The sequence below is a fragment of the Manis javanica genome, chromosome 2 (genome assembly GCF_040802235.1).
Source record: "Manis javanica isolate MJ-LG chromosome 2, MJ_LKY, whole genome shotgun sequence".
Classification (NCBI taxonomy): Eukaryota; Metazoa; Chordata; class Mammalia; order Pholidota; family Manidae; genus Manis; species Manis javanica.
Window position 1 is genome coordinate 7,342,405 of NC_133157.1, and position 58,635 is coordinate 7,401,039.

The window sequence follows — 58,635 nt, forward strand, 5'->3', positions numbered from 1 at the left end:
GGGCGCACTGGACAGGGAAACTGCAGCTCAGAGAGGAGAAGTGACCTGCCCCAAATCCCATGGGGGCTCTCCATCCCTGCCGTAATTAAATCCTGTATGGCAACTCGCTCCGAGGTGAAGGTTCTCCACCACTAGACCCTTGCTCTTCAACATGGTAGTCTTTAGCACATGTGGTTATTTAAATTAGATAAAGTTTAAAATTCAGCTCCTTAGTCACACTAGCCACATTTTAAGGGCTCAATAGCCACACGTAGCTAGTGGCTACCATACTGAATGGTGCAGATAAGAACATTTCCATGACTGCAGAAAGTTCTATTAATAGTTCTGGCCTAGACCACAGAGGTGGACAGGACCTCAGAGACCATTTAATTCAGTGTTTTATTTAACAAGTAGAGAAAGAGAGGTCAGGGACTGGTCCAAAGGCACGCAGTAAGTCAATGACAGAGGCGGAACTCTAAACCTGGGCTCCACGCTCCGAAGCAGTGCTGTCTCCACTGAGGTAGGTTGACTCCCGTCTCTTAGCTGGGGCTTGGTAAAGGGTTTCTGTGAGGCAAAAAGATACCACAAACAAAAGTCTAAAGAAAATTGATTAAGTATTTTAATGTTAAACCATAACAGAGGTTGATATCCACACTATGTAATGATCCACTATCATTAAATAACACAAAGATGACTACTCCAGTTAAAAAAAATGGACAAACGATATGGCCAGGCAATTTACAGAAGAAATTCAAATTGCCAAATAATATGAAAAGATGCTAATGAAAGAAATGCAAGCACAGTTGTATAGCTTTCTTTTTTTTCTTTTTGGTCAAACAGATTGGTAAAAACGGAAAAAGTGTGGGAATGGGTCCTGTCTTATTCTGTTGGTGGGGGTATAAATAGGTCCAATGTTTTTTGGAAGGCAGTTTGCCAGCATTTCTCAACAGTAAGGATGTAAATACGCTTTGACTCAGTAATCCCTGGGCCTGACTCCAGATCCTGTGTTCTGAACCATGACTACCCTCTATGAGTGATGGTCAGGCTTGGGTTGGAAAGGGCAGAGTAGGCTGATTGACAGGGAGACTTGGGGACTTGGCCATGGGAGGTTTAAGCAGGATGGGTCACTGTGGGTGAGTTCCCTGGAGTCTTTTTCTTGTATGACTGGCTCAGATATTAGTGAGGAACCCAGCATGAATCGATACGCCCTCGGTCAGCTGCTCTGGTGGCTCGGCTGCCATTCCAGTTCTGCAAATAATTGGAGGCCAGTCACTGGTGAATCAGCACCAGCCGCCCTTGGCAAGCAGGGCTGGGAAGGCAGGTTGGCGTGGCACTCTGTGCTGGGTGTCAGGTGACTGAGAGAGCTGGCCAGCTGGGTAGCTGCCCTCAGGGTGATTTGGGCAAGTGACAATCTCCACCCCTACCTCAGTTTCCTCTTTCTTTCCCTTTTCCCTCCCTTCTCTCCTCCTGCCCTCCCACCCTCCCTTCCAGTGAGTGCCAAGTATGCACCAGTTATTGTGACAGGAAGCAGAAGGGGAGCCTCATTTTGTCTGTCCACAGATGGCTGGTAATTTGTGGGGGGTGCTAAGCATTGTGCCTGGTAGTGGGGAGAGGGGGAAAAGGACATTTAAGCTGAAGCTTGACACTTAGTAGGTGTCACCAGGTGGGCAGGGGGACAAGGCCAGGACCTTGGCAGGGCTGCAGACACCTGAGGGAGGCAGGCAGGGGGAAGCTGAGCAGTTGCTTCCAGAAGGGCCTGAATACCAAGCTAAGAACACTTGCCTTCATCCAGAGGAAGATGGAGAAGCATGGAAGGGCTTTTTAAAAATAATATCCATATAATGATATATTATTACATATAGAACAATTTCATCATATTACAAAAAACAATTCCCCAGAGTATTCATAAAAATGCAGGAACAATTTCCCTCTGAACCCTGTCCTCAGATGAAAGCCTCTGGTAACAGTTCAGGTTGTATCCTTCAAGATTCTTTTCTGTGCATACATAAATATATCCATTTTTCTTCACAAAAGCAAGCTCATCCTTTACATACCATTTTGTGACTTGCTTTGGCACAAGAGGGTGGCCATCTCCCACTTCAGCACAGGCACACCCCCAGCACCCTTCTCAGCACAGGCACGGCAGCTCATTGATGACGCTTCCCTTCATTCAACAAATATTTACGGAACCCTGTTGTGTACGAGGCACTGTCCTGCGTGCCGAGGATGGAGCAGGGAACAAAGGGAACAAAACACAGTCCTGCCCTCAAGGCCTCCCTCTTCCTACTGCCAGACATTGGCTGCTTCTGGGATCATCCATCCATCCACCCATCCATCTACCCACATACACACATACACATCATCCATGCATTTGTTCCTTTGACAACCATTTCGGGAATGTCTACCATGAGGCAGGCCCTGAACTGCACCTGGGGCACCATGGACGAGGTGTGTGACCCTGTGGAGCTCATGCTGTTAGGGGAGAGCCAGAGACAGAAGCGAACCGCATCACAAGAGTTTGTCAAGGGCCTGAAAAGCTTAAGGATTCTCTAAGGCCTTCCCACTTTTTCCATTTGAGACTCTATGCTAGAGGCTGCCGTGCCGCCAATTCGGTTCCTCTACTCCTGCCTCATACCTGTTCCAGGGCTTGTGCTCATTTACACACCCACTGCAAGAACCTGCTGGTACTCAGTCAGATTAGAAGCCCTGATAATGTTCACAAAGTTCTTACGAAGTAACTATGATGATTGTTCATCAAGCGCTGAGCTCTTCGCGGCAATGTGCCCCCTTTCTCGCCCCAGTGCTCCGGCTCTACCCGGGCCTGAGCCACCAGTCTCCCGGTGAGCTGGCCGTACTAGCTTCCTCACCTGTCTGCCTGCTTCTGTTCCTGCCCACTGACAGTCAATTCATTTTCTGTGTTACAGCCAGAAAGAACGTTTAAAAAAAGCTGTTTTGGTTCTTGTCACTGACCTGCTTACATCCTCCAAGGGAGACACATGGTGTCTCCAATGGGCTTAGAATAAAATCCAAATTCCTTCCAGGTTCACAGGGTGCATGTGAACAGGCTCCTGCCCAACCCCATGCCTCTCTCCCCTCCCTCTACCCACTGTCCTCCAGTCATACAGAGACCCCCAAACATGCCAGCTCCCGCCTCTGCCCCCAGAGCTTTCTGTACTTGAGTTCCCCTTACTATGTAGGTCAAGGCTGAGTAACACCTCACAGAGGCCTTCCAGACTACTCCATCGAAATCAGGACCCTCACTCCAATCACCCTCTCACATTTTCCTTGGTTTCCTTCTCCAGACCACTTGTCTGAATAGTCTTGTTAGATACTGGTTTCCTTATAGGTCTGGCTGGCAGGACAGGCTATGCTTGTGAATTCTGGGGGGCCGGAGAAGAGTGTAAGTGCTGGCCTGGAGCTCCCTGCTGACCATACACTCAGATCTCCATGTCTCTTCACGACTAAGTCTTTTCCAGGCGCAGCCTCTTGAAATACTCATGTCATCATGGCAAAGCTGGTATTCTTATTCCCATTTTATAGGTAAAGAAACGATGGTTCATTAATCCCACTTCTGGGAATTTACTTGAAGAAAAAAAAAATCACTAATTCGAAAAGATACAGACGCCTATGTTATTGAAGCATCGTTTACAATAGTCAAGATGTGGAAGCAACCGAAGCATCCATTGATAGATGGATAAAAAGATGTGGTACATCATATATACAATGGAATATTACTCAACCATAAAAAAGATGAAATCTTGCATTTGCAAAAATATGGATGGGCCTGCAGGTATTATGCTAGGTGAAGTAAGTCAGACAAAGAAAGACAAATACCATATGATTTCACTTATACATGGCATCTAAAAACAAAATGAACAAACAGAAACAGACTCATAAACACAGAGAACACACTGGTGGTTGCCACAGGGGAAGTGGGTTGGGGATGGGTGAAATGGGTGGATGGGATAAAGAGATACAAACATCCAGTTGTAAAATAACTAAGTCACAGGGATGAAGTACAGCATAGGGAATATAGTCAATCATATTGTAATAACTTTGTATGCTGACAGACATAAACTACCCTTACTGTGGTGGTGAACATACCTGAGACCAACATATTGTATATTAACTATTTCAATTAAAAAAAAAACTGTAGCTCAGAGATGGAAAAGTTGAGGGTGAATCCTTCGAGATTCCTATGTGCACAAAACCAAATCCAAAGTTTGTGAGACACAAGTGGGTAATGTTATATCACTTGCATTTTGAGCCAGTCTGTTTGCTCCAGAGAAGTGGTCCTACCCATCCCATACTGAACCCCCTGTCTGTTTGGAGCCCCCAAGCCTCAGTGTCCTGAACCAAGACCACACTGCCAATGTGCAGCCCAGCCAGGATTCTAACCTGGGCTTGTCTCACTCCAAATGGAGCCACCTGTCCTGGTACCACACTTTTCCCTTCCCCAGGCACTGCTGGGAAATGAGGGAAGAGAAACTTCCTAGTCCCAGCCCTGAGGCTGCTAGAGATATATACCCTCACTCCAGCTAAGTTTGGTAGGCAGGCCCACCCTGCTTCCTGTTGGAGTGGCCTGGGGTTACTCGTGGTCACAGCTGAGGAGGCAGCCCAGCCTGGGAACATCCTTCGCTGGCCTCCTCCTCTGAAATCCCTCCTGGGGTCAGGTTGCCATAGGCTCTTTCCTTATGGAACAGGCCCAGCCAGGATTAGTGAGGAGAACACACCCTTTAGTCCAGGCAGACAGTTTAACACTCCAGAGCTTGTATTCTAGGGTCAAGACCCTACTAGTCAAGTGATTTAAACTCTCTGGGTCTCAACTTCCCTGGCTGTAAATGGGGATACATAATGGTACTAGAGCTGCTAGCATCATTTTTCTCCTATCTGGCTAATTGCGTTTTCTAAATTATGGGACAAACTGGAGAGAAGTATAAGGTCACCACTCCTTTTATGGCTGGGAACAAGAAAGAAATCAGAAATCTGAGTCCTCAGTTACATGTTCCGACCTAACTCATTCTCAAGTCCAGTCAATTCTGTCTCTCAAATGCCTCTCAGATCCATCCTCTCATTTCCCCCCAGGGCTGAGGTCCACCATCATCATCTCTTGCCTGGATCACACAACAGGCTTCTCACCCCAGTTTCCCATCTTCTCTCCTCCACGCCACCTGCAGCCAGAACAAGCTTTTTACAAGAAGTAAATCTATCTGGTTCACTCTCCTGCTCAAAACGTTAAGAGTGGCTCTCCTTACTCTGATCTATAAGACTCAGCAAGACTCAGCCACTACAGGCATCCCAGCCCCACCTCTAGCCCCTGCCTCTCTCAAATTGCTACAATGCAACAGATGGAAGTACTCACAGCTTTCTGTGGGCAGAGTATTCTCTGGCTACTAGGCCTCTCCAGGCTTCCTGTTCCTGGGCCTTGCCTAACTCAGGACATGCATCCTGATGGCAGACTGGATAACTTGGAGCCAAGAAGCCTTCTCCCTTCACCCCCACCCCTGCCTTCACAGAGCTCCCCCAGGGCCCCATTACAGCTCTCGTCTATCAGATTTTTCACTGCCTGTGTACCCTGTCTGCTTCTCCATTTGGTCTGGAGCCTGGAGTTTGGGGAAGGCAGGCCCACCAGACTCACTGCTAGGTCCGAGCCTGGCTCAGGACAGACTGTCCCTACGCATTTGGCTACTGAATGAATGAAGTACAATGTGTCCAAACCCTGGCAGATAGGAGTCGGAAGCGGTCTCTGCGACCAGGGCAGTTAATCTAGTCAGGGAGACCAGCCATCACTGAGTAAGAAGCCAACTGACAACAAAAGGCGTGGACAGCAGCTTTAGGACAGGAGAAGTTACGTCCAGCACAGGCTGCCTGATGCACTGCTGCAAGTCACACCCTCAGCGAAGACTTGCAGACGTCCCTCCTCAGTGCAGAGAGGTAGAGATTCGGAGAATGACCAGCTTTGTCCAGTCCTGGCCGCCTCTCCGAGTGTGTTTTCTGAGAAATAGGACACTCTACCTTCCAGGCTGGATTTAAAAGTGGCCAAAGAGCTCAGGTCTGGGGTGACAGTGGAGGGCCACTGCAGCCATGGTGCTCATACTGTTTCTTCTCTTCATTGTTTCTTCTTTCATTCTGCTCGCGCTCTCCTCCTAGCCGGGCCAGGCCCGGTTTCCCGCCCCGCGACCTCCCACTGTCTGCCCCCGGGGAGGGGGGGGCCTCTCCCTTTCCCTCCCCACTGCCCGACAGAGGAGGTGGGCCCAGTCACGAGGCGCATCAATCCGTTCGTCCCGAGCCCCTCGGCCTCCCGCAAGTCCCGCCCCATGAAGCCGTCCGCCAATCGCGCTCTGCACCCGCCCCGCCGGGTAGCCCAATCGCGGGCGGGCTGAACTGCCGGCGCCCCGCCCCTCCCGCTCTCCGCGGCGGCTCCGCTGGCGGCATAGCTGGGCCTCGGAATTCTCCGAGCATCGCCGCGCAGCGTCGGGCTCGGGCGGAGGTGTCGGGAGCGTAGGCGGCGAACCTGCTGCGCCGGGGTGTAGGGCAGAGGCGGCGGAAGAGGCGGGCGCCACCGGCCGGCCGGAGGGGCGTCTCAGCTCCGCCGGGGCCCGCTGCGCAGACCCAGGAAAGAGGAGGCGGCTGCCCCCCCGCTGTGCGGGGCCGGGCCCGGTGCCCGCCCGGAGCGGGCCGCGGACGGACGTTTCTGGTTCGGAACGTCCTCGACGCGCCCCCCCGGAGAGGCCCCCCAGAGCTCCTGGCCGCTCCCTGGGGGTGCCCTCCGCCTCCCGGACTCACCTGCGCGGGCCGGTTGGCACCCAGGCCCGGGGGCGTGGGCGCGCGAGCGCGCCTCCTCCGGCCGCCAGCGGGGCGGGGGCGGGGCCGCCCTCGGCCTCGCCCGTCCGCCCGCCGCCCTGTCTCACCGGTCCGCCACCGAGCCCGGCCGCGGGGCGTGAGCTTCCCGGGGATCGCGGCTCGGGATGCTGCCCGCCTGTGCGGCCGCTCTCGCGCTGCCCGCTACCCCTGCCCCTGCCTCCTGGGCCATGCCCACCTGTTTACATGCCGGTGAAGCCCCCGGCCGCTCCGAGCCCCTCCGAGCCCTGGCTCCCCGAAGGTAAAGCCAGCCGGCCGGCGAACTGGACTTACCGCTCAGACCTGGGCTCTCTGAACTCAGAACTCCGCCGGCTCTGCCGCCTCCGCCACCATCTAGGCGGGATCCTGCTCTGGTGTTTTGAGGAGGGGGTGTGTGGTGTAGGGAAAGGAATCCTGGGGATTTCTGGCTCCCCTCCTTATTTTGGCCTTCGGGGCTTCAGACTCAGGGAACTTGCTCATGGCTTTCTTGATGAAGAAGAAGAAATTCAAATTCCAAACCACTTTCACCCTGGAAGAACTGACTGCGGTCCCCTTCGTGAACGGGGTCCTCTTCTGCAAGGTCCGGCTGCTGGATGGCGGGGATTTTGTCAGCTTGTCGTCAAGGTAGGAGCTGGAGCAGTCGCGCTTGAAGCAGAGGGGGATGGTGAGCAAGATCTAGCCACCTGGCAAGTGTGGAAGCTCCCCTGGGGCCCAGAGTCCTGTCCTCTGGGGCGGGTTTGCACGAGGTAGAGCTGAGTGATTTGGGAGGTCTGTTCCTGAGGAAGCTGGCAGGATACCGGGCACCCATTTGTAGGTAACCAGCCAGATACCTGGGGGTCTGTTCTTTCAGCACTACAGCAGAGCAGGCCCATTCTGCAGACTTGCACATACAGCCCAGTGGGGTTTATACCTTGAGGGGCTGAGAAGGGGAGAAGTGTTCCAGGCCCCCTTGCACACAGCTGGCCACTCGTATCAAGAGCCTGGGCCAGCCACAGGTTCCCTGGCACTTTCAGTGTCTGAGAAGGCCCAGCCCCAAGCACTCCCTCTCTGACTGGAGGGATGTGGCTGGATTTGGCCTGCCCAGCCTGCTCTGAGTGAACTCTTCAGGCCCAGGCTAGGCCGCTTTGCATTGCAAATCTTCTATCCGCCCTCTCTGAAAAAAGCTTGGCTGAGCTTGGTTTTGTGTTCCCCATCCTGTGAGTCCAGCCGCCCAGGTCATTGCTGAGGGCAACCGAGACCCCAAGCTGTGCACATTGACTGGGCCCACCTGGGGTCACATGGTCCGGAGAGCACCTTAGAGTCTGATGATGTGGCTGTGAGTGCTGGCTTTGTCACTTTCAGGGACCATTACAGGTCTCTGTCAAAGTTGTGCAGAAGTTTCAGGGCCTAGAATGCAGTGTAGGACCTGGCGCTGAGCCTGGGACACACTGGTTCCCTTCCCTAGTCTATGCCTTTGCTTCCCAGGCCTCCTTGTGGGCCCAGTTAGCTGGAGCTGCCTTTTGGTTCTGACATGGGGGTGTCTGTTACCGATGGAGAAACTGAGGCCCAGAAAGAGGAAGTAAGTGGCTTCCAGGGACCTCATGAGGTAGCTGTCAACTGAACTTGGCCTGTTTAGAGACCTGTTGGATGAATCTGGTGGGCTATTGTTCTGCTGGAGAAGGAGAGGGAACCCTTACAGTATAACCTAGATTTAGGAATCTCTGGTGTGGGCAGGATAGGGTGCCTTTTCTGTGCACTTGGCTGGCTCAGGCTCCCCAGTCCTCTGGGAGATGCTTATCTGAGGAATTCAGACAAGGGCTTCCCTTTGCTGTGGGGGTGAGTGGCACATCCTCCATTGCCTGGGAAGCCAGTGATCCTGAGGCCACCCCCACGCTGGTCCAAGGTTTCAGGGAAAGGGCTGTGCTCAGAGCTAGGGCCTGGGGTCAGTACTCACTGGCTGGGTGACCTTGGGTAAGTTGCTTAACCTCTCTGAATCCAAGAAGCAGCAGTTTTGGCACTGTGCTCCCTGTTGTACTAGCAGCTCTCCCTTAACCTCTTGACTATGCCATGGAGCAGGATGAAGGTTGCAGGGGGGTTCGTAGGATTATTATCCCTACATTCCAGAGGTGGGCACTGAGGCCCAGAGACAGAGTGATTTGCCTGAGTTAATACAGCCAAGTCCAGATTCAAACTCAGGATGTGCTTTTAACCATTACTGTGTTCTGCTTTTGAGACTTAGTTTCCTTTTCTGAGAAATGGGAGAAGTCATATGTAACCCTAAAGTTGTGGGGGAAATAGATAATGTATATACCATGTCTGGCTGCAAATTGCTGCAGCAGTTGTAATTACTATGGCAAAGGGGCCCAGACCCCAGGCCCAGCCTGTTCCAGATCTTGGGGGAGCGCACCCCCCACCACCACTGGAGTCAGCCGGGGGCCTACTATATGAGCTGCAGGTGGGGCAGGGTCTTGGGTCCACTGGGGAATTGGTATTCAGCCCCAGGCTGAGGTCTCACCTGGCCTCCCAGGCCCTTGAGGCCACTGTCATCCTACCAGTCAGCCTTTCCATTGCCCTAAACCTGCCCTCTCATCCTGGAAAATCTGGAAAGTTCCAGGCCTCAAACAACAGGGACTACCTCCCCTTCTTCCCTGCTGGCAAGGGGCCATGGATTCCCTGAACTGGGCTAAGCCCAAACAGCCTTTCCTAGCTCTCATCCTGGGTGAAACCTGAGTGGGGCTGAAGAACTAAGAGTTATTGAGCCCCCCCAATGCTGGGCACTAAGTGGGCCCTGTAACCTGTTTACTGCTGGGCACAAGTGACTGGAGGGAGCAGACAGAGATTTTGCGACCTGAGGCTGCATAGAGTTGCTTTGGCTTTTGTCCAGATGATGGGGGTCCCTGGGGTCCTACCCACTCTACTCCCCTCCCACCCAGCCTGGACTACAGCCTGGGAGCCCCACCTCACAGCCCACCCTTCCAGATCGCCAAGACCCCATTGTTTTAGAGCTGGGGTACAGTCAGGGGTGACAAGACCTGTTTATATCCTGGGCCCAGATCCAGTAGCATACTCCCCACAATGCCAGGGACCCCTGAGATGGCTCAGAGACTGGTGGTGGTGGGGGCAGGGGTGGTGTCTGAGTGCAACAGTCCTGAGGCCCCACTCCTGCAGCCCCCACCCTCCTAGCTGGAGTGTTTCTCTGTGTGTTGGGTGCTATGGCAACAGCCAGGGACACAGCTCCAGCCTGACCCAATTTAAGCAGGTAGAACAGGTGGTATGTCACACTATTCCCCAGCCTCATCTTTCTGAGGCCTCCTTAGTGAACCTTGATCCTTACAGCTACCATGTTCTGAGGGCCCTTGCTATGTGCCAGGTGCCGTGCTGAGTGTTTTGTGAGTGGTATGTCCGTTAATCTTCTCAGCCATAAGGAGAGGCACGCAGAGAGGTGAAGCCACATGCCAGAGGTCACCTGGCTGATAATGCACTTGGGAAAATAACCCTTTTATTATTAGGGTTTAAATCGCCTTTGTGCACTACTGCATGCCAGGGACCTGCTGAGCTCTTGGAATATGTTACCAGTTGAGTCCATGAGCTGATGAAAAAACGGATCAGGAGACGTAAAGTGATGGCTTGTGTCACTCAACCAGTAGTGACAGAGCTGTGACTTAAATTTGGGCAGGTCCAGTTCCCAAGCCCTGTGTGGCCTTGGTGGCAGAGGGCTGGAGGCAGCTACAGCCCCATGTGATGTTCCCAGACCTTTGAAGAAGGTTCTTTCAGTAGGTTGGGTGGTACAGGAAAGTCCAGATTTGGATAATTTCAAGGCCCTGAGCTGCTGGCCCAGAGTGCCTTTGAACTCTGCTTGTTCAGTACCTGGAAGCACTGACTTGCATCCAGGAAGCCCTGCCTGGGCCCTGTGATGCCTGCTAGTGTGTCTGCTCACGGGCCTCAGGAGCCTTGAACTTGGTATGTGAGGTTTGGTGACTGCCATGTGAGATCTGAGGAAAAGGGGCCCTGGACCATTATTGAAGTCACTGCCATGGGTTTGAGGCCAGGGTTGGCACTGGGACACAGTGGGCATTTGCCAAGGTCCCTGCCTGGAGGTCTTCCAGGCGGATGCATCCGAAATGGCCTCTGGGAGGCTTTCCTTGAGGTCCGGGAAGAAATGCAGAGGTCCCAGCCAAGTCTGGCGAGTTGGGAAGCAGCCAGGCCAGGCTGTGGTCTCCCCAGGGTGGGCTGGAGGCAGGCTTCTAGCCTCAAGTCAGCCTGTCCTTCATGTAGGAAGAATCCTGAACATCCGGGAGGTCTCTGCACCCAGCTGAGCTGGCATTGGTCCTGTGTCTGCCCCGCGCACGTGGCTGGTGGTGCCTGGGGAGGGAGCAAGAGGGAGGTGTTGATTTACCTTATAGCAAGCGCTTCCTGGAGGAGACTGGCAGGGAGAGCTTCCTCAGCCAACAGGCCGGGAGGAGCTGGAGTAACTGAGCAGGTGGCCAGGCTGGACTGTGTCTGGCCTTGGGGGTCCAGCCGGTAGGTGGGAGTGGTGTGGCCTGGTTTGCTGATTAGGGTGATGGCTCTTGGCTGTCAGGTAGAGAGATGCAAGGCACCCAGTAAGGGACAGTTAGAGTTGTCTGGGCAAGCTGTGCTGGCCTGGCTGCGAGGTGGTGGGCAGAGGGAGAGGACTGGGCAGACTGGAGAGAAACCTGGCAGGCAGAGGGCGTTTCCTCACCCCGAAGTGCCTGGCACACCCAGCACGGAGTCTGTACTGGAAGATGGAAGTTGAGAGGGCACGCAGGGGCCACATGCAGCCGGGTTTTGTGACGCCACACAGTGCTCTAATAGTTTTTGACAGCACAAAAATCCAGACTTTTGGTTTCTTGTAAATGGGAAGATCCGGCAACAGTGCCACATGGCAGCGTTTGGCCCAAGGGACTTGGCGGCCGCCTCCTCCATGGGCTGCCTGCTGACCCGCTGCACGCTCTTGGATCCCTGGCCGTGGTCTGCCTCCCTTGCTTTTCTTGGGCCAGCCTGATCCCTGGGGCCCCTGTGGAAGGCCTTCCACGTGCAGGCTGGGGGACTTGAGGAGGCGGGTGCCTGCGGAGGGAATCGTGCTGGCAGGCCGCAGAGGTCGCCTCTGGCAGCCAGACTGTGGCACCAGGCCAGCTGCTGCTCTCTGTGGGGTCAGGCCAGGCTGCTGGTGCCCTGGGTGGGGCCCAAGGCTGTCAGTCTGTGCCTGGCCTTGGTGTCTGCTCTCGGACTTGGCCTTTGCCACCAGCTGGCCACACCATTGACAAGTGCCATCCTGGCAGCCCTTCCACCTGCCTTCCAGCAGTGGCGCCCTGACGTGAAGTGGTTTGGCTCTGTAGAGCCAGGACTGTCCTCCGAGGCCTGCTTCTCGCTCCGAGCACTGCCCTGGGAGCCACTGTGGCCAGAGGTTCTTTGCTGCAGCCACACCGTGTGTCTGCTGGCCCAGAGTGCCTTTGAGCTCTGCTTGTTCAGTACCTGGAAGCACTGACTTGCATCCAGGAAGCCCTGCCTGGGCCCTGTGATGGCTGCTAGTGTGTCTGCTCACCGGCCTCAGGAGCCTGTGGACTCGGTGTGTGGAGTCTGGTGACTGCCATGTGCTGACCCTGCAGTCACTTGCTTGCTGCTGGGGTTGGGCAGTGTAATACCCATGGTAACCAGTGAAGATTTATCCTCATCACCAGGCAGCCACAGAGAGGTTTGAGCAGGGGAGAGACATCAGATTTGCTTAGAAAGAGGCTCAGAACTCATTACCCACCTTGCCTGGCACATACTTTGAGTTGTGGCACATACCTGTCCCCAGGGCCCCAGATACGCTCTGTGACCTGAGGTCTGTCACCCCGGGCCTTCTGGCTCTCCATGAGGTCACATCCTGCCATTGGTGGCCTTGGTGAGGCTTGAGGCTGCCCAGCTTGTGCCTGGCATTGGTGTCTGCAACTATGGTTGCAAATGCCTGGACTTTGCTGGGAGCCTCTTCTGGCACTGGGGGTTGAGAATAGCTCTCACATGCAGGCCTCGGACCACCCGCCCCCCACCCCACCCAGATGTCAGTTGGAAGTGGCCCACCGGCAGCCCCCTCCAGCCTACTTGGTTCATCAGTTGGAAGCAGCTCCGATGAAGGACTTTCTGCCTGTTTGATCAGGCTGGTGCCTTTCCCCTCACACAGGCCTGGGGGAGGACTTCCTGGTCCCGCCTCTGGCTGCCTGTGTGACCCTGGGCAAGGGGCTTAGTCTCGAAGCCTCCATGGCCTTCCCTACCAAGTGGGGCTGCTGGTGCCTGCCTCCTGGTGTTCCTGGGAGGATGCAGTGAGATAATGTCTGTCAGACGTCCAGCTCAGCTCCTGGCACATGGTGGAAGCACGGTCCACGCTGCAGTCTGTCCTCCCAGCCCTGGGCTGAGTCATGGCAGGGCTGGATGGAGCACCTTAGTTGCCTCTCTGGCAGCTGGCACTTCCCTGTGGGGCAGGACTGACTGGGGTGCTGCAGGGAGAGGGTCCTCCTGAGCAGGGCTCCCTGCCCTCCAGAGGGGTGGGAATAGGCTAGGAGCATACATAGTGTCTGAGAGGCAGAGCTCAGGGTCCCCAGTGGGGATGGTGTGCTTTCTTGCCCCAGTTGGTTTGAACCTGCCCTGCCTTGGGGTGTTTGGTTCTCAGCCAGTGAGAGCTGGAGCACTCCCTGCGTGGAGCTGGGCTGTAGCGGGGTGCGGGGGGCTTCTGCCTGTGGGAAGGGGCCCTCTGCACAGCCAGCTCTAGGACCTACTCTGGCAGGCAGAAGACAGCTCCCCAGAAGAGGTCAAGGGCATGTGTCAGACTGCTAGGGAACAGGGAGAAAGCCAGGGCGAGTGGAGGGGCCAGGGGCCCCTCAGTGGGTGGGAGGCCCCTGCTCCTCCTGGCCCTCCCCTGCTTCCCTCACACCTTGCTCTTCTAGTTCTTTCTTCTGTGTTTGCCTTGAACTCAGGTTCCCTTCCCCCACTTTTTCCACTGGCTGAACTGCTCAGCCTAAGAGCCGCCTCCCCTTTCTTGGGAAGCCTTTCTTGGCCTCTTTTGGCCCTGTACATATGCTGTGGGCCCTCATCTCAGGACACTAGGGCCCCCGTCCATGCCTCTTAGCTTCTTCCCAGATCGTGGGCAGCAGGGACCTCTGTTGCACCTTAGTCCTGGGGCTTCCTGCCACAGGTTGGCACCGGCACAGAGCCAGGACTCTTCTCCCTTGGCACTAAACCAGTGTGGGCACTGATGGTGTTTGACCACCACCAGCTGCTTGGGGCCAGCCCCTCCTCACTCTGGTGCCAGAGATATCAGTCTGTGTCAGGAGAAGCTCTTGCCTGCCTACTGGGCAGCTGGGCCCACCCTGGGCTCAGAGGCTATGATTGAGAGGCATCTGGGGCACTGTGGTGGTGGGGCTGCTCCTAGCAGGATGCGGAGATGGAGGGGCTGGGGCGGCTCCTAGCAGGATGGGGAGACAGAGGGGCTGGGGATGCTCCTAGCAGGATGGGGAGATGGAGGGGCTGGGGCGGCTCCTAGCAGGATGGGGAGACAGAGGGGCTGGGGATGCTCCTAGCAGGATGCGGAGATGGAGGGGCTGGGGCGGCTCCTAGCAGGATGGGGAGACGGAGGGGCTGGGGATGCTCCTAGCAGGATGGGGAGATGGAGGGGCTGGGGATGCTCCTAGCAGGATGGGGAGATGGAGGGGCTGGGACTGTTCCTAGCGGGAGACAGAGGGGGCTGGGGTTACCCTTGCCTATGCAGTTGGACCTTGGCAGCTGCGTACTGCTCTGAAGCCATGGCTGAAGGCCTTGTTCTTTTAGCCTCTGCTTCTTCTACCATCAGATGGGGTGGAGGTGTTCATGTGGGGGTTGGGAGGGCGGCCTAGATCAGGGCCACCTGCTCATCACAGTGCCAGGCACTTGGCAGCTGAGAACAGACTATACCTGCCAAGAGAGGAGAATGTGTGCAGCCTGCAGTTCTGGGGAGGGTCCTGGTGAAGGCAGAAGCTGGGTCCTATTCACAGGCGAGTTGTCTCACCTCCCACCACTTCCTCTCTGAGAGCAGACATGTGGAGACAGTGTATCTGCGGCTGCTCCACCTGAGTCCCTCAGGGGCAGTTTCCTGAGCACCTTCTAGTGTGGGATCCCATGCTGGCTCCTGGGGACACAGCCCTGTCCTCACAGGGCCCTTCCTCGAGAAGTGATCCTGGGCTTGGTCCCAGGGACCAGTAGGTTGGCTGGTGGTGGGAGAAGAGCAGCCCAGGGCAGAGTGTCCAGCAGGGAAGAGCCAGCGGCCTGGAGGGTTGGAGTAGGGGACCCAGAGGGAGGGGCCTGGACCTTCCCTGAGTGAGGAGCCACAGAATGGGTAAATCAGAGTCAGCTGTGTATTTCAAGGCCACCAAGGGCAGCCATGGGGATGACTGCTTGAAGCTCCGGGTTGCAGAATCATCCTGGATGATTAAAAACAAAAGTGGCACCTACTGTGCAGCAGTGAGAACGCACAGCTGCTGCTGCTCATGCCGAGGGCGGCGGACGGGTGTCACAAACATCATGTGGGAAAGAAGCCGGAGACAAGAGTGGCCGGGTGATGCCATTTACATAAAGTTAAAGCATTCTGATGAAGAAACCCAGCCTGCTGCAAGTCAGGATGCTGTTCTCTTTGCTGGCGTGTGGTCATGTCTGGGGGTGGCTTCTAGGGACTATAGTCCTGCTTCTGAGCGGTTGCTTACGCAGGGCTGTTCAGAGAACACACTGTGAGCTGTGTGCACACATTGTGTGTCAGAACCAGCCTTGAGACACCCCATACCCTTGGAGGTGCTGGGCACCAAATCCTCTAGACAAAAATGAGGTGCCCTTTTGGGTGCCTGGAAGTCTGGAGGAGGTCCTTGGGTGTTTCCAGGGTCTTCCTTGTGAGGCAGCCTGAATCATCCTAACCGGATACACATCATTCCTGTTTACGAGACCATAACTCATCTTGGCAGCTGCCAACGGTTGTCTCTGGCCGGGGGTCTCCCTCTGCCTTTGCAAACCCTGGCAGGTGCTGCTGGGGCTGTGGGGCCCGGCAGTTCCTAGGGAGGAGGGCTCCTGAGGGCTGCCGGACCACAGGATCCCTTTGAGCCTTGCTTTACTCATCAGTGGGGTGAGAAGCTCCTTCTTGGTGTTTGAATTAAATGGGTTAGCAGCCATTATGTACCCAGCATAGCCCCTGGTACAGAGTAATTGCTCAATAAAGGTTGGTATTAATCCAGAGCAATTATGGAAGGGATGAGAGCAGAAGAGAAAGGTCGACGTTCCTCTCTGTCTGTAGTTTCTCTTCTCTCTTCCTGTGGTTCACCCATTCAGTAAGCATTTGTGATTAGAGCCAGGCTGCTGCCCTGGCCCTGCTCTGGGCCCTGGGCCCAGCGATGGCCAGGACAGCTCTGGTCCCTGACCTGGGGCCCTTGAGCCCGGGGAGACCATGAGACACATCGGCCATCAGAAGTGCTGAGCGCAGCGAGGGTAGGGAGGCCTCAGCCCCTCTTCCCTGCTCTGGCCCTGGCCCCTGTCTTTGGAGACGGGTACTCTCCTTGAATGCCAGGAGAAGGTCTGACCCTGTGCTCCAGCACCTCCTGAGCGTTTAGGATTGGCTAAAGAGGAATCACCAGGATAGGGGTGAGAATGGCCATGCTCATTCTGGATGTAGGCGAGAGCAAGGCCTCCCCTGTTCTGGATGTATTGCCAGTATTCTGCTCAGGCCTAGCTCTTAGTAGGTGCTCAGCTAATGTGTATGGACTAAATGAATGACAGGTCGGTTCTGGGGTCTGCAGGAGAATCAGGTGTCCAGGGATGAGATGGAGGTTGGTGAGTCAGGGCCTCCTGGTCCCACCTGACCCCGAGCCCTTTGTTCTGTGGTTGGGATCTCAGAGGGCTACTGAAGATGGCTGGTAAAACACATCTGAGTCTATGCTGCCTATGTGAGGAGATGTGACTCTGGTCCCTTATTATTCCCTGGTCACCTCAGAAGTCCATGGAGCCATGAAGAGTGCTGTGTGAAGCAGTGGGAACACCTGGGGGCAGATCTGGCGCTGGCAATGACCCCTGACCTCTCAGACTGCAGAGAGCTAGAGGAGTGGCCTACCACAACTGGTATATGAGTGCAAGAAGGCCTAGGGCAGTCCTTGTTGGAAGCAGGGCTGTGAAGGTCACTCATTTAGTCACTGGATACTTACTGAGCACCTACTATGTGCCAGGTGCTGTCCTTAGGAGACAGGAAGCAGCAGTGAGCAAACCTGCCTTTGGGACCTCCATGCCCTGGAACACCATAGCCCTTTCCCCAGCCCCCCACCCCTGTTTTCATACCTAAGACCCAGGCCCAGAAGAGGAAGTGATTTGTCCTGCCAAATTGTTGGAAGCGTGCTTTCGGGAAAGGCTGTGGGGCTGGGCAGGGGCCGAGAGGACAGGGACAGCCCCCCGACTCGCTTGAGTCCAGCCATTCAAGAAACCGGGCTCCAGTCATGGGGATCCCTCCCTCCTGTCTTCTCCCTTCCGTGGGTGATTCAAACACCACCCAGGTCTGCGTCAGCCAGGAGAGGCAGGCATGCCTGGGCCACCTGCTGGTCTGCTTCCTGGGACATCCCAGCCAGGTTCAAGGACTGGGGAAATGTCCTGACCCCATGGTTTGGGGCAGTGAGGGGTAGGGGAGCCGTGCACTCTGTCAGGGGCCACGCATGCCTGGTTTCCTGCCGAACCACCCGTCGCAGAGTGATTTCTGAGGGTGGCAGCCAATGTACTCCATTCAGCATGAGTGCCCTCGGGGTGTGCCAGGCCCTGCTCTCGCGTCAGGCCTTTCAGCAACCCTGTGAGATGGGCAGGGCAGCGACTGAGGCCCAGAGAGTTCAAGTGTCCGGACCTTGAACTCTGGTAGGTGGCAGAGCCTGCCCTTGAACTCTGGTCTTTGCCTTCTGTGCGCACGACATGCAAGCAGGCCTGTCGAGGGCGTTGGGCTTGGGAAGGGAGATTCCCTGAGCAGACCTAAGCCCTTGGCTCTGTGTTGTCCACAGCTGTGGGTTGGCAGGGGTGGGGGAAGTAGCTACCACAGCCTGGCCGTCTTCTTACTTTGGTTTTCCAGGGCCTTTAGCCTGGCCCAGCTCTGGTGTGGGGGCCCAGTTTGAGATTCTGAGGTTAGACAGTTGTGGGTTCAGATTATAGTCCTTTTCCAGGAAGAACTGGGGTAGGTGGCATCTGTGCTTTGGGCCTCAGTTTCCCCACCTGTGACATGAAGATAATGGTACCTTTCTCTCAGGTTTGGGCTGTGGACTCTGGGAGATCAGGAAGGGAGCGCTCTCAGTTCAGCGCCCGATAAGTAGAATGTGCTCAGGAAATGGGAAGCTGGTGTTACAAAGTTTTATGGAGCATTTTCCTACTTCTCTCTCTGACCCTGGACCCACCTAGCTTGGTCCCTGATACCAAAAGGTCTTGACAGATTTGGCCCAGTGCCATGCCCCCCCATGCCCTCTGACCCATGACTACCCCTCCTTTAGTGTAAGCCTGGTCTCAAGGCCACATCTTCCGTGGTATTGAGACTTGCAGTGAAGGGTCAGCCCACAAAGCATAGGGACGTTGACTGAGGCCACAGTCCCCTAGAACGGCTCTGCTGTCTTGGTGCATTTTTCCAGCGGTCCTGCAGAATAAGGGGTGGGGAAGGCTGTCTTGCCAGTGAGTCTCAGCCCCAGGCAGGTTCACTATGGATTCAGTGTGACCAAAGAAATGACAGTACAACATTCCTGGGGTGAATGGGTTATACCCAACTTTATTCCCACGGTGGCAGGTCAGTCACTAGAATCCTGTCCTTTCAGAGTGAGTCTGTGTGCAGCAAGCCGGTCTCTGCCTCTGTGCCTCTGTTCTTGGCACTGCCACAACTCCAGCCTCTGCTCTGCTCTCCTGTGGCCATGCCACTGTGTTGCCCAGAGCACTGGGCAGGGCTCTTTATTATAGAGTCAATAGTGATGTGTTGCCCACATGTATGTAGTGAGCTAGGCACCCAGGGCCAGGTGAGAATCCTGGCCACAGGAACCTTCACTTTATCCACAGGGACTCTTGAGGTAGGGCTTGGGGATGCAGATCACCCCTCACTCCTATGTGACTTGTGGACTTCTTGAGAGTTTGCCCGTCTGTGTAGTGGGTGGTGGTCATGCATGCCTGAGCAGCACCTGGCACACAGGAGGTGCCTGGGAAACAGGAGCCAGGCTGGGTGGTGGGGGCATCTTTGCCCAGGTACGTGGGACTGGACCAGCGCTTGGTCCAAAGCCAGTGGTTTACTTGAGATCCCATCAATGGCCTGCTTTCCTGTCAGGCTGTAAGAGCGGGAGGGAGTGGCCCATTGGCATCCATTGAGAATAGCATCCACGGGCATTTGCCTGGGCCACGGGGAAGCCCAGTCTGCCAGCTTAGCCTGACCCTGGGTGTGGAAGGCAGAGCAGGGGGGCTCATGCTTATGTCTGTAAAATGGGGAAGGTGGCACCTGCCCAGTTGTCTTTTTGTGATCCAGCTCAGGGTTACTGGGCTGGGGAGTAACCTGGGCTCGATACCTGGTGCGTCTGACTCCAGAACCCTTACTGCTAACCCCGCTGCTTCCCCAGCAAGCTTTGGTGACTTGGCTGGCTCCCCACCTACCCCCTTTACCCATTTGGAGTTTCTGAAGTCCCCAGTGCCCTGTTCCCTCTGTACTCCTGCAGGTCACTTGCTGACACCGATCTTCACACCCAGCCGCCGCCCTCAGGACTCATGTAGCAGAGAGGGGTCTTGGGGCAGCTGGGTGACTCTTTGGAGCGCTCCGGTGCTGCACACAGGGTGGCCTGGCTTCTAGGAACTTCTTGCTGCCTCATGTCGCAGAAGGAGGGCTGGGCCAGAACTGCGACAAGTTGCTCCTCCTGCGTGCGGCCCTGAATTCCTGGCAGGAGCCACCTGCTGCTGGCCTGCCACGTTGGCCACGTTGCTGGGATAGAGGCTCTTCCACCCTGCAGTCCCTGGATGGATGCCTTTGCTGGTCCCCAGGGTAGGCCCCTCCCAAGACGGCTGTACTCTCTTCTCTTCAGGGAAGCACAGGCAGATGTTGTCAATTTAAATTGTTTCCTTATTAGACTCGCCTTTCCTGGCCTGGGCTGGATTTCATCAGCTGGGAACCTTGATTGCATCACCAGGACCGCTTGCTCCTCCAGGAACCCAGCCAAGGACTGGGAGAGCCTGGGGCGGGCCTGGTGAGGCTGGGTGTTGTAGCAGCTCCCAGGGGCCCAGTTGTGGGGGCACTTCTGTGATGGCGCCTTGCTCTGGTTACCTCTCATCAGAGGGGCTGGCCCTCTCGGGACCCCAGGAGTACAGTGGGGGCTGGGAGGGCCCCGAGGCCCCTCTCAGTTCTTGTGGATGTGTCCTGCTTCGGCTGGGTGCCTGCTCCGGCATCAGAGTCACCTGGGATCTTGCTTAAAAAGTGATTCTCAGGCAGGGGTAATTTTTCCCCCTGGGGGGGATGGTTGACAATGCCTGGAGACATTTTTAGTTGTCACAGCTGGGGCTGTGCTACCAGCAGGATGTTGGTAAACATCCTAGGATGCACTGGATACCCCCTGAAAACAATTAGAATTACCTGGCTCAGAATATTAGTAGCACTGAGGTTGAGAAGCCCTGTCCTGTGGAGTTGATAGTCCTGGCAGGGCCTGGGAATCCTCGTTTGTGACAAGCCAAGGATTTGTCAGTGTTCATTGAGTCTGAGAAGCCCTGTCCTGCTGGGCCTCTTCACCCTCACCCTGTGCTTGTGGCCACAAGTGAGCTGCTCCCTGCCAGGCCAGGGCTCCATGCTGGGCACACAGTGGTGACTAGACAGGCCGACACGTGCTTGCAGTCAGGTGGCTGGGAAGGTGAAAGAAGGGCTGAGGGTGGGCGTGGGGTCACGCTGAAGCCCATTCCGTGAGCTGCTCCACAGGTACCCCGGGTTCACTTCTCTTGGCTTCCTGCCCCTGTGACAACTGCCAGCCATACTTCAGCTTTGCTCCCACTCCGGGGAGAGACCCTGTCTGCATGAGGTCCTGTCTGCAAGGACCCAGTGGGTAGCCTGTGGCCAGGAGGTGTCTCCCACAGTACTCACCCCTTGTCACCTGCATGATGGAAACGTGGGGTTACCAAGGCTCTGGGACCTTATACTTGCCGGGCAGTGATGCTGTTCTGGGCCAGGTGCTAGGGATGTGGCAATAAGCTGGCCTCAGGGAAGCATGGGGCTCAGACTCCAGGGTGGCTTCTGCTGAAAGTCCCACATTTCCCCATTTGAGAAGCTGAGCGGTGGCTCACTTCTACCTGGCCTGCTACCCTTCACAGCCTTTGGGTAGAAGCATTTTCTTTCTCCCAGGTCTCCACTACCTTCCTGCTTTTGAGGGGAACCTGCACAGGAAGAGGTGAAGGTGTGGCCTTAGTGTTGGGCCACCTCGGGTTAGCATCCAGTCCTGTTGTTCTGTGACTTTTGGCCTGTCCTGCCCTTCTCTGGACCTCAGTTTTTTCATCTGTAAAATGGGAACAATAGTGGCCTATACCTCACAGGACTATGGTAGAATTCACTTGGTCATGAACATAAAACCCATGCCCTGTAGAATGAGCTCAGTGAAAGGACCTGACTTTACTATTGATCAATTAAAGATGAGCCTGGGGGGCATAGGAAAGTGTTGTAAAGCAAGAGGTGTGCTCTGTGCAGCTCTGTTCTGGGCTGTGCGGAGACAGTGGCCATGTGATGAGATGCCCACCCCCTCTGTGTGGGCTCCGGTGGTGGCTGGCTGCCTTCCTGGGTCCCTGGCACCCCGGGGCAGATGATAGGAAGATGTGGTTGCACACACACCGTGCTGTCAGAATTCTTTGCAGCCACCCCAACAGCCTCATGAAGTGAGAGGTACCACCTTTACACAGACGAAGAAGTCAGGGCTCCCTGAGGTGGCCTCCCAGGGTCACTCCCCAGCCTGATCCCCACCCCCTCACCTTCTCTGCCTCTTCCTGGGAGCCACCTCCTTTCTGGCCCTTCATAGGCTGTGCGCACTGCTTGTGACATCCCCCCCGAAGGTTCCCCCAGCTGACATCAGCTGGCCCCAGCTCTGGCATCCCTTCCCCAGTCAGGCCCCTGTGTGCTCAGCACCCCCTTGGCCCCTTCCATCTCCTGGAGGCTGGCAGCTGTTACCAGTCACTGGTTGTGTGGTGTCTGAACCCACCACCCAGCTGGGTGCTCCTCCAGGAGGTCTGCTTCCCCTGAGTCCCTCCCGCCACATGGGCCTGGGTCCAAGCCGGCACCCACAGTCAGTCTTTGTGGATACGTAACAGAGGCTGGCTGGGATTTGGGCCAGGGGAGCTCTCAGAGAGTTCTGCTGGCCGGAGGACACCGGCCTGGCAGCCTGGTGGGGTGCTCTGCCCTATTTCAGGACAGCCCAGGAATAACCGAGTTCGGCCACTCTGTTGGCCACTCCGTGGGCTGTGGTGGGTGGAGGGCTCGTCCTGCCTCTCTGGGATTTGGACATCTAACTGTACATTTTACAGCTAAAAATGAAATTCCCCTAAAAACCCAGTCTCTGTAATTACCTGTCCCTGGCAGCGTGGAGCTGGGGACTCACGCCCTGAAAGCCCTGGCTGGCCAGGGTTGCAGCCGCTCTCATCTCTCACCAAGGGAGCTCCTGGTCCTGCCGGGAATGTGAGGGGGTCCCAGGCATTGAATCAGGCAGATGAGGAGTCAGATCCCTTTACAGTTTAAATTTTGAGTATAGAAATGATTCTTGGACAGGACTGAAGAAAATGACCCCAGCAGTCCCTCACCTTAGCCAGACCTGCTTTGAGCTCCCTCCTTCCCTGGCCATTGCCTCTTGGTGCCAGTGTGCAGATGCAACAAGCCCTCGGCCAAGATCCCAGGCTCTGGGCTTCTGGACAGCCTCCCTCTGCTTGGCTTCGTCGCCGCCTTTGTGTTCCAGTTTCCCACCCGGTCCTGAGCCACATCGGCAGAGCTAGCAGGGGGAGGCACAGTCCTGTGCTTTCTTAATGAACATCTTATTTATGATTTTTCTTCGTTTGTTTTTAATGTTTTCATGCTGTGCCTCTTTCTGAGATGGGTGGCTCACTGTGCTAACTGTCACTGTATGTGGAGTATGTGGCAGCTCACTGTGCCCAGGCAGGCTGAATCCCTCCCTGTCTCTGGGGCCCACAGTCCATCAAGGTCACAGCGGGTGCCAGGTGGCACTCAGCTTTTCCAATCCTAGGCCCCCTTCAGAAGTTTTGCACTGGGCCTGTGCTATTCCTGGGGGTCATTGCCCCCCAGTGGATTTGTGGCCTCTGACCTCGTTGCAATCTTGAGGACTCCAATAGGAGTTCATTCCCTCCCTCAGGAATACTTTAAAAGAAAAAGTCGTAACTGATGCTTCTAGTTCAAAAATGAAAGAAGAGGACACAATACCCCTCCTACCACACCCTTAATTCTTTTCTGTCCTTGCCTACTCGCTGTGCATGCATGGAGCCCGTGATTGCCAGCATCTCCACCCAGCCCCTTTGTAAGTCAGGGGTCAAGATTTCCTCTCTGATCTTACTTCCCACCACGCTCCCCAAGCTCACCCTGCTCCAGCCACACTGGCCTCCTTGCAGTCCTTAAACATGGCAGGCACATTCTCACCCCGGGCCCTTTGCACTTGCTGTGCCTCATGACCAGACTGCTCTTCCTCCAGGTATCTGCCTGGGTCGCTCTCTCACCTCCTTCAGTTCATTGCTCAGATGCCACCTTCCCATCAACTCCTTCCCTGGCCATTTTTGCCTCATGCTTCCCCCTATCTGGGCACTGCCTGCCTCTGTCCCTGGTTCCTTTTTCCTCCTTAGCACTTACCACCATCTGATGTGTGTTTGCCTCATTTTATCTGTCTCCTACCTGCTGCCAGACTGTAAGCCCCTTGAAGGTAGGAAACTTCTTTCTGTTGTATTCACTATGTATGTCCCTAGATCAGCAGTACCTGATTCTCTTAAGTACTTAAAAAAAGGTTTCCAAGTGATCAAGTCTCTGAGATTTCCTCAAACCTGGCCTGGCCAGCTCCCACCCTGGGGTTCATGGTTCCCTGCTTGGCACCCTCATTCCTGCCTTCTGAATGAATGACACCCCACCCCACCCCGAGCCTGTGTTCCTCTCCCCCCATTATCCCTGCCCTGGGAATGCCTGGGACTGCATCCCACCTGACCTGCGGTGCTCCGCCCCCCTCTCCAGAGGGCTCCTGGAGGTGGCCGCAGGTCTGAGTCCTGGCTGTGCCATCTCTGGCTCTGTGACACAGACGGGCCTGGGGCTGACACAGGGTGTCTGCACCTCACAGATCTGTGACTGTGGGAGACTTACTCAACCTTTCTGAGCCTCACTTTCCTATCTGTAAAGTAGGTCACAGTAACCCCCTATTTTCAACGTTGAAGAATTCTAGGTGACACACAGTAGGCCCTGGGGACATAGCCCCTGCTGAGATGTTTATTTTATTACCCTTATGACCTCCTGGGGTGGCCAGGGCAAGGCTGCCAGCTTCTTCCCACGGGAATGGTGCCATTTAATAGTGTGCAGTCAGCACCCCGTGGAAACAAGAGGGAGGCCCAGTGCTTATCCGGGGAGCCCTGCCCTGGCCCACCTTCCCATAGGGGAAGAAGAAGATGCCTGTTACCTGAGCCTGCGGGGGCTTCGTGTGGCTTTCTCGGGCCCGGCCCACCGCAGAACCGCAAGCGGGCCTCGGGTTTCCTGGCCTGGTGTTCCCACGGCAGACTCAGAGGGAAGGGAGAGAGCCCACAATTTGATACTGGCTTCTGTTCCCAAGTACTAATCCTAATTCCCTGGGTGTCCTAACATGCCCAGCCCTGGGAGTTTCCTCCCCCAGTCTCCAGCACCTGCTTTCAGCGCCGAGGCTGGGTCACGCGGAGCGGGTGGGTGGAGACCCGCTGGTCTACCCGGGAGCCGTGGCTGCCCCCCAGCCTCTCCTGCTTTCATGCTTGGGCCTTTGACAGTTTAGCAAGTGTTTCTGCTCTTTTCGCCCTTCTCTCCACCTCCTCTGGGGCTGCGCTTAGCCTCTGTCTAAAGCCAGAAGCCACAGTGACAAGACAGCTGTTGTCAGAGTAAGATTAAAGTCGTCCCCATGGCCCTGGAGGTCCACCATGAGCTAAGCCCCTGCTCCCTGGCCGACTCCATCCCCTCGGGTCCTCCCTAGTCCTGCTCAGCCACCAGCCTCCATGCAGCTTTTCTGTTTACCAGGCAGGTTTCTGCCTCGGGCCTGTGCACTCGCCATTCCCACACCTGGACAGCTCTTCCCCGTCTTTGACTTCTGCCTCCGGCCTCGCCGTTCCCACACCTGGACAGCTCTTCCCAGTCTTTGACTTCACTCCAGGCCTTGCCCAGATGTCACTGCCATAAGGGCTTTCCCTAACCACCCGCCCTAAGTAGCGGCCGTCACCTCTCATCTCTACCCAGTGCTCCCTACCTGCCTTTCCTGCCCTGTTTTCGCCATTTTTCTCTGAATTTCTGACTTACCCTGTATTGCTTTTTTTGGTAACAGTTTTATTGAGATGTAATTCACATACCCCACGATTCACCCTTTTTTTGTGTACGTACAGTTCAGTGGTTTTTAATATATTCACAGAGTTGTGTGGCCATTGCCTCAGTCAGTTTTAGAACATTTTCATCACCCAAAAAGAAATCCTATACCTGTTAACAATCCTTTCTCATTTTCTCCCAACTGACACAGCCCCTGGCGATCACCAGTCTTTCTGTCTCCTAAGGATTTACCTATTCTGGACATTACATATAAATGGAATCATCCACTGTGTAATTCTTCGTGACGGGCATTCACTTGGCGTAATGGTTTCAAGGTTGATCCACATTGTAGCATGTTTAAGTGCTTAGTTTCCCTTGATTGCCAAAAAGTGTTCCATGTCAGGATAGACCATGTTCCACGTATCCTGTCATCAGTGCATGGACATTTGGGTTGCTTTCCACTTTTTGGCTGTTATGCATAATGCTGTGATGTACATTTGTGTTTGCATTTTTATGTAGACATGTTTCATTTCTCTCCTTGTGCACACATTTTTATGTAGACACATTTCATTTCTCTATTCATATTCCTCGGAGTAGAGTTGCTAAGTATCTGGTAACTCTATGTTTGACCTTTTGAGGAGCTGCCAGACTATTTCCCACAGCGGCCGCACCATTTAACATCGCTACCAGCTTTGCATGAGAGTTCCAATTTCTCCATGTCCTCTCCAGCACTTGTCATTATCTGTCCTGATTACAGCCGTCTTGTAGGTGTGAAGTGGTAACTCATTATAGTTTTGATATGTTTCCCTAATAGTTAATGATGTTGATTATCTTCACAGGTGCTTATTGGCCATTTGTATGTTTTCTTTGGTGAACTGTCTATTCAGATCATTTTCCCATTTTTAATTGGGTTATCTTTTTATTACTGAGTTATAAGTACTTTTTATATATTCTTAGCTACAAGTTCATTATCATATATATGATTTGCAAGTATTTTCCTTCATTCTGTGGGTTGTCTTTACACTTTCTTGATGGTGTTCTTTGAGCCACAAAAAATTTAATTTTGATGAGGTCAATATTTCTGTATTTTTCTTTACTCCCTTGTACTTCTGGTGTCATATCTAAGAAACCGCTGCCTAATCCTGGATCAAGAAGAGTTACCCTTATACTTTCTTATAAGAATTTTATAGTTTTAGCTCTTAAACTTAGGCATTTGGTCCTTTTTGAGTTAGTTATTATATATGGTGTGAGAAATGGGCCCTGCTTCATTCTTTTGCATGTGAATATCCAGCTGTACCAGCAACTTTTGTTAAAAAGAGTATCCTTGTTGAAAACCAATTGACCGTAAATGTGAAGGTTATTTCTGGACTTTTAATTCTATTCCATCCATCTTTGTGTCTATCCTTATGCCAGAGCCACTCTTTCTTGATTATTGTAGTTTTGTAGAAGTTTTGCCGTCAAGACATGTGAATCCTTTAATTGTATTCTACTTTTTCTGGATTGTTTCAACTATTCCGCTTCCTTGAATTTCTAAGGTTTTAGAGTCAACTTGTCAGATCTCTGCAAAGAGGCCAGCTGAGATTTTGATAGGGATTGTGCTATCAAATTTTTGCATCAATTTGGGAGTGAACAATATTAAATCTTTTTATCCATGACTGTGGGATGTCTTTCATTTATTTAGATCTTCTTGAATTTCTTTCCAGAGTATATGTTTTATACTTCTTTTGTTAAATTTATTCCTGCATGTCTCATTCTTTTTGATACTATTATCAGTGGAATTGTTTTCTTCATTTCATTGTGGGTGTTTGCTAGTATATAGAATTGATTTTTATATATTGACCTTGTATTCTGCAACCTTGCTGAACTCATGTATCCTAATAGCAATTTAGTGGGTTCTTCGGGATGTCCCCAGTCTTTGGCTGCTGGGGGTGCTGGAGTGCAGCCTCCTAACAGGCTAGGCTGGGGCTTTCTGGTGACTGAGTCCCTCTGGATACCCAGCGTCTTCATCAGATGAGACATGTTGCATGGAGCTCCCCAGGCTCACCTCACTGAGTGCTCCCAGGTGCCCACGAGTGAGTGGTGTGCCCATTTTATGGAAGAGGGCAGAAGCTGAGCCCCAGCCCATGTCACACAAGGAATGTGAGGCTGTGAGCCCAGGTATGCCTGGCCCGAGTCCTGTTCCCCTGTCACAGCTCTGACAGGACGGGGAGAAGGCTTGTGGAGCCAGGGGCTCCTCAGCGTGGCTCAGCTCGGGGGCTTTCGGGGCCAAGGAAACCAGGAGCACATCAGCTCCTCATTCCTGCTGTCCTCTGCCTGGAACTGCCTCCCCCACAGGGTGCTCTCCATTCTTCATTTGGGTCTGAGCTTGAGTGTGACCTTCCCGGGCCAGTCACCTTCCCTGACTCACCCCTTTCCCCCACCCTCTCATGGTGACACTGAGTCATCACTGGGCGACTGTCAGATGTGGGTCTGTGGATAAAGTCCACTGCAGTGCCCAGTGCCTAGTGCATATGTGGCATTCAGAGACATGGGTGGATGCCTCAGGCGCATAGCAGGGCACTGCTGGCCCCACCCCCAGTGGGTTCTGCCAGCCAGGCTTTCACGGGCTCCATGGCCTGGGAGCCAAGGTGATGGCTAAGTGCTCTGCCTCTGAAGCCAGACAGTCCTGGGTTCAAATCCTGCTTTGTCAGTCATCGGCAGTGTGATCTTGGGCAGTCTCTGGGGACCTCAGTGTCCTCAGCTGCAGAGGGGAGTGGCATAGAGCCCACCTGCTGAAGTTGCTCTGAGAAGCAAATTAGACCATGGTCAGGAGATGCTCCGCTTGCACTCACCGTCCACCCTCAGACCACAGTCTGGCAGCTAGCCTGGGCTCTCTGAGCCCTGGGGATGTGGAGTGGTCACTTCCTCAGCTGCCCACTTGGCCGTCCTGTTAGGTGGGATGAGGCTGAGATAACGTCTCTCATGCTGGCCCCTCCCTTCCGTGGTTACCTCTTCCTGAGCACCAGGCAGGATGGAGCTGTGCAGAGACACAGCATTCATCTCTCTGCCACACACCATGGCCACTCCCAGGCCCTAACAAGGCCCCACCACATCTGGGAGGGGCTCAGGTTCACCTTCGTGTTACTGGCTCCCACTCACTCCCAGGGCACTTAAGAAAGTGCTGACTTTTTCAGCTAGGTCCTACTCCCCAGGCCCAGGGGAGCTGGCAGTGTGGAAGCAAGTGGGTGTCTCAGTGCTGGTGCGGTGAGGGTTAAGCATGTGTGGGGTTCAAGTCCCTATTCTGCTTTTCCGGTGGTGGACCTCCGTCCAGAGCCTTCGCCTCTGAGTTCCTGGTTTCTTTGAATGGGACTGGACTTGCAATAGTAGGTGCCCCCGACAGTTGCCTGAAGGGTTGGCGTGATCAGGAATCCCAGCACTTGAAGCAGGCTCCAGAGGCGGCTGGTTTTGTAAAGTGCTTTGAGTGGTTCCTGGCACATGGGAGGCATGGTATGAGCATTAGCATGATCCTGGTTGTTATTAGTGGTGAAGGACGGGGCTCTGGAGCCAGGCCCCACTGGGCTTAGGGCAAGCTGTTTCCTGGCTGGGTGATACTGGGCGATTTACCTAGCTTCGTTTGGTGTCTTCATCTGTGAAATGGGCTGGTAGGCCTGGCTGGGAGCCTGGCTGGTGGGGGTAATGGTAGCCGAGGAGCCGCCTAAGGCCACAGAACAAGGGAGTGGGGACTGGGATCAGAGGGAGGGGGAAGCTGCCCCAGCCTGACCTCACCCTGCCTTGTGTTTTTTCATTTTGTATTATAGTTTATGTTTGTTTTTGTTTTTACACTTACACAAGCACACTTGTAACACAAAGTGGAAAGGGAGCTCCCTTCCCCTGACACTTGGAGGTAGCAGGGCCAGTTTCCGGCTTCCTGCTTCCCAGAAGGGCAGCCCTGCCCAGTATGGGGCGCCTCCAGCATTGACCCGCATGCTTATGCTCACTGTCTGTCTGGCCTGCAGGGAGGAGGTGCAGGAGAACTGTGTGCAGTGGCGGAAGAGGTTCACCTTCGTGTGTAAGATGGGTGCCAACCCAGCCACTGGCCTGCTGGACCCCTGCATCTTCCGGGTGTCGGTGCGCAAGGTGAGGCCAGTTTCAGGGCCTGGGCTTGGGGCTGTGAGCCCAAGGCCAAAAGGGGGGTGTGGGGTCACCGGTCCTGGGACTTCGGGCCCAGCCCCCAGGGAACATGTTGGGTTGCCCTGTCCCTTTTCATGTCCTCCTCCCTAGAGTCAGATCCAAGGGGAATTAGGGCGATGCATGAGGTCCTGTGGGTTCCCTGCTCACCCCAGTGCTGTGTCTGTCTCTGCAGGAGCTGAAAGGCGGGAAGACCTATTCCAAGGTGAGGGGGCTGGATGACGGGGCTGTGGATAGGGTGGGGTGGGACGGGACAGGCATGACAGAGGCTCCCACAACTCCCAGCCCCATCTCCGCCCCAAAGAGGAGATACATCAGAGGTATTATTTTGGAAATATCTTTATTGGTAGTCTCAGCACTTAATATGGAGGCAGCATATACTTGTTGCAACACAAATGGTACAGAAGATTGTAGTGTGACAAGGATAATTTCTGTCCCCCTTCCTCTCCAGGCCAGCTCACCAGACCCTTCCACTGGGATTTGTTTTTACCTTTTAAGAAAAAAAAAGAAATATATCATACATGCAGAGTAGTGAATAGAACATATCTGTGTGGATTAGAGAAATGGAAAATGAGCACCCTATATGTGACTTGTGTACATGCAGACAGGATGAGTTTTAAATACACAAAAGAGACTTGTTCTAAACGGATATCTGCAACTTGAATTTTGACTTGCTCATATGTTGTGGGCATGTTTTCATGTCATCACAAGTTCCCTTTTGCTCTCCACAGTGGCCGTGTCCCATTGTATGTCCAGGTGACAGGTGACTTGGCCAGTCCCCCTTTGCTGCCAGGTTTCACGGCACCCACAGACAGTTCAGCCCCACACACTAAGCCTTCTAGGAAAAGTGGGAGAAGACGGCCCTGGAAGGGTTACTTATGGCTTTGAATAAGCCTGTTCTGGCCCCAACCCCTTCTCTCTGGGGACTCCTGGTCCACCCTTTGTGGCCTGTGGGATGCGGCCTGGCAACAGAGGTGGGCTTAGTCCAGAGGGGAAACGCCTTGGCCTCCCCTCACCCTGCCCGGTGTGTTCCCTCCCTCTGACCAGAGCCCAGGAAGCTCGGCGCTCTGGGTTGTGTGCCCTGCCCCGGTTGGGGTGCTGATGTCCCTCTCCAGAAGTGGAGGGCAGAGTGCCTGGGACTGGGCTCTGGAGGGGGCTGTCTGAGTGGAAATTTCTCCTCCTGTTGACTCACGTGGGTGACGACAGCTGCCCACCTACAAAGGAACCACCAGCAAACAGCAGAACATCCCACTCCACCTGGCAAACATTTACTGGGCACCTATGGCATGTGTGAGACCTGCCAGGTCCTTCCCTTTTACTCTCTAATCAGGGGCCCACTCCAGGCTCGGTTCCCCTCACCCAGAGGAGAAAACTGAAGCCCAGAGAGGCAGTGAGGCTAGACGCTGAGCAGGCCTCGTTTCAGGCCTGGCTCTGCTGGGTATGCTGTATGGGGCCCTGGCAAGTCACTTCTCTCTGAACTTTAGCTTCCTTGTCTGTAAAATGGGGGTCACTCCGAATCGATGGCAGGGTGGGATCTGCACCTGAGCCCTTGCTTCTGGTGCGTGTCCCCCTGAACGCTGAGGTGGGGACTTGCACATGACAGGTGCTCAGTGAACTTCCCTGTGGGGTTTGGTTGTCCCCCAAGTGCCTGATCACGGCACCCCTCCACCTTTGCCTTAGTTTCCCCTCCAGGTCTGGCAGACTTGGCTTCTACCTGAGAGACTTTTGGAGCCCCTATGCCCTGTTTTCACATTTTCTCCCATTTCCCTCCCCACCCCTTGCTCCTCTCTGTACCCCAGGAACAGCCAAGAGCTCCCATGAGCCCTTCACTCCAGCCTCCACAAGGGGCTCCTGCCCACCCTGCGGAGTGCCCGCCACCCACCCCAACACCCAGTTCCCACGGCCTTCCCTCCCCCCACCGCTGGCCTCACAGCTCCCACAGCACAGCCTTGTTTCCCAGGGAACAATGCGTCTGTGTCACAACAACAATGTCCTTTCATCTCAGGCTCTGCCCTGGTGCACTCTGGGATGAGGCACAAAGGGCGCTTTGTGCAGCTCAGGGATGGGAGCTCGGGCCTCTGTCCTTGGGTGCTAGTTACGCAACATGCAGTCTGGGCTGTGTGGAGATCCAGGGGCTCTGCTGCCTGGCCCTGCCCCTGCCCCTGCCCCACCCCCCCTTGCCAAGTTAACCCTTGTGCTGCCACCCTGAGCCCAGTTCCCTGCAGCTTCCCACACTCTCCTCCGTCCCTCCCAGCTGGGCTTTGCCGACTTGAACCTGGCCGAGTTTGCAGGCTCGGGCTCCACGGTACGCTGCTGCCTGCTGGAGGGATATGACACAAAGAACACGCGGCAGGACAACTCCATCCTCAAGGTACGGGCGTGCTGCCTCCAGCCCCCTCCTGCCGAGGGGCAGGGCGAATGTCTCCTCCGCAAGGACCCTGGCACGTTTTGAAAGTACGGGTTCTCACCCCAGACACGCAGTGAGTGACTTTGGGACGTCATGGCCCTGGGATTAGGAAACCATCACCACAGGCCTGGCTCAGCCACTGGTGTATTTCTCAGCATAATCAGGGGGTCATGGGAGGACCCCAACAGCCTCTTTCAGGGTCTGGTGAGCTCAGCTTTGCTGAGTGCTCGCTGCCTCTTACCTCATGATTCCTGACAACAGCCCCAAGGGCATTCTTTCTGTTACTGGCCCCAGTGCTGCACAGGGGTTTGTTGAGGCACAGAGGTTGGATCATTTGCCTGGGCTCACAGGTAAAGATGGCACTTGACCACCAGCCTTTTGACTCTGAGGCTCAGCTGCACTGTTGCCCACATGACACAAGGCAGCATCAGTGGGCAGGAGAACCTGCCGTCCCTCGACCAGGCAGACCGAGGGTGGCTGCTCTGAGGGCCCAGCCACATGCAGGCCTCTGGTGGCCGGGCAGCTCACTCACCCCAGGCAGTGCCTCTTTACCTCTTGGCATCTGCTGCCAGTCTGCACACCTCTCTTCATCTCCACACCCTTCCACCTGGCTGAGGAATCAGTCTTGTCCTGCCCGCACCCCTGTGAGCTGACCCAGCAGGAGTGTGTTGTGCCTGGAGCAGAGCCAGGACTAGGTGGTGGGTAGCGGCTTCAGGGCCTCCTGGGCCCTGCGCAGAGGGACGTGGAGGCACCCAGAAGGCCCAGGCTGGGCTAGTTGTGGGTGCCTTTCAGTCTCGCCTGGTGCACCTTCAGGCAGAAGGGGCTCACATCCTGCCCCCGGGGCCTTGTGCAGTCATTTCCCTGAGTCTGGGTCTGAATCCCCATTCCTTTGTCTGTAGCCTGGGGCTGTCACCTACTTTGTAGGCCGCCATCATAGCCAAATAAAATATTCCATTCAAAAAGCCTCAACTCAATGGCCTCCATTTTTGTTGGTGGTGGCCCTGGGATCTGAGCACCCCATCACCTTCTGCCTGTCACTCCATCTCAGCCAAGATTTAGAGACCCAAACCTTGCTTTGTTTAGTCCATTGCCAAAATCTGCCCAGTGGATGTGAAGTTTCTGATGGCTTCTTGCTTTATTTTACTCAGTAAACTTCCACCAAGCCCCTGTCCTCTGTATTGGACTCTGTGAGCGCCCCATCCCCACCCTGTTCATGTTGGGCTGGGTGGGCTTCGTGAGCCTGCCTCCTGCCTGCCCTGGGAGCAGGCATGGAGGCCAGAGAGTGGCCAGGTGGCCCCTTCCCTTCAGGGGCTCACCATCTCATGGCAGTTCTGGAACAACAGCGGCTGACTCGCTGCTTGCTTGCTCTGGCCGGGCCGAGCCGAGCACGGCCTCCTCCCACTACATCCTCTCCATTGCCCACAAGGCAGGTGTTAGCATCAGTTCATCCACTGGAGGAAATGGGCTCAGTGAGGTTCAGTGGCTTCATCAGGCCAGCAGGGGTCAGAGACAGGACCAGAGTCCAAGCCTGTCGGAGGCCAGAGCAGGGCAGCTGCAGGGAGGCCGGGTGCCTGGGCTGGGGGTGGATATGGCCTGGCTGATTTCTCCCCCTTTCACACAGGTCACCATCGGGATGTTCCTGCTCTCCGGAGATCCCTGCTTCAAGACGTGAGTGCTGCTGCGTGCTGCCTGTGGGGGACATCGCAGGGCTCCCCATCCTGGGCACTGGGGGGGAGGGGGCTCAGGGACTCTTCCCGGCTCTGGTCTCCCCTGTCTTTGACCCCAAGGGTGGGGCACCCCAGTCACACCCCTATCTGTCCTCCCAAGGCCGCCATCCACTGCCAAGTCCATCTCCATCCCTGGCCAGGATTCCTCCCTGCAGCTGACGTGTAAGGGTGGAGGGACCAGCAACAGTGGCCACAGCGGCCACAGCAGCACCAACTCCCTGACGGGGTCCCGGCCCCCCAAGGCCCGGCCCACCATCCTCAGCTCAGGTACCATTCCCCATATGCCCTCTCCAGCCATCTCCATGGCCGTGAGGGCTTTTACCCCAATGGTGTCCCCAAGTCCCAAGGGAGATGCTTGCTGAGAAGAGGTGGTGTTTACTTCTTTCTGTGCTTCCATTAGGCAGACATCTGAGCCCCTCTTGTGTGCCCAGTGCTGTGCTTGGCCCCCAGGATCACAGCAGTGCCCCGGACAGACTGACATGGTGTCCCTGGCCTTGTGACCCTCTCAGTCCAGCAGGAGAGATGAATGTCAAATCAGGCAATAAATAAGCCAAATACATGTCCACCTACAGGTGCAACAGAGCTGTGGGGTCCTGTGGACATCTGTGGGAGCAGCTGGGAGCTGCACAGGTGTCATTTGAGCTGCGTCTGGGGTGTGGGCACCTGTTCTTGGCAGGGGTGTGCTGTGAGCTCCTATTTGCTGTGTGACCTTGACTGGCCACCTTGCCTCTTCAGGTCTCTGTGTCCTTGTCTGTATAGTGTGATTAGCAGTAGAAACCACACCCAGGTAGCTTTGGGAATTAGTTGAACAAACATTACGGCCTTGCCTGGGATATAGTACGAACTGTTTTCCAGCACTGTGTTTTTAAGTTATCATTATTCCTAATAATGTGAAAAAGCAAATGAGCCGGGATCCTGAGGGGCCAGCACGGCAATCAAGAGGAGGAGCTGCTACCGGGAGAGGAGGGCCCCCTCATCTAGTGCGGCTGGGGACGAAGCAGGCCCCCTAAGTATGAGCCTTGGGCCCTGCATCCCCCTGGGGGTGAGCTCAGCTGGGAGGCAGACCGCCCCAAGCTGATTAGCACGCAGGGCGGCAGTTGAGGGCCCTAATTTGTGCCATAAGAGCAATTAGGGAGGGCACAGGGCGTAGGGCGGCTCAGCAGATGTGTGCTGGGTGAGTCTGCCCCTGGGGGCCCGGAGCAGTGCGGAGCCCTCTGGCCTCAAGGGCCTGCTCTCCTGCAGACCCAGCCCGCCGAGGCCCAGAGCAGAAAGCTGGGGGTCCTCAGCCTGGCACCTGCGTGCAAAGTCAAGGACTTCCCAGCACCACTGTTCTCTCCTGCTTCAGGTTAGGGGTCCCCAGAGGTGAGTTTGGAGGACCAGACCACCCAGACCCAGATAGTGCTTTTTATGCAAGTAGAAGAGGTACCTCTCCCAGGAGGGTGGGGTTTGAGCCCCCACCTGCTGCTGTACCAGGTTTTCTGCCCTTCTCCACCCCCTGTATGCAAAGAACCTGTTGAGGACTTCAAAAGCCATTTGGCTTTGGATGTAGACACAAGCCAGGGGTCCAGCCTGTGCCCTGGGTGTGCCCATCCCTGAAGAGGGGCTGGGGGAGATGAGTCTTCACTTCCTGTGTTGACCAGACAGGCCCATCTATTCGCACGGAGCTTTGGGTGAATCCTGCCTGGCTCCCATATGCCTCCTGCTGGGCAGTGCTGGGAAGTTTGTTTGAAAATCGGGCTTATGGGTGACTGGTGGGACAGGGCATGTGGGCAACTCTGCTCCACCTGTGTTTGCTTGGCTCCGGCTATGCTGACCCAAGCCCATTCAAGCCTCAGGGCCCTTGCTTATGGTGTTCCCTCTGCCTGGAAGGCCCTTTCCCTGCTGCCTTCTCTGGCTTGCTCCCTCCAGAAGGTCAATTAGGGCCACCACCTCAGAGAAGCCCTCCCTGTTCCCAGACTGGGTCAGACCCACCATATGCCCTCTCCCTGCTCTGCGCCACTCACCACAGTTGTGCTCTGCTGTGGGTCACTTTTTGTTTGACATTCTTGCCACTGGCCTGTGACGCCCTATCTCCTAGTTACAGCAGCCACTCAGGGCACCCCATGCAGAGAGCTCCTGACAGAGGTTTGTGGAGGGAACAGCCCTGGGTTCAAACGGGGAACTGTGGCTCCAGGCAGATTGCTGCCCTTCTGAACCTCAGCTTTTCAGTCTGTAAAACGGAAATACATAATGCAGCCCCACCCGGATCAGCGAGAGGACAGCCTGGAGGGCATGGGTGGGCACTGCTGATAACCGCCACCCCTCCCTGCTTTCCAGGGGTGCCTGAGGAGCCCGACCAGAACCTGTCCAGCCCCGAGGAGGTGTTCCACTCTGGCCACTCCCGCAACTCTAGCTATGCCAGCCAGCAGTCCAGAATCTCCGGTCAGTGCCCGCCCGGCCCCATGCCCTTGGCCTCCCGCCTTCCCGGTCACCCTGTAACGAAGCCCCGCTGCCACCCACCAGGCCACAGCACGGAACACTCGCGCTCCTCCAGCCTCTCGGACCTGACTCACCGCCGCAACACGTCTTCCAGCAGCAGCGCTTCGGGCGGCCTCAGCATGGCTGTGGAGGGCCCCGAGGGCACTGAGCACCGGCCCCCCGAGAAGCCGCCGCGGCCCCCCCGGCCTCCACACCTGTCCGACCGCTCGTTCCGGTGAGTCTCACTGCTCAGCGCTTGGGAGGACGGACCCCTGTGGGGGCCCCCTGAGCCTCTGCTGCTTTACCTGTGACGTAGGGACAGCAGCTCCCCACCTCAGGGCTGGTACCGATTCAGCCAGTTGGCGCTCACGAAGGGCAACTGGTGTGTGCCTGGCACGCACATGCTTAGCTGGCGGGTTCTCTGCGGCCCAGTGCCTCGGGCCCTGCTCCTGCACTGTGTGGCCTCTGTCTGTGAGCCTTCGCGTCCTCATCCGTAAAGCAGGCACTGGCCCCTGCACTGGGGAGGTACGGGAAGGTTAGGGTAAGTGAACACAGCTGGGGGCAAGTGCCCACGTACACCTGTGGCTCCTTGAGTTGGTAGGTGTCCACCGTTGTCCTCACTGAGCCCATTGTGCCTGCCCTGCCCCACCCCAGGCGGAAGAAGGACTCGGTGGAGAGCCACCCGACCTGGGTGGATGACACACGGATCGATGCAGATGACATTGTGGAGAAGATCATGCAGAGCCAGGACTTTACCGATGGCAGCAACACTGAGGGTGAGCTTCTTGGCGCTGGGGGAGTCGGGGGGCAATGGGGCTCTCCAGCTGCCCTCAGCCCACTCAGCCTCCCCTCTCCCCGGTGTCCCCACAGACAGCAACCTCCGGCTGTTTGTGAGCCGTGACGGCTCTGCCACGCTGAGTGGCGTCCAGCTGGCCAACAGGTACGGGCGAGGGTGCAGGGTGGGTGGTGAGGGTGGCTGTGGAGCATGGTGGTGGGAGCAAGGTCTCTGCAGCCCACTGACATGGCTTTGAGTGCCGGTGCTTCTCACCACAGTGTGGTGTTGGGCCAGTCACTTCTCTGAACTGGTTTCCCCCAATCACGTGGTGTGGGCCTTACCACCTCAGCTGGAATCCTGGGGCCATGCCCTGGGGGGGGTTCTGAGGGTTCCAAGGGTAACCTTGGAATATGCCTGGCACAGAGCTCGGCACACAGCAGGGGCTTAATACATCCTTACTTTGGACCCTACTTTCCCTTCCCTTCCTCCTGGACCTGGGAACCCCTAAAAAGGATGATGATGACTGGTTTATTCATTGAACAAATATTTATTGAGCACCACTATGGACCAAGCACTGAGCAAGGTACTGGGACACAGAGGGAGCAGCCCCGATTTCTGCCCGCATGCGGTTCGCACAGGGGAGGTGGTAGGGTCAGACGTCGGCTTGAACTCTGTGGTTCACAGAGTGCTCTCACAGTCGTTTATTTAGAGCGTTTACTGTGCCTGGCTCACTGAATGGATGAGTGCGCGCGTGTGTGAGTGGAAGAGCTTCCCGTGTCCGGGGTCGTGCTGAAGGATTTTCCCTGCGTCCCTGTGAGCAGGGTGGGAACGCGCCATTCACCATCCAGGGCTGGAGCAGGAGACTGGCTGGTCGCCCGGGGCCGGGGAACTGCCCTCGGGTGCTGCTCTGCTGACCCCTTCTGGCTAAGGCTCAAAATTGCAAGTGTCTTCCCCCAGTGGCCTCCTGGGCTGTCCTGGTTGAGGGGGAACAAGAACATGGAGGTCGCTTGCTTGATGGTCTGTGAACACCCCCTCCCTAGCCCCTTCTGAAGATGATGAAACTGGGGTTCAGGGGATGGAAAACCAATTAAATCAGCAACAGAGTCTCAGCAGACCTGCATGTTGAGCCCCAAACGTCCACTACACTAGGGTCAGCCTGGCCTTCCATTTTGCTGTCCTACTGCGCCCTCTGACAAGGCTTGTAATCCCTCTGAGCCTCAGTTTCTTCTTCTGTCAAGTGGGAGGGGTGTAGTATTACCAATAGTACCATTGTGTAAGCCACTGGTGCCCAGGAAGAGCTTGGACACAGCCTGTGCCAGCTTTGCTCTCCCACAGATTCCATTACTTACCGTCTGTGTTTTCCTGGGCAAGTGGCTTAGTCTCTCTGGACCCCCGAGTCCCCCTCTGCTAAACAGAGCCAGTTAACAATGCTTTCTTGTGAAGCGCTTCCACGGGCCTAGCCCAGAGGGGCATCAGGAAGGTGGGGCTGACCTGTCTCTCCCCCACAGGGTCTCCTCTGGGGTCTACGAGCCAGTCGTGATTGAAAGCCATTGAGGAGTGGGTGTCCAGGCTGGAGAAGGGCCCTGCCATCGTGGGTGTCGAGACCCGTGTCATTCCGCAAGGGACCTTCTCCTTTGGGTCACCATCCGCACCGCATCTCATCTGTGCCTCCTCCATGTGTTCCAGCCCCACTCCTGCCCCACAGCATCATTCCATTGCCCTCCCATCCATGCCAGGACCCTCTTGGCCTGCCAGGCCCTGGGTACCACTGTGAATATTTTCCTCTGAACCACTATGGGGCAGGACACACGGGCCCATGAAGCAGATGGACAAGACTGATGGCCAGGACTGCCCTGCTGGAGACCACCTGGCCTCTCGGCGAACATATGCATGGGGGTGCTGTGGCTGAGGGGCCTCTTGCCCTATGTCCCCGCCCTATCCAGGAGCACTGGCTCAGCCAGACCCTGGGGTGGCCAGTCCACCCCAGCGTCCTGCCATGTGGCTCTGACTGCTTAGTGCTTCAGCTGTCCCTTCTCTGTGTCCTGGGGGACCCGCTGGCGGCCTCCTCCTGGAGCCAAGACCTCAGACCCACCCACACTCCACATTAAGACCCCCTCCCCCAGCGAATGTTCTCCTGCTGCCCTGGCAGCCTGCTCTTTGCACATGCTTGTCCAGCACAGCCCTCGGCCCTCACCTGCCCTTCCTTGAGCCCTTCCCAGGAGTGCTGGGTGCTGCCTGCTGTGCAGTCGGTTCCCGGCTCTTGCAGCCCGACTGGAACGTGGCACTGCCTCTCTCCTCCCTCCTGTTAGCTCCAGCTCAGGCCTGAGACCCACCCTGAGGAAGGTCTGTGCGTCCACAGTGGTTCGCCTCTGCCCAGGGCTGGGTCTTGAGCAGCTGGTTTCTCGTAGGTAGCCAGGGAAGGTGTCTTCCAAGCCCTTGGAGGTGAGGGCCTCATGGGCTGGGCTTGGCAAGCAAAGCCCCCTCTCTCTCCTCAGGGTCTGCTGGCCCAGGGTCAGTGCTGGAGGGGCAGGTAGGCTGTGACTGGACCGGCCTGGAGCTGGCTTCCTGGCCAGAAGAGCCCCAGCCCTCCTCTGAGAGCATGCCCCTCTCTGGATGTGGGCAAGGTGGGGTCCTTTCACAGGGTTTCCTGGTGGGGAGCAGTCTGGCCCTGCCCACCCCCGGCCCCTGCCCCTCAGTAAAGCCTCTACTCTCAGCACTTTCCCCCCGCCCCATCTTCCTTACTTGCTTGAAGGTGGGTTCTGGCTGGCAGCCAGTCTGAACAGATCCCTTGCCACTCTTAAATTTCATTCATTTTGTATAAACCCGGCAGGCTGGGGTTTACAACCCTGTACCTTTTTTCTTTTCTTTTAATTTCCGATTCCTCCTTCCTTCCTTTTTATTGAATTCACATTTTGGCATTTTCTCCTCCCCCAGGTGAGGGGAGGTAGTTCTGTTCCTACCCGCCCCGCTGGCCGGGTCTCAGTCGGGCTGGGGATCTGACTGGGGGCCAGGATACTGGTTTTCTTTCTGGTAGGGGTGTGGGTAGGAGTGAGGGTGTCCTCCCCAGGCTGGGAGGGGTCCTTGCCTTCTGCTCCAGCTGGTGAGACTTGGAATCTTTGTCTTGGAACCTTCTGGCATTGGGACCAGAGCGTTTCTAGGATTTGTTGTTTTTAATCACCTCTTTTTGAAAATGAATGTGAGAAGGTGCCTGCTGAGGCAGGACAGAGCATTTGTTCTGGCTGGAGAAGGTTCTGGTCAGCTCTGTGGGTCCCTTCCTGCCCTGCAAACACCTGGCACTTTAAAAGGGAGCTGGTCGCACTGTCCCCAGATGAAGTGACGCCCAGAAAATGGGAGAGTGCTCTCCTTTCCTTCTGTGTCTGCACGACCTCAGCCCAGGGCGCAGGTACATTCGGGGTGTACTCGGGGTCTGATTCTAAGTTCTGGGGCTTCAGGCATAAAACAACTGGCTCTGCTGCTGTTGGGGAGACTCCCCCAAACCAGGAACCTCAGCCCCACCCAAGGCGAGGTCTGAGCTTGACTGTCACCTCAGAAAGAGACAGAGCCTGCCACATCCTCCCACACTACGCCCTGGGGTAAGGTAATGGGACTGAGAATTTGGCCACAACCAAATTACGCTGGAGCCAGAGGCCTGGAGCCCTGGCCTCAACCTCACGGGGAGCCCTTTCTTTGGCCCTCTGGTCCCAAGCTCAGTGAATTCCCATTAGGTGCCCACAGCTCTTGGATTTAAAATTCTATATATAGAGATAGAAAGAATATATTAGAGGTATTTTTGGAAAGGAATTGGTCTATGCAATGCCAGTTTGGAATCTTCTTGAAAGACAGTTTAACGTTTTTACTAGGAAATTTAAAGAAAAGGTCTACAATATTTTTAGGTTATTTTGTTTCCTGTCACCCCACAAACTTGTCACATGGCACGATCTGCTAGAATGGAGAATGTTTTCCTCTCCAGGGGGATGGGGAGAGGTCTTTTTTTTGTTTAATTCCCCTCCTTTCTAACAGAATGTTGCCCCCTCATCCCCACCCCTCCAATTCAGTGGGCTGTGTTTGTATCTCTGTTCCAGCTTCTATTGTAGAAAATAACATTGTGAGGGGAAATCAGCCTAGTGTCAGTGTCTTGGTTTGGGGGAAAAAATTAAATGTTGCAGTTTTTGTTTGTTGTGGCACGTTGTTTTTTGTTTTATCACCTTGACTTTGGGGTCAAAGAATCAGAAGGAATCCAGAGGTGTAAGCACGTTCTGCGGGTGGGGTTCTCAAGCCCTGGCTGCAGCCCCAAATACTATCACATGTATTATTGCCGATACCTGGGGAGGAAACTGAGGCCTAGAAGGACAGACAGTTCTTGCTAGTCTCACACCTAGGACATTTATGACCTTAGAGCCCAAGTTCTAACCACTGTGTTATGGACCTCCACAGCAGTCAGTCTGAGGGCAAATGTCTGCTCCTCAGTTTCTTCAGCTGTAAATGGGGTTGTGGATCAAATGAGAAGGTGGGTGACAGCCTGACATGGAAGGTGCCCAGCATGCTCCCAACTTGTCCAAAGCCCAAGCCCCTCCCTCCCTGCCCGCTCTGTCACATTAAATAGAAGCCCATTGGTTAGCCAAGCTCTGGAAAAGGCAAGTCAGCCTGGACCTTTAATCAGCTCAGAAGAGGCTCTGGATGAGAAGGCACCAAGCTATGAGGCCTGGTCCCTACTGCAGCAGGCAGCACCCCCACCGCTTCTCAGGGCTGGTGCCTCACTCAACAGCCCCTTTACACCCCGCAGGATGATTCTCAGTCTCTTCTGTTCTCCACAGCACACCTTTGGAGGGAGGGAGAAGTCTACTAGCTGAGCTCAAAGTCTGTCTTGAGACAGAGAGGGAAAGAATTGTGCTGTAGGCCAAAAAGGGTTACTCTTATCAACTTTGGGAGTGCAGTCCCCATAGAGACGGGCTCAGGCGACCCAGGGATACAGGCGCTGCCAACAGGAGCAAGCCATACCAGCTTCAGATGGCATCTCTGCATACTTCCCCTCCCCATACAGTGCTGGGAGCAGGCTTCCACAGGACCCAGGAGGCCTGGAGTCTCCAGATGCTCTCTAGCATTCCAGGATCTAAAAAAGCTTAGGATCACCAAATCTTAAAGCTGGTTGGTTGACTCAAAGCTCCTATTGTGGGCCAACCCCGTTCTGGGCACTGGGGATACAGCAGTGACCACAGACCCCACTCTCAGGGAGCTCACAGCAAATGGGCCAGATCCACATGTAAATCAGCTAATTAAAACTCGATGACAAGTGACATCAGGGAGACTCTTCGGGCTGTGGAGCACCGGGGAGGGAACCCCTGCTTACCTAGCTTATCTAGGATGAGGCAGCCCAGTGAGACCTGATGGGTGAGGAGCAGCCAGCCCCGTGAGCTGTGGGAAGATAGTGTTCTGGACCGGGAGGGACCTGTGCACACAGCCAATCCAGACACCTATCGGCGGTGATGGGAGGGTCACCCTGGCCTCATCCCTGTAGTGAAGAGGGGACACCCAAAGGGTCACTGGGAATCTAGGCCATGATAAGGGGACGCTCCCGTCCCAGCTAGTCGAAATCCTCCCCAACGCTGGGGGCTCCGTCAGGCCCTCCTCCCAGTCCAGTTCGGGCAGTGAACTTCTCTGCACCCCTCCCCTCAACAGCCAAGTTCTGGCCTCTGGACGAGAAAGTAGGTCCCCCGGGTTCCGGTCTCCGCTTCATCTAACTCTAATTGGGATTTCCTGAAAGTCCTCGTTTCTCTCTGAGCCCCATCTTCACATGAAAATGAAGATTGAAGCCCCTCAACCCCATCCCTCTCTGGCTTCGGGTTCCCAACTCGGTCCTAGGGAGATTCGGGGACCACATGTCCCACAATGCCGTGGAGCAACTACGTTTCCCGACAGGCAAAGGGGAGGCCGTGCTTACTGATAGACTACGGCTCCCGGCGTGCTCCGCGACCCAAGGCCAGAAAGGCCCGGATCCGGAACTGGACGTGGCTTTCTGCTTTGAAGCCCCCGAAATGGTGAGTTTGAGGCCGGGTCCTGGGGGTTGGGGACAGCTGCGGGAAGGGGTCTGCTCAGGAGCTAGGGCTTAGACCCTCGCAACTGGGATTGCTCTCCCGCCGGCCCATTGTACGAATGAAAACCCCGAGGCTCGGCACTCTCCCAGCCTGGAAATGGATACCTGACCAGCCCTGTGTATGTCTGTTGAGTAAATGGGAAGCTTAGAGCGTAATCAAGCTGCTGCGCCACACCTCCAGTAGTGCCCCTAAACGACAAGTGAGCTGTCCCATTTCTCTAGGCCACGGGGACGGACCAGGTGGTGGGACTCGGCCTCGTCTCCGTTAGCTTGATCATCTTTACCTACTACACCGTCTGGGTGATTCTCCTGGTATGTGTGCTCCCCCTTTCCCGCCCTCATCTCGCCTCCCTCCCACCCCTGTATCGTGAAACCAACCCTTAACATCATTTAAACAGCTGCTGTGTACCGGGCACCTGCTTTCTGTTATGAAATCTCCAGAACAGCACTATGAGGAAGGTGCTAGTGGTGTCCCATTTTATGGATGAGGAAGCTGAGGTTCGGGAAGAAGGGGCAGGCCCCAGGTCACATCCTTAACCGCTACACCGTGACGAAGCCCAGTTCCAGTTTGGCTTTGCCTTTGATGTGTGTTCCAGCCCTTCTCTTTGCCTGCTGGGTCCTGGGCATGAGGCGTGTCCGTGGATTTTTTGGGTTTTTTTTCTTTCTTGTGGGAGAATTTGTTATTGCTTAAGAAATGCAGTGTGTTTGGAAGGTAAATCTTGCAGAACTTGCTATCTTTCAGGAAAATGTTTAAAGATGACCTGGGAGCCCAGTTTGGGAATCACTCAAGGATTCCTTTTGCTAGGGTGTGAGTACCTTAGGGCAAGTCACTTGTCTTCCGTTCACTGTCAGATCCCCAGCACCAACTTAAGGCACACACTAGGCAGGTGACCAACTATTAAAGAAAGAAATGAAGGAAACAAACCAAGGCATCTGAAATGCCAGCATGTTAAAGAAAAGCAAGCACTGGCCTGGTGCTTTGGGGTTGGCCTCTGAGATGGAGGAGGTAGATGTTTGGGCTCAGGGGGCTAGGCAATGTGAGGAATGCTCACCAGAGCTCTGTTCTCGATACCAGCCCTTCATTGACAGCCAGCATGTCATCCATAAGTATTTCCTGCCTCGAGCCTATGCTGTAGCCATTCCACTGGCCACTGGCCTCCTGCTGCTCCTGTTTGTGGGTAAGTCATCATTCCATCAATTTTGGGCAGGTATTTGGGGGACCTCATGACCCTCTCCTGCCCCTGAACATACTTCTATACTTTGGTACTTGCTGTGTATCTGCCTGAGGCTTCTTGCCCCCGCTTACCCCTGGCGTTTTACTGTTCATCCTTTAGGGCTGCAAGTCGGTACCCGTCTTCTTCCTAAAACCTCAGGCTTGTTGGACCCTTATAGGATATCTCCCTTTTTCCTTCTCCCTCCCCCGTCACCACGACTATGCTCACAGCTCAGTCACCTCTCACCAGCTTGTCACCCTGGCTCATGATTTCTGCATCTCTGTCTCCCATGGTTTAGTGTGTGGGCTTCCTGGGATGGGGACTGTGTCTTCATTATTATGTCCCCACCAACTGGCACACACTGTGGCACTGAGTTGGTGCTCAGGAGAAAGTGGTTTGGATGAGTCACCAGTTGGATGACTGGATGATGGGTGGGTGGACAATGGATGGTGAGTAGGCAGGTGGATGAGTGGGTAGGTAGGTGGACAGGTGGTTGACGGGGTGAGTAGTTGGATAATGGGGTGGATCTTGTTCTCCATAGGATCTGAAACACTAAATGTAGCAGGTTGCTTGTGGTAGGCGCTCCATTGGTATTGTTGTTGAATGAATGGATGGACATGTGGCTTGATGAATGGCTAGGGAGATGACCATGGCCTGGAGGGTGGTTGGATAGGTGCGTGGCCCTGTGGGTGGGTTGTTGTGCCGTGCTGTGCTCTGCTCTGGCCTCCTGGCAGTCCTGAGCCTGGGTCTTACCTGGCCTTTCTGGTCTGTGTATTTCAGGATTATTTATCACCTACGTGATGCTGAGGAACCAGAAAGTGACCAAAAAGGTTCAGTGAAGGCCTGGCAGGAATGAGGCTGCCAGCCCCTCCTCTGCCTCCCTCTGGGGCAGGGCCTGGGGGCCCCTCAGGACCCATCCAGGCATTGCGGCCCCCTCAAGCTTGGCTGCCCTGCAGACACCCTCGAGGGATGGAACTGTTTAGGACTCACTCCCCACTGACCAGAGCCCCTCCTCCCCCCGTGTCCAGCCTTCCAGCCGCCAAGGGAGAAATACCTGGAAGTCTCACTCTCACCCCCTCCTGGCTCAGGGCCTGAAAGATCCTGGTTCTTCCCACCTCACCTCCAGACTCACCACTTTTTCCTCTGGGTTCTGCCTTCTTGCCTCAGTTTCCCTCCTGTCGCATGTGCTGATGTTGGACTTGGCAGGTTCTGAGGCATCACATGACCTCTCCTCACATGTCCTGCCCCTCCACAAAGGTCGCTTCCCAGGTCTGACATGGCCCCAGGCCCCACAAGGACTTCTGGACCTGGGAGGCCTACAGGGAGCAGTGACAGGCCCTGGGACTAATGCTAAGCTTCAGGGCACATGAGGGCGGCCATGCCTGAAGCTGTGCTGCTGGGAAGCTAGAGAGGGGCTGGGAACTGGCCTCTGCATTGGTCTCAGGTGCCTCCTGTACCTCCTGGATCATCCCTGTGCTGGCCAAGGAATAAAGCAGGGGCAGGGGCAGGGACAGAGGTGGTTCTGGCCTGGGGCGGCTTATGGCTGGGGAGTCAGTGGTATGCCAGTGTGCCAGACACCACATTGGTCACCACCCTTCCCTGTGCCAGCCCAACTTGCAGGCACTAGTATTTTAGGGACCCTCTGTACCCAGCCCATCGCCCCTCTCTTGTACCCAGCTGCTCAGCTTAGCATGACCCTAAGCAGTGAGGGCTCCTGCTGAGCCAGAGCCCAGCTGCACCCCCCTGTGCTCAGGCTAACTAATCTGACACAGGCCCCAGCTCTGGTCCCCCAGCAACCCCACCATGGCCCTCAGCAGCTGGCTCTCCATTCAGGGTGACTGGCATGAGACTCCCTCGGAGCAGAGGCCAACAGTAGGCACAGCTGCCCTGCCCTCACCTGTCCCACCCTCTCCCCGCCCCCCAGTCCAGGCAGAGCTGCCCCCTGGGCTTTGGGTTCTGTCATTTTGCCCTGCTGTCTAGCAGGGGCCTCCTATGTCTGCTCATCCCCCTGTCCGGAGAACAGCCCCTGCCTCCCACCGGGGCCCTCCCAGAGTTTCATGAATGTGCCCCAGATTCCGCACTTCACAGCTGTAGGGGTGCCCACTGCTGCTGCCGCATTTCCTCACTGTTGTGCTTCGCAGCAGTCCAGGAGGGCTGCACCTGCCCAGACCACCAGTGACACCAGTGACTCAGGACTCCACAGGCTTCACCCCACCTGGCGAGGTGACCTTTTCCTGAGTGACCTCATCCTTACCTAGGTTTGCCTCCCCCCAGCTCTCTTGATCCCGGATATATTACACATGCATCAGCTGCCCACCTGACAGCCCCATCAGATGTAATGTGGCACCTCAAATGTCTGTCATCTGAATTGTCAACTGCCCCCCTCCCCCCGGGCCAAATCTGGCTCTTCCCGCATGCCCTGCCCGCTCTCGTGACTGCATCATCCTGTGCCCCTGACCCCTGCCAGAAGCCTGGCCGACATCATTGAACTTGGCTGTCTCCCACTCCTCTTCCATGCCACTCCAAAGCCTGTGAATTCTCCCTTTTTTCTCCCCTCCCCTCACTATAAGTCACTTTGCTGATCCCAAGCTGCCATCCTCCATCCTAAATCAGAAGGCTTTCCCCCTGCCCACTCTGGCCCCTTCCAACTTCCAATCTGACTATGCAAGACAATCAGTGGCCTTTTAAAAAACACCTGAGCGTCTTCCTCACACACACTTGTAAGGCTTCTGTCCCCACCCTCTCCCTCCCATGGCCTGTACCGGACCTGCATGCCGGCTTGCTGTCTCCTCGCCATGCTGGCCCTGCATTCCTGGGACTCACCAGGGCCCCTTACACATCCTACTCACATTGGTCCTACGTGTTACTTGTGAAACAACGGTTTGTGTCAGGCATTGAACCAAGAAATGAGCCTGGCATTTCCTGCCCTCCTGGCATTCCCGTTCTATCAGGAGATGGAATAAATGAACAAGACAACCTCTGACAGTGTTCAGTGTGATGAAAATAAAAACAAGGTGATATGATAAAAGAATGAGAGGAGGGGACACATAATCGGGCAAGGGGACAAGAAGAAATAAGGCAAGTGAAGTCTGGAGAAAAGGATTTCAAGCAGAGGGAACAAGCAGCACCTGAAAGAGCCCCAGGTGTGGAAGAGTTTGGTGGCTAAGGACCAGCGGGAGCCCCTCTGGCTGTGCATTGGGTATAGGGAGAGTAGCTTGAGATGGGCTAGCGAATGGGCAGATGGGCCTGGGGCCGCGATGAGAGGTTTGGATTTTGTTCCAGCGTCGTGGGAAGCCACTGGAGGCTATAACATGAGAGTGACATCATCTGATTTATGCTTTTAAAAGATTACACTGACAGCTGTGTTCCTTCCTCTCACCATTAAATCGCCAGGGTCTAGCACTGCTCTTGGCCCATGGTGAGTGTTCAAAGTATGTGTTGAATGAATGCATGCTCCTGACTTCCTGTGTGACCTGGAGGTAGTCACTTCTCTCTCTGGACCTTAGTTTCCTCCCTGAGACAGTCGGTGGGAATTTCACGTCAGAGTTGGTGGGCGGGATTGGATATAGGTTCCCGCCTCCCCAAGCGGCCCCTAGACCCACTGCCTCACCTCAGGAAGGGAAACGGGGGGGCCCTCTTTACTTCGCGAAGCCCTAACAAACTCGCGGCGGCCCCGCCCCGCCCAGAACCGTGGTCCTAGGGATGCTGCAGCCTCGGGGGCGGGGCCCGCAGGAGATCGCCGGCGCCCCCGCGCGGATTGGGTGCAGTCGTGGCCGGCGCCACGCGATTGGTCGGCCCAGAGGCAGGGGCGGAGCCCGGGTCCCGCAGCCGGGCGGCGGGGGAAGCGGCCAGAGCCCGGGAAGCTGCTGCGGGGGCGATGGCCGCACCGATCCCTGGGCTCCGAGAGGTAGGTGCGGACCCTAGGGAGGACAGGAGAGGGAAGGGTTGGGGAACAGGAGCCGGGCTGCTTCTCCCCAGACACACACCCGTCCAAGCTCAGGAGGGTCCGGCACTGGACGGGGACCAGGACACGCCCCACATGGGGCTGCAGGTATGAACAGGAGATTCTGGCGGGCATCCCCTGAGAACTTCCTCAGCTTTCTCATCGGGAAAATGGAGATGATAGAAAAATCTCCTCCACGGGGCTGTTAGGAGGTCAAGCTCTGCTGTGCTGTGCACCTTATGGGTGCCCACTACTAGTGGGTCAGCTGCTATGAGCTCAGCTTCGTGGGACCTCTGCGCCGGCCTGGAGGAACTTTCAGCATAGATGAGTGGAACAGATACCGAATCCCAGCATCACAGCTCCTACTCTCAAGGGCCCCTGTGCACAGAGCTCAGACTCAACAGTAACAGTTAACACCTACCAGGAAGGAGTTGCAGTTCTTATTTTACAGATGAGAAAATGAGGTGCAAAGAGTTTAGGTGACTTACCTAAGGTCACACAGCTGGTGAGAGACAATCTTGGGTCAGATTTGGCTGCCAAAGGCATGCTCTGCCTACTGACGATAATAACCATCAGCCTATTCTGGGTGCTGACTGCATGCCAGGCACTGTGTGGCCCATCACAACACCCAGAGAGAGGTATCCAGCATTATCCCTGTTTTATAGTTGAGGAAACTGAGGCAGAGAGAAATGAAAGGAGGGGTCACAAGTAGTGGAGGTGGACTCAAACTCAAGTTTTTCCCTTCGAGTTGCTGCCACATGCTCATTGTTTCTGTGCTTCCTGCCGCCAGGTTCTGGCCTCCTCCCCAGAGGCTGGAGTCAGAGCAGCCACCTCCAGCTCAGTTCGCCGTGGCCTCCTCTGGCGTCTCCGAGACAAGCAGTCACGCTTAGGCCTGTTTGAGATTGGCCCCGGGCATGAGCTGCACCAGCTGACGTGTATGATGCAGGCAGGGCTGTGGTCTGCCACCCAGGTCTCCATGGACCACCCACCCATGGTGAGTGGCCAGTCTGTCCCATGTACCTCCACTGTGCCAACAGCGAGATGAGGCTGATTCCCCTTCCTGCTCATACTGCCAGGTTGGGGATCAGAGGCTATCAAGGGAGGAAGTCCAGGGCTTGATGCAGGGAGAGAGGGACATTCTGGGGTGTGGGCTGAGTTCAGAAAACTGGAAAGCCCGGTGTGTACTGGGGACGAGGAGCCCCTGACCCAGGTGGTTGCTGTGTGACTCAAGATGACCTCAGTGTCCCCATCTGCCTAGTGGGTGGAGAACTGTACTTAGTCTCTGAGGCCCTCCCCTCTCTGCCAGGTGTATTGTTGAAAAGGGACCCCACCCCCACCCCCACCCCACCAGCTGGGCCCATCCTCCCAGAGCTCAGGCTGGGGCCAGGCTGGCTCAGCAGAAAGGGTGGACCGACTGCAAGCTCAGCAGCTGGACAGGCCCAGATAAGCATGTGTGTTCTTTGTGTGTGAGTATATGTATGCTTGGTGTGACCAAATCACACAGGCCAAGTCCTGGCACAGGGACCTAGGGGTCTAGAGAAAGTGTAGGAGTCCAAGAAAGTCCTCTAAATCTCATCCCCTGCTGGAAATCTTCCATAGCTCCCCAGAACTCAACATGGCTTCAGGATCCTACTGGCTCAAGCCCAAGGGCCAACTGCCAACCTTGTTCACACTCCATCCCTCCCTTACATCAGCCCCTTGGGCCCTCCTTCCTTTCCTGGTGGCGACCAATGCTGTTCCCACTGCTACAAGCACCCTGCTCCTCCTCTCCTTTATTCTCAGACTTCAGTTTAGAGGGCACCTCCGCCAGGAAGCCTTCTCTGATCTTGCCTTTCCCAGACTGAGTCAGGCAGGTTGCTTGGCTTCAAGACCATCCCCTTTCACTGGGATGGCATCTGTTCACTTGGCTGTGTGTTCGGACAAATGTGCCAGGCTCGAATTCAGAGCCTGGTGCTGGGGACCCAGCTGTGGATGAGGCTCACTCAGCACTGCCTCAGGCCACTCTCTCATCTTCCCTCCAACCCTGGGAAGGTCTGCAGCCCATCTGCCCCTCAGACACACCCAGGGCTGTTCTCTTTCCTGGAGGGACCACCTTAGGAGAAGGGGGTAAAACCAGGTGCAGGATGTTTGGAGATCTTGGGATTGGCATTGTGGGGCTGAGACTTGCCCTGAGCCTCTCTGCCCTTCCTGCAGGGGGCGCCCACTGAGGAGGATTTCTCCGAGGTCCTGACCCAGGTTCATGAGGTATGAAGCCCCAGACTGCTGCATGGGAGGGGTGAGCACCTGGCTTTGTTCTTTTTCTTCCTCAGTTTCCCCTTCGGTGCAGTGGGACTGAAGGCCTTGCAGGAAGGGTGTGGCTACCCTGGCCCTCCCACACTAGGGCCAATTACACAGCCCTGGCCCCCCCGTTGGACACTCTTGGGAATGCTCTCCTTCTCCTGCAGGGCTTCGAGCTGGGCACCCTGGCAGGGCCGGCCTTCGCCTGGCTGCGCCGCTCACTGGGCCTAGCTGAGGAGGACTACCAGGCCGCGCTGGGCCCCGGCGGGCCCTTCTTGCAGTTCCTCAGCACATCCAAGAGCAAGGCCAGCTTCTTCCTGTCGTGAGCTGGCAGTGGGGAAAGGGTGGGAGTGGTTTTCGGGTCGGAGGTGGGACGTTTGGAAAGAGAAACGGAATGGCCAAGTTAGGGGGGGTCGAGACCAGATAGAGGCCAGATGGAGGAGAGACTGAGGGCCAGGGCAGAAGGCAACGGACGGCGGGGAGGCCGCGAGCCTGGGTCCTGGGAGACAGCTACACGTGGGCAGGCGGGGTCAGGGGGCCTGCTGGGGGCCGCTCCAGCCCGGAGTGGGCAGTGACTTCTGCCTCCCACCCCCAGCCACGACCAGCGCTTCTTCCTGAAGACCCAGCGGCGCCGGGAGGTGCGGGCGCTGCTCGCCCACCTGCCCCGCTACACGCAGCACCTGCAGCGGTACCCGCACTCGCTGTTAGCGCGGTTGCTGGGTACGGCGGGCGCGGGGCTGGGACCTGCTGCGGAGACAGGGGCGAAGAAGTTAGACAAGGAGGGGAGGGGCCACGGTGGGGGATGTGGGGTACCCAGGGTGGGGGATGTGGGGTACCCAAGCTCAAGCCGGGTTCAGGGAACCGGACAGCAGCTGGTCTGGCTGCGGGCCGACTTCGGTGAGGGGCGGGTCCTAGACGGCAAAGTTAGGGGGAATGACGGGGCCGGTGGGCGGAGCCAGATCTGGGACGGGCCCAAAGGGGCGGGGTTTGGATCGGACATTTCTAGGAGAGGGTATGTGGGCGGGGCCATGTCTGAGGACCCGGCGCCTCTGCGGCTCGACTTTGAGGTGAATGGAGTCGGGACTGACTGGCTGAGGGCCTGGGGCCGCGTGGATCCGGGGTTGTCAAGTTTGGGGCCCCTCACCTGATGCCCTCTCCCCTTCCAGGAGTGCACAGTCTGCAGGTGGCCAGGGGAAAGAAGGTGGGTGAGGACGAGGGGAGGGGCCCGGGCGGAGCGGGCGGCTGGAGCGTGAGATCCTGGCCGCCCTCACTCCCTACTCGCGTCCCCAGATATACTTCATCATCATGCAGAGCGTCTTCTATCCCACCGGCCGCATCTCTGAGAGGTGAGTGGGCCTCACAGGGGCCCGGCGCCACCCGGAATGTGCCACCTGAAGCACCCACACTCGCTAGGTAGATGGCAAAGCTGAGGCCCGGGGAGAAGGGATGTTCCCAAGATCTCCTGGTGGGTTGGAGTCAGTGGTACCCACGACCAGCATCTCAGGAGTGCTCAGTATGCACTGGGCACTGTGCTGAGCCATTTGTATTCATTACCTTCTTTACCAGAACAACTCTGAGGGGAAGTGTGGGTATCATCGCCATTTTATAGATGAGAAACTCACAGCTGCTCTGCGGGGAGCGGCCTCTGTCTGCACGTTGCCCTCTGTGCCTCCTCCCAACGCTGCCCCAGAGCCCGTCTCTGGTGCTCCCTCAGGGCCACCCACTTCCCTCATGCCTCCTGGTGCTGTGTGGGGTTGGACCCCCGTGTCCCCGACCTCCCTGCGAACCCAGGATGGCAAAGTGCTGACGGGCAGGCATAGGCAAAGGCCTGGGTTTGAGTCCCTGCTCTGCCCTTTATGTACTGCGTGGTCTCCGGCGAGTCAAAGGAACTCTTCCTCTTTTCGTCTTTCCTGTCTAACGTGAGGACGTTAATGGAACGGGGTTGTGCGAGTTCTTGAACAGTCACCCAGTGGAAGCTCTTGTTTCTTATTATTACCTCGTGAGGTTCCCTGTGTGTCTCATGTCCGTGTAAACCCGAATCCTGTGTCTGTCCCCCTCACCATCAACACCCAGGTATGACATCAAGGGCTGCGAGGTGAGCCGGTGGGTGGACCCGACCCCTGAAGGCAGCCACCTTGTGCTGGTGCTGAAGGACCTCAACTTCCAGGACAAGACCATCGACCTGGGTAAGCTCCGGGGGCAGTCGCTGCCTGCTCTTCCTCCATTCAGGGTGAAGTTAGAGGGGTGTTCCTGGCACTGCCCTCTGCTTGGGCCATTAAGAGCCTGGATTCTGGAGTCAGGCAAATCCTGGCTCCACATCTACTAGCTAGGTGACCAGGGCAGATTACAGATGAGCTTCCTCGTCTGTGAAATGGGACAGTAATAGCACCTGTCCTCCCGGGGCAGATGCATGTGGGGCCCTCAGTACCTTACCTGGCACATGACAAGTGCTCAGTTGGGGACACTGGTGCTCCGACAGGGCCCCAGCGGAGCTGGCTCCTCCGCCAGATGGAACTGGATACCACCTTCCTCCGGGAGCTCAACGTGCTGGACTACAGCCTCCTGATGGCCTTCCAGCGTCTCCATGAGGACGAGAAGGGCCTAGGCAGCAGCCTCGTCTTCCGCACAGCCAGGTGGGCCCCTGAGAGGGGCGACAGCAAGAATGAGGTTGAGGGGCTATGGGAAAGTCAGGTGGTGAGGAGAGCAGCACAGGCAAATGCTGTAAGACTGGCAAGTGGTGTGTGTGTGTGTGTGTGTGTGTGTGAAGGGCTGGAGAGGGAGGCCTGGCTGGTGGGGTGATGGGCACAAGTAGGCCACAGAGGGAAAGACAGGTGACATCCAGCTGGACGAGGGCTTCCGTGCTAACTTGGAGAATCTGCCCATTTTCCAGAAGAGGATGTGGAGCCACTGAAGGTTTCAAACCTATTTAATTTTTGCCTAAGAAAGAGCTCTTGCCCCTTAACCCTGTTCCACCTCTAGAACCCTGAGGTCATCTCCTTTGGCACCATCACCACGTCCTCCCCTCTGCAGTAGTAACAGTCACTCCTTGCATGCTGACCATGAACCTCATTAGGGTGGGCTCATTCCCTTTTAGAGAGGTGAAAACTGGGCGCTCGGAGAAGGAAATGAAGTTGTAGAGTGGCATCTGAGATTCACACTGGTTCTTGGTTAGTCACTTGGACTTCAGTCCTCCAAGGCCCTGCAACAGAATTACATAAGGGTTAACACAGGCACTTCAGGGAAAGAAGCCCGTTGATACGCTGGATGGACAAGACAAGTGAACAGTAACATCCTTTCATCCCGCCTCCCATCCGCACCCCTTGAAGGAAGATCTTGGGATGGGTGAGGCTTGGGCAGAGTCCAGGGTATTGGCTCCCTGCACCCCATGGCTGGCTGGACACATCCTGACCAGAGGGTAAATTTCCTGCCATGGGGCACAGGACCTTCCCAGTCTGCCCGTCCAAGTCAGGTCAGCTTGCCCCTTGCTCTCTATCCCCAGCTGGTGTTTAGATTACAGCTGTCATTTAGCCAGTAAGCCCAAGTTTGCATATAATGGTTGTTTTCATATTGAAATATTTCTGTGCTGGCTAGTAAATAGCCACTGTCCCGGTCCCACTGCGCACCCCACCGCCAGTTCCCAGCCCCTCATTCAGAACACAGACCCTGCTTCCCACCTCTCCATCATCTAGGTTAACCCGGACTGGGCAGAGGGTACCAGTGTCTTGCCGGGACTCCCAGGACACTGGGTTCTGATTGGTCTATGCCTGGCAGGGCAGGAGTAAAACCCCTCAGCAGCGTTCCCCCTCACCTCCCCACTGTCCCCAGGGGGCAAAGTGAGGGCACTGAACCTGCTTCTGGCTGGACTGGGGGCCCAGCCAAAGGCGTATTCAGATCTGAAACACATTTTGAGGCAAAAAAAAAAAATCCCACATGCCATCTACAAATTGGGTTGGACTCTGTTAACAAATTTTCAGCTCTGGCACTCTGAAACTTTCAGGGTTGGCAGCCCTAAACGGAAGTTCAGGAGATACGCAAAGTGATATGGCACGTGAGTGCAGAGCCAGGGTCTGTGTGATCCAAATGCTCTGGACCAGCACTACCCAATAGCACTGTAATGCAAGCCACACTTGTAGTTTTAATTTTCTAGGAGCTTCTTTAAAAAAGGTAGAAAGAAACAGGTAAAAATAATTTTAATAGTATATTTTACTTATTCAATATATCCAAAATGTTATCATTTCATCATCTAACCAATATAAACATTTATGAAATATTTTACATTCTTCTTCACATACTTTCTTGGAAATTCAGTATGTATTTTGCACTTACAGTGCATCACAATTGGGACTGGCCACATTTAAGTGCTCAGTGGCCACGGGTGGCTAGCGATTATATATTGGGTAGTGAGCCCCTAGACGGTCCGCTACACTTTGCTCAGCGTTCCAGTTTATCTGACTTCACAGGCCTGGCACGCTGATGAGGGAAGAGCAGGGGCCGCCGGGCCGCGCTTCCGTGGTCCACTGCCTGGGGCCCCCCTGGGGAAGCCGGTAGCCTCATCCTCCTGTCGGCCCCCAGGTCTGTGCGAGGGGTACAGAGCCCGGAGGAGCCGGGAGCCCAGAACCGCCGATTGCTGCCCGACGCCCCCAACGCGCTCCACATTCTAGACGGACCAGAGCAACGTTATTTCCTGGGCCTCGTGGACCTCGCCACGGTCTACGGGCTCCGCAAGCGTCTGGAACACCTATGGAAGACACTGCGCTACCCGGGCCGGACCTTCTCCACAGTCAGCCCGGCTCGCTACGCCCGTCGCCTCTGCCAGTGGGTGGAGGCGCACACCGAGTGACAGGCGCCGGGCTGCGCTCTCCCCATCTGGACCATGGGCGCCAGCCGGGAACGCTGGGTCCAGCCTGGTCAGGGCGGCGGGTCGGGCTCCCATCGCCTGCTGTTCCCCCAGTTGGCCTCCAGAGGGCAGATCCCCTAACTAAAACTATGACAGCACAGCCTCATTTCACGGGAGATGCTGTGCCTGGCATTGTATCAAGTATCCCCTATATTAGCTCATTTAATCCTAAAAAATGCTATTATTCTCTCTTTACAGACCATGAAATGGAGGCTCAGGGGGTGAAGGGACTGAGCAAGATCATTCAGCAATAAATGCTGGAACCAGGACTCAACTATGCCTTTTGGACTCAGCCTGTGTTCTTACCCACCAGCTCCCTCTGTCCTGTCCTCACGCTCTGGGGAAGTGGGGAGGCCCAAGGCTCCAGTCCAGTCCCCTTACCATGCAGATGGGGGAGCTGAGGCCCAGAGACTTTCAGGGGCTTTTGCACAGGTAAGTGGCAAGGCCAGCCTGAAAACCCAGCCCTCCCCACCCGCTGCCCCTGGTTCAAGCAAGATCCACTGGCCTCCCTCTGGGTGGCCCCCTTGCTTGCACTCCTCTTGGGATACATGTGGGAGAAGGTGGGGCATGGGAGGGCTGCAGTCTGGGAGGCATTATGTTGGGGCCACTGCTGATCTTGAGTAAACTTTGCCCTCCTCTGGGAATCATTTTTCTTATCTGTGAAATGGGGACACGGGTTGGTGGTCAGACCAAGGGCCACACAGACATCCCTGGGAGCAGAGAAGCCAAGTTCCTGCATAGTCCCTGATCATTCCTTCTCCCTCCTCCAGGGAACTCCAACCCAGCCTCTGACTCTGGTCTAGTCCCACCATGCCTAAGTGGACCTTTCCTCTAGAGCTGCTCTGGGGCCTAGCTGTGTGACCAAGGCAAGGTGCTAAAGCTCTCTGTGCTTCAATGGTCTCATCTGTAAAATGGAAAGGACGAAAATGGAACTCATTAACTCATTAAATATGTATTGAGCACCTGCTCTGTGACAGCCATTCTGCTGGGCGTTGGGGGCCTGGGGGTGAAGCATGATGCACAAACTCCACTTTCCAGAATTCACAATCTGGGGAGGGATGCTGACAAAGGGAGGTTGGTGTGACAAAACCTTGTGAAGGAGTGTGGGGCCGTGGAGCTCGAGAAGGGCCCCTACCTGATTGTTTGACTGGGCGGAGGGGATTCTAACCTCTAAACTGAGACCAGAAGAGTCAGCAACCCTGGGGTCCCAGGCCAAGGGCATAGCACAGGTCTGATTTGTGAGAGAGCTTGGCCTTTGTGAGAAAGAAACCTGTTTCACTGTGGTTGGAGTTTAGAGGGGGAGAAAACAGTGTGGTGGTTGCTGGGTGCTCGTGGGCCAAGAGCTGACTCCCAGGACTGCACAACTCAACCTCGGGAAAGCTGCTCAGCCACACTAAACACTGCCATTTCCTTCCATTGGCCTTCAGATAAAATGAAGGAAAATGGCTGATGGGGGAGTGAGGGGAAGGGATAGCTCGTACTGCAGGGCTGGAGTGTGGGGTCCTCAGAGATGTGTGTGTGTGTAACATAACCCCAAGTTGTCTGGGTGACCTTAAGTGATGACTCAAACTCTGTGTGAGCACAAGTCACAGAGACTTTCTTGTGATTCAGCAGGAAGTTGAGACATACAGAACATTAAGGTCATCAAGCCGGAGGTGGGTGGGCCGTGGAAACAGCAGCCGTCAGGCAGCACTGGGGTTTAGCCCTGGGTTTCCCCAGGCTCGGGACCTGACAGGACTGAGTCAGAGCCCCAGAGCCCTGTGCTCCTGGACAGGGGTGGCTCAGCCCCCACCCTCTCAGGTCTCTGGAAATGGGTTGAGGCAGGGCCTGAGGCTGGAGAGGGAAGTGACTTGTTCAAGATCTCAGGTCTCAGGCCTCCTGGCTTTTCTAACTGGCTCATTCAGCACTAGTGGGGGCTGGGCACTGTGCATGTACTGGAAATGGCCTGGAAGAGGACTGGCCTGACTGCCCACACAAAGCTTAGACTCTACTGGTGGGTTGATCATAAACAAGAAAACCAGCTAATACATAGAGTTAATACAAATACTATGAAAAAGATAAATCAAGGTGGGACTAGAGGGATGGGGATGCAGGGTTGGATAGAATGGTTGGTGAGGGCCTTTCTGCAGAGGTGACGTTTGACTTGAATGACAAGAAGGAGCTGGCCATGTGAACAGAGCAGTCCAGGTAGAGGATACAGCAAGTGCAAAGGTCCTGAAGTAGGAATGAGCTCAAGATGGCTGGGGGTGGGAAGGGTGGCCAGGGTGGCCAGGGTGGGCAGATGGTGACTGAAAGGAGATAGGAGTTCAGACTGTGCAGGACTTGGTAGGTCAGGGTAAGGGATGGGCTTTTGCCAAAATCAAATTGAAGAGCCTCTTCGCAGGCTGTAGGACTTCTCAGTGTCAGTTCCATTGTGGACATATGATCCTGTCCTGTTCTGTGAGCCCAAGACATTCAGGCATGCCCCTGCCTCCATGTGGTCCGAGCAAGGAGAGTGCTGCCTTTCTGGAGAAGGAGCTGTCACTTCACCAGCCACTGTGGGTGATAAACGAATCCATATGGAACTTCCCACCATTGTCGCCATGGAGTCGGGTCTGTGAGGAGAGAAACTTGAACTTGAAGGATAAGGGCTTGGGGGAGGCCAGAAGGGCTCCAGCTCTGGGGACTCACTGTGTGGCTTGTGCTCAAGGGAGGCCCCAGGGGCAAGGCCCCTTCAGCATCTTCCCCAGCGTCTCCTGGGTGCAGATACACAACATGGATACCTTGGCACTGTGCTCACACCAGAGCCTCTGAGATAAAGGAAAATGCCGTTTGAAGTGGGGCCAGAGCAAGAACTCGGGCTGTTTCCCAGGCCAGGGCCCTGCAGAGGGATATGGGTGTGGCGAGGGTGGTAAGATGAACTTTCTGGCTTATGAAGCATGTTGTGAGAAAAAATGCTCTACTTGGGAAGTAAGCTATCTACTTCACCACAGGCCCGCCCCTCCATGTTGCCCAGTATCTGCCCTTTCAACCCTTTCTTGTTCCTGAAGGCACTTGAGTTTGCAATCCTGGAGGGACTGCATCTGAGCCTTCAAATGGGACACATTTCAGCATGTGCAGGGGCCCAAGACTAAGTTGGCTTGGATTTGGAGGACACCTTGGGAGTGGGGCATTTGGGGAGTGCAAGTCAGAGGCCTGGCTCTGGAGTAAGACTGCCCAGAGCTGGAATCCTACCTCTGCCACTAGCACCCTGCACTATCTCCCTGGGAGGCAGGTGCTGTAGTTGTCCCCACTTCACAGAGAAAACACTTCACTGCTCGACAGCCCAGGTAGCGTTGCCAGAGAAAATACAGGTGTGTCATTTTTAATAT

General features: G+C 55.6%; 3 protein-coding genes across 12 annotated transcripts; all 3 read left to right on the forward strand.

Annotated features, from left to right (window-relative positions):
• Nucleotides 1-7,215: 7,215 nt before the first annotated feature.
• Nucleotides 7,216-41,034, forward strand: EEIG1 (estrogen-induced osteoclastogenesis regulator 1). 2 transcript variants are annotated; one of them, XM_017661690.3, is made up of 12 exons: nt 7,216-7,443; nt 29,326-29,446; nt 29,673-29,702; nt 31,752-31,868; nt 33,526-33,572; nt 33,732-33,898; nt 35,948-36,052; nt 36,134-36,323; nt 36,743-36,864; nt 36,959-37,028; nt 37,376-37,446; nt 38,372-41,034. In XM_017661690.3, the coding sequence occupies exons 1-12, from the start codon at nt 7,298-7,300 to the stop codon at nt 38,401-38,403; spliced, it is 1,218 nt and encodes a 405-aa protein (XP_017517179.3). In that variant the 5' UTR covers nt 7,216-7,297; the 3' UTR covers nt 38,404-41,034. The 2 variants fall into 2 exon arrangements, with proteins under 2 accessions (XP_017517179.3, XP_017517180.3); XM_017661691.3 differs by lacking the exon at nt 37,376-37,446.
• A 1,690-nt stretch (nt 41,035-42,724) lies between these two features.
• On the forward strand, nt 42,725-47,148 carry DPM2 (dolichyl-phosphate mannosyltransferase subunit 2, regulatory). Of its 2 annotated transcripts, XM_017661689.3 has the most exons (4): nt 42,725-42,898; nt 43,177-43,266; nt 44,030-44,132; nt 44,949-47,148. In XM_017661689.3, the coding sequence occupies exons 1-4, from the start codon at nt 42,740-42,742 to the stop codon at nt 45,005-45,007; spliced, it is 411 nt and encodes a 136-aa protein (XP_017517178.3). In that variant the 5' UTR covers nt 42,725-42,739; the 3' UTR covers nt 45,008-47,148. The 2 variants fall into 2 exon arrangements, with proteins under 2 accessions (XP_017517178.3, XP_036863992.2); XM_037008097.2 differs by lacking the exon at nt 43,177-43,266.
• Nucleotides 47,149-47,286: 138 nt separating this feature from the next.
• PIP5KL1 (phosphatidylinositol-4-phosphate 5-kinase like 1) lies at nt 47,287-56,246 on the forward strand. 8 transcript variants are annotated; one of them, XM_073224007.1, is made up of 12 exons: nt 47,287-48,219; nt 48,902-49,105; nt 50,305-50,355; nt 50,556-50,710; nt 50,984-51,108; nt 51,555-51,589; nt 51,679-51,734; nt 52,462-52,574; nt 52,868-53,021; nt 54,961-55,203; nt 55,484-55,717; nt 56,056-56,246. In XM_073224007.1, the coding sequence occupies exons 1-11, from the start codon at nt 48,046-48,048 to the stop codon at nt 55,488-55,490; spliced, it is 1,317 nt and encodes a 438-aa protein (XP_073080108.1). In that variant the 5' UTR covers nt 47,287-48,045; the 3' UTR covers nt 55,491-55,717; nt 56,056-56,246. The 8 variants fall into 8 exon arrangements, with proteins under 8 accessions (XP_073080108.1, XP_073080099.1, XP_073080090.1 ...); XM_073223998.1 differs by having other exon boundaries at nt 47,287-47,586; nt 47,855-48,219; nt 54,961-55,717; XM_073223989.1 differs by having other exon boundaries at nt 54,961-55,717.
• The last annotated feature ends 2,389 nt before the right edge of the window (nt 56,247-58,635 follow it).

Coding starts and splice junctions, on each gene's coding strand:
- EEIG1 (XM_017661690.3), top strand. CDS start 7,298: ATGGCTTTCTTGATGAAGAAGAAGAAATTCAAATTCCAAACCACTTTC. Junction 7,444..29,325: donor TTTGTCAGCTTGTCGTCAAG/GTAGGAGCTGGA, acceptor TCTGGCCTGCAG/GGAGGAGGTGCAGGAGAACT. Junction 29,447..29,672: donor TCCGGGTGTCGGTGCGCAAG/GTGAGGCCAGTT, acceptor CTGTCTCTGCAG/GAGCTGAAAGGCGGGAAGAC.
- DPM2 (XM_017661689.3), top strand. CDS start 42,740: ATGTCCCACAATGCCGTGGAGCAACTACGTTTCCCGACAGGCAAAGGG. Junction 42,899..43,176: donor GCTTTGAAGCCCCCGAAATG/GTGAGTTTGAGG, acceptor CCATTTCTCTAG/GCCACGGGGACGGACCAGGT. Junction 43,267..44,029: donor CCGTCTGGGTGATTCTCCTG/GTATGTGTGCTC, acceptor TCTCGATACCAG/CCCTTCATTGACAGCCAGCA.
- PIP5KL1 (XM_073223989.1), top strand. CDS start 48,046: ATGGCCGCACCGATCCCTGGGCTCCGAGAGGTAGGTGCGGACCCTAGG. Junction 49,106..50,304: donor CCATGGACCACCCACCCATG/GTGAGTGGCCAG, acceptor CCCTTCCTGCAG/GGGGCGCCCACTGAGGAGGA. Junction 51,735..52,461: donor ACCGGCCGCATCTCTGAGAG/GTGAGTGGGCCT, acceptor ATCAACACCCAG/GTATGACATCAAGGGCTGCG.